Source organism: Notothenia rossii, assembly GCF_949606895.1.
Source record: "Notothenia rossii genome assembly, chromosome: 3".
Taxonomy (NCBI): Eukaryota; Metazoa; Chordata; class Actinopteri; order Perciformes; family Nototheniidae; genus Notothenia; species Notothenia rossii.
In genome coordinates this window covers 55,184,116-55,256,204 of record NC_136901.1, presented here as the reverse complement: position 1 = coordinate 55,256,204, position 72,089 = coordinate 55,184,116, and the positions used below count along the sequence as shown (strand labels likewise).

Here is a 72,089-nt window from a genome sequence, read left to right as displayed (position 1 = left end):
TGGGCCGTTTTCGTATACTTTTGATTTGCCTTACTAAACCCCATTAAGAAATGTTTGGCATGTCAATGTTTGGTATCTTTTTTTTAAGGACAACCTCACCTATATAACCTGATAGTTATTTCTTTCATTCTGAGATACTATATGAACATTTTGGACCCAAAATCACAAAAAAAACTTAAAAACAGATTTTGAAAATGATATTATTTATCATATAGGTAACACAAAGAAACCATTTCAAAGCTGGAAATAGATGCATGGGATGTCACTACGATAATGTGAAAGTTTGATTGAGGTAGCATGAACCTATATACACATTTTATGATAACAGGTGTGTCCATAGGCTTTTTTCCCTCATTTCTCAAGTTCTGTCAACAGTGACACAGTAGGCACAACAAAACATTTAAAAGCTTAAATCATGTACATGGGATTTCATTCTGATAAGGCAAAAGTGTTATTATAAATATAATACAAATATATATATAAACACATTATGAACAAAAATCTGTTTTTTCTGTCTTTATCTGTGCCACGCTTCAAAGCAGTTTCTGTCAACTACGACAAGAGGGCAACATCACAGCTCCTCCTCCTCCTCCATGTCAAAAAACAAGCTCATAGCTTGACTCACGTTCAGAGTTCTCTTCGTCATAGTTGAATCTTCAAAACTCTAAATCTATCTAACTATATCTAAATTCTCAATGTTTGTCTGTCACTTTACTTCAATCGCAGTCTCCCGCCGTCTCTCTTCGTCTCCCGCCGCCTGTCTTCGTATATCTTCGTCTCTCTCCATTTCCCGCCGCCTCTCTTTGGTTCCCGCCGTCCCTCTTCGTCTCTTTTCGTCTTGCTTCGTAACACTCCGTTTACCTGATTACCTCACCCCCTCCCTGGTAAATACATCCTGTTGAGCAGAATCTACAGTTTCCAGTATTTTCCGTTTCGTAAAATGATAAAATACGGCGGAGATATTCAAATATGTGCTTCCATTATTCATACTTTTGAAATATATTAACTTTATATCATCGTATCTCTGTGTTTACTGGGTCTTTTTGCATGACACAAAGACTGAGATATAGTTTCAAGCCAGTACTTTCGACAGAAGCACACGGCAATGTTGTCCGGACTGTTGTTTTTATGCGGCACCGGTTTGAACAGGTCATGTGATCTGATCACGCCGGCGTGACGGTCGACTCCAAAGGGTTAAAGTAACACAACTTTGAATAATTATCTCTTGGAATAATTTTCTCTCAGTAATCACTCACTACTGTCTTGCCAACAAACAGATTGACTCCCCCTCACTATCATCACAATGAAACACGTCCAGAAGAATGTCACGCAAAGCTGCCTGCCTTCCTTCCTTCCTTCGACTCTCCCTGAACTGCCTTATCTTTTTAATGTTCAATGTTAACCATTTGTGCAGATAGCATTAAGTAGAAAAGATCGCCCCCTTACCACGCGGTGGAGGGGGCAGTAGGCTACTCTTCAAATGTTTCACGAAATACTTACCATCATGACTGCTCTTACTGTTTAACATTGTGGTTTACTTCATGTTAAGGCTAATTAAAATGACACGGCTAAGTAATGTAATGCTAACTAACGTGCTCGCTACTAGCTAGGTAGCTAACTTGACTGATCCATGCACAACATGTATATTACCTGATATGTTTTATCCAGCGACTCCCGGTCCTTTCATCAGACGGGAAGCGATAGAACGAGCAAGAAGTATGATTACTGTTGTGATTACAACCTGGTACAAAACACATTTATTATTTAGCAATCTCTTATATTTATTGGAGGGAATAAATCAGTTATGACATATTCTTTTTCTTTGCTTTAATTGCGAGTCGCAACCACTTGGAGCATTATCGCCTATGACATCACTTACGTGACCCAGATTGGGATCTGGGATTTGTAGTCTTTCTAGTTGCGTATTTTTCATAGTCTTATATTTCAACAGTTTTACGACAAACTGTGACTTTTTTGACATGGAAATGATTGTTTAAGATTGACAAACATCATATGTGTAATTCGTGGCACAATTAAAACGGGATCGAAAGATAATCTTTCTCTCCCCATTGACTTCAATGTATAATTTTTCCGAAATAAGGTCCCATGGAGGCTCCCGGAAGGGGAGGGACTTCACCTCTCTATAGTCCGTTTGTTACATTGTTTCATTTTTCAGAAGGTTAGGTTTGCGTTCACATGGGCAAAACTCAAACGGACTATAAACTTTAAACAACTTTTAAAGTCATGTGCACGGAAATGCTGTTCAACCATTGGTCAGACATTAAGGGGGGGAAAACGCAAATCCCGGCAATTTCTAACGGAGCCTCCGCCATGGAGCATCGGCACTTTCGGCAGGTTATTCTCATGCTGCTGTTAAAAAACATAGCACATACAATGAGAGATGTTCTGCAGTAAGGAGGGGCGTTTCAACGACGACAGGTGTTCTTAGTTTTAAGTAGTTGACTTAACTGTTCAACACTTAATTCTGCTTCACTCTTGAACTAAACAACCGCGGATGTTTTGAAAGACTCTTTCGCTAAAGATTTTGAAGATATCCGCGTTCTTGTGACACGTAAATACTACGCTTCCTATGTTTTCGTGCGGACTGCGTTCACACCAGCAATGAACCGCTCCAGAGTTCGCAGGCTAGCGCTCCGAGACCACCAATTTTAGGATTGTGTTCACACCGACCCAAATGAACCGCACCAAGCGACTAAACGCACCAGGGTTCGATTCAACCGGACTATACAAGGCAGGTGTGAACGCACCCTTAAAGTACCACCTGCAGAGGGATCTAGATGCAGGTGTTCTTTTCCCCATAGAGACCGCCTCGCTGCACATTATCCCTTGCATAAAGATAGATTGTGGGTCCATAATAACATGTTGTACACAGTGGAAATAAACATTCTGGTCACCTTAACATCAGGGATCTTATACAGTGGGGCAAAAAAGTATTTAGTCAGCCACCAATTGTGCAAGTTCTCCCACTTAAAAAGATGAGAGGCCTGTAATTTTCATCCTAGGTATACCTCAACTATGAGAGACAAAATGAGAAAAAAATCCAGAAAGTCACATTGTCTGATTTTTAAATTATTATGAGATTATGAGATATAATTTGCAAATTATGGTGGAAAATAAATATTTGGTCAATAACAAAAGTTCTGTTGCTGGTATTTTGGCCCATTCCTCCATGCAGATCTCCTCTAGAGCAGTGATGTTTTGGGGCTGTCGCTGGGCAACACGGACTTTCAACTTTCTATGATTCAAGATTTTCTATGGGGTTGAGATCTGGAGACTGGCTAGGCCACTCCAGGACCTTGAAATGCTTCTTACGAAGCCACTCCTTCGTTCCCCGGGCGGTGTGTTTGGGATCATTGTCATGCTGAAAGACCCAGCCACGTTTCATCTTCAATGCCATTGCTGATGGAAGGAGGTTGTCACTAAAAATCTCAGGATACATGGCCCCATTCATTCTTTCCTTTACACGGATCAGTCATCCTGGTCCCTTTGCAGAAAAACAGCCCCAAAGCATGATGTTTCCACCCCCATGTTTCACAGTAGGTATGGTGTTCCTTGGATGCAACTCAGCATTCTTTCTCCTCCAAACACGTCTAATTGAGTTTTTACCAAAAAGTTCTATTTTGGTTTCATCTGACCATATGACATTCTCCCAATCCTCTTCTGGATCATCTAAATGCTCTAGCAAATTTCAGACGGGTCTGGACATGTACTGGCCTAAGCAGGGGGACACGTCTGGCACTGCAGGATTTGAGTCACTGGCGGCGTAGTGTGTTACTGACTCTCTGTAGGTCATTGACTAGGTCCCCCCGTGTGGTTCTGTGATTTTTGCTCACCGTTCTTGTGATCATTTTGACCCCACGGGGTGAGATCTTGCGTGGAGCCCCAGATCGAGGGAGATTATCAGTGGTCTTGTATGTCTTCCATTTTCTAATAATTGCTCCCACAGTTGATTTCTTCACACCAAGCTGCTTACCTATTGCAGATTCAGACTTCCCAGCCTGGTGCAGGTCTACAATTTTCTTTCTGGTGTCCTCTGACAGCTGTTTGGTCTTGGCCATAGTGGAGTTTGGATTGTGACTGTTTGAGGTTGTAGACAGGTGTCTTTTATACTGATAACGAGTTCAAACAGGTGCCATTAATACAGTTTACAAGTGGAGGACAGAGGAAGCTCTCAAAGAAGAAGTTACAGGTCTGTGAGAGCCAGAAATCTTGTTTGTTTGTAGGTGACCAAATACTTATTTTCCACCATAATTTGCAAATAAATTCTTTAAAAATCAGTGATTTTCTGGATTTTTTTCTTTTCATTTAGTCTCTCATAGTTGAGGTATACCTAGGAGGAAAATTACAGGCCTCTCTCATCTTTTTAAGTGGGAGAACTTGCACAATTGTTGGATGACTAAATACTTTTTTGCCCCACTGTACATTAAACTCATTCTGAATCAAACCGTCACGGTAGCCTAACCTTACTGATCCCTCTTAAAATAGAAAAAAACACGTTACTTGACCAGCAGAGAGAAAATGGATCATTACATTATTAATGTGACTAATAAAGAGCAGTTAGATTATTAAAGGTCCCATGTCATGGCCATTTCTACTGATCATAATTCCACTGTTGAGGTATACTAGAATATATTTATATTGTGCAATGTTCCAAAATCACATTGGTTTCTCATACAGCATCTCTGTACAGCATGTGTATTCACTCTCTGTCCTAAACGGCTTGTTGGAGCTCCTGCCCCCCCCCCCTCCCTATGAGCCCACTGTGCTCTGATTGGTCAGCTCGCCCACTCTGTTCTGATGAGTCTGCCACCGTTACAGCAGAACATCAGTGTTTATGTGTTACAATGACGTTTTTTAGCAACCAGAAAATGACACCAGTAATGACAAACAGATGAGAATGCTGCGTGGGGTCTGGGTGCCGTGTTGGCGGGACGTTGCGCGGCTCGCTGCTGCGAGGAACGGACAGTGTGAGCTGGGTTCATTTCCTGCTTGCTGCATGGGGTCTGCAAGACAGCGAGACATCGTGAATGGACGCGGGAAGGGGGGGGTGCTCAGGGGGCTGCAGCGCCCCAATCTGCGAGGCTCCACTAGCCCTCGCACCCCCAAACGCGGCGTAGAGGTAAGCGAGAGATCGCAGATGCCGTCGTGGTCGCGGACAGATTAAACAAATTAAACCTAAATGGCTCGCGAATTATACTTTGGCGGCCGGTAATATACCTAGCTATCTTACCAGCCCTTATGCAACTCGCAAACATCTCTCTCTCTCTCTTTTCTATCTCTCTCTTCTCTCATCCCACCTGGGTTGCAATGAGTGCATTTACGTACACACGTTGTGCCTCTCTACCTCTGTTTCTGACTCCTTACTTCATTCTAAGGGAGCGCATTTATGTACACGCGCGAAAAGAAAGGTACGGAAGGTGGTAGTTTGTGAGCTCTTATTCGCGGACGACGCAGCTCCGGTGTCTCACAGCGCAGCTGGTATACATTGCCTGATGGACAGATTCAGTGCAGCATGCTCTGAATTTGCACTGATCATCAACATCAAAAAGACAGTTGTTATGCACCAAGCAGGAAGCGCAGCGTCACCGGTAATGGTGAACGAGCATGTGCTGGAGACTGTTGACCAGTTCACGTATCTTGGCTCAACAATCAGCAGTGACCTGTCATTAGTTAAGGAGATCCAGACTTGTATCGGCAAAGCCGCAACGTCTTTCAGTCGTTTGCGCTCAAGAGCCTGGAGCAACAAATACCTCACCGAGCGCACTAAGACACGCATCTACCAATGTTGCGTGGGCAGCGTCCTGCTGTATGGTTCCGAGGCGTGGTCAACTTACGCGCGGCACGAAAGAGAGCTAAATGCTTTTCACATGCGGTGCCTGCGCAACATCCTCGGGATCACATGGCGGGACAAGGTCACGAACGAGGCGGTGCTAGCGCGTACGGGCAGCAAGTCAATGTTCCAAACACTGAAGGTCAGGAGGCTGCGGTGGCTTGGTCACCTTCGCAGAATGCCAGATGGCCGCCTGCCAAAGGACATCTTATACAGCGAGCTGAGCGCTGGTTACAGAGGCAGAGGACGACCACTGCTGCGCTTCAAGGATGTCGTAAAACGTGACATGAAGGCCCTGGACATTGCGACGGATAACTGGGAGAGGCTGGCGGAGGAACGGACGAAGTGGCGCCAGCAGCTGCGCGAAGGTGGTGACAGACTTGACAAAGACTGGATTTGTGGACATACTGTATCTCTCTGATTGCACTGTACAAAACATATTGTAGATTTTGTCTTGCCAATGTCCTGTCCTTCTCTCTTTTCTCTCATCCCACCTGGGTTGCATTGAGTGCATTTATGCACACACGTTGTGTCTCTCTACCTCTGTTTTTACTTCTTTCTTCATTTTAAGGGAGTGCATTTACGTACAAACGTTGTGCCTCTCTACCTCTGTTTCTGACTCCTTACTTCATTCTAAGGGAGCGCATTTACGTACACACGTTGTGTCTCTCCACGTCTGTCCTCTATCTCCTAGGGTCAAAGTTCCTATGGCTTAGGATTCCTTTGACCGATTTGCGCCGGCCCGTGCCTTGCCTTTGACTTCTACACAACTGCTCGGGTCTTGCTAGATTGAGTGGGGAAGTTCAGGAGATATTCCCTAAAAAATGTTGCCAGTGCCCTCGGACTGCCGGGTTTTTCCTATACCGATTTGGCTTTGACCCCCCACTGTTTCCTTTTTCCTTGTTCTTCTTAGACTAGTGTTACAGGTACTTGTTGGCTTATTTTGAGGTTTTTACCCTAAACCTAACCCTAACCTAAGCCTTGGGGTGACCTTAATCCCAACCTTAACCCTTTCCCTAACCCTATTTAGGGGCAATGGATGTCCACTCTCGGGAGACGACCGACAGTGGTGCGGTTAGCCAAAGTGACAAACCTAATTTTACCCAGGGAAAAGTGGGGAAAATTAGAAAATGTATCCGAAAATAGTGCCTCATAATGCGGGCATGTGGACAGTAGCCAGAGACTCACAGGCACACACACATGCAGAGATCCAGGAGGCGGAGCACATGGCTTTTTTTACCCAGCAATAAGTCTCTGAGAGGCGGGGAGACTCCACGGATGGCGCACGCCCAGAGCAGTTTGAAACCATTTGAAATGACTCTCAGACATTACCTTGAAGAATGCTTGCATGTGGACAATAGCCAGAGAGGAGCAGGCTGCCCCAGAGGACAGGCTGCGTCACCTCACTTTGTAACCCAGGAAAGGAGCAGGAATCCTGGCTGCGTGAGTGGTAAAAGCGCATTAAACAGTTTTAATCCGACAGCCGCTGATGCGCACGGAAGTCTGTCCGTTTCGTTAACATTCGGATAGCCAAATGGACTGAAATCCGTCCGATTCGTTAACATTTCAATGGCCAAATGTCTCCATGCTTTTAGGCAACGTGATTTCACGCATGGTATTCCCCCGTCCCTTCCCAGTGGACCAGTGATTTCGGGGAGAGGGCCAGTCCTTAGCCAGATTAGCTTTCAGTTTATTGGAGACAGACGCACGGGTCTTCTGGCATACAGGGGTCTCACTACCGGAGGCTTCTGCGGACCGCGTGACAGTCTTCACCGGGGTCTCACTACAGGAGGCTTCTGGGGACCGCATCACAGACTTGAGAGGGGTCTCACTACCGGAGGCTTCTACGGACCGCATGACAGTCTTCACCGGGGTCTTGCTTCAGGAGGCTTCTGGGGACCTGAACGCTCACTTGAAGAGGGCTTGGGCTGATGCTGGGCTAGAAACAGCCGTCACCTTCACCATCTTGCGCACTGCCCTGGCTGACAATATCAAGCATCACCAAGATCCAGAAAGCAGGTCGATTCTCGCTAGGTTTATGTGTCACGACGTAAGCACTGCGGACCGGTTCTACGCGAATACGCTTGGAATAAAGGAGGGATTGAAGATCCGCTCCATGTTCAGGGCGGCAGCAGCTGCAGCAGCATCATCAGAAGGAGGTCTACCACCGTCAGCTACCTCCGAAGAGGGCTCAGGGGCGGAGAGCAGCGATACCTCTTCTTCAGAGCCGGTTGATACTCCTGATGAGGGGCCAGGGGCCGTGGACTCAACCTTTGTGGTGCCGTGACTATGGCAGAATATGGATGCCGATGTGCGGGCGGTAAAGCACCGCAAAATCCACCCCCTTTAGGGTTACCAGAGGCATGAGGTTCTGTAGGGTGTGATCATCTGGGTTTAGTCCGTGGGGGAGTGCTTAAGTCAGGGGGCCCGGGGACTCACGGTGCACGAGGTTATGGAAGTGCCACTGTTGCCGGAGGTCCTTAGTCCGTCCTTTGGGGCTCTGTGAGGGGCTACAGAGAGGTGGTTTTCCCGGTCCATCTCCTGGAGGTATGAAATAACCTGAGCTCCATGTGAGGGAGAGAGGCTGGAGGTCATTAGGCCGTCCTTTGGGGCTCTGTGAGGTGCCAAAGAGAGGTCCCTCTCCTGGAGGTGTGAAAAAACCTGTTTGCCTGTATTAGGAAGCCGAGTTGGAGCTACTTTGGGGGTCTGTGAGCAGCCACAGAGAGGTGCTTTTCCCGGTCTATTTCATGGAAGTCTGACATGAGCAGAGTGTGCATGCTTTGAAACTAATACACCCACGCTTAGCATGCTCTTTTAGGGTATAAATCTTATCTTATCACCATGGATGTACTTGTATTTTAAAAAAGCTTACAGCACCGGGTATTCCCAGTCGGTCTCCCATCCAAGTACTGACCCGGCCCGACCCTGCATTACTATGGGTCTCTGAAACAATCAGACTTTTACCACACTGTTAGCAGGCTTTAATCAGATTTTTAGCACTCTTTTCCCCGCAGAAACTAGTTAAAATCACCGTGGTCACCATGGTGGGGATTTAGGGATATACCTGTGTGTGGTGCGGAGCTTCCCTGCACTTTAAATCCATTGATTTGCCCTGTTTTTGTTGTATTTTTTACTGTTAATGCACTGTGCTCCCTAGGATGATGCGCCCTCCTGTGGGGACACATGAGAACTGCACTCAAATCACTTTGTGCTTTTTAAACAGTTTAAAATAGTTTTTTCCACATTTAAAAACCGCTTTCTGCCCTGGAAATCATTTCTAATCATTATTACTGTTATGGAGGGGCTGCAGGAACACTTTCCCCGTCTTGCAAACATTTCTTCCTGGGTAAAATAATCCATTTGTTCCGCCTGCTTTCCGTCAGCACATGCGGCTGTCGGATTAAAACAGTTTAATGCACTTTTAACACTCACGTACCCAGGATTTCTGCTCCTGAACCTCTGCATGTGTGTGTGCCTGTGAGCCTGGGGCGCTGAGAGCAGCAACGTTTTTACCTGCTTGTCCATTTGGCTATTCAAATGTTAACAAAACGGACGGATTTCCGTCCATTTATCAGATTGTTAACGAAATGGACAGACTTCCATGCGCATCAGCGGCTGTCGGATTAAAACAGCTTAATGCGCTTTTACCACTCACGCAGCCAGGATTCCTGCTCCTTTCCTGGGTTACAAAGTGAGGTGACGCAGCCTGTCTTCTGGGTGGGCTCTGTGGGGGGGGTATCGCAGCCTGCTTCTCTCTGCCTGCTGCTGCTGCGCTCCGCCTGCCGCTGCGCTCCGCCTGCCGCTGCGCTCCGCCTGCCGCTGCGCTCCGCCTGCCGCTGCGCTCTGCCTCTATCCACACAACTTTCCCCCACCTCTCAGAGACTTATTGCTGGGTAAAAAAGCCATGTGCACCGCCCTGGTTCTCTGCACGTGTGTGTGCCTGTGAGTCTGAGGCCCTGACCGCAGCGACTCGGCTGTTTTTACCTGCTTGTCCATTTGACTATCAGAATGTTAACGAAACGGACGGATTTCCGTCCATTTGGCTGTCAGATTGTTAACGAAATGGACAGATCCACCGTTTTCCCCCTAAAAATGGTTTGTAATCGTTATTTTTGCATTTAAATGATTGATGCTATCATTAATATGGTTCCTTAACACAATGCACATAGTCTGGAGCTCACTGGGGTCCTGCATATGCTTTAATCAGGCTTGTCCATTTGGCCATTCAAATGTTAACGAAACGGACGGATTTCCGTCCATTTGGCTATCCTAATGTTAACGAAACGGACAGACTTCCGTGCGCATCAGCGGCTGTCGGATTAAAACAGCTTAACGCGCTTTTACCACTCACACAGCCAGGATTCCTGCTCCTTTCCTGGGTTACAAAGTGAGGTGACACAGCCTGTCCTCTGAGTCTCCCCGCCTCTCAGAGACTTATGTCTGGGTAAAAAAAGCCATGTGCTCCGCCCCCTGGATCTCTGCATGTGTGTGTGCCTGTGAGTCTCTGGCTACTGTCCACATGCCCGCACTATTTTCGATACATTTTCTCATTTTCACCACTTTTCCCTGGGTAAAATTAGGTCTGTCACTTTGGCTAACCGCACCACTGTCGGTCGTCTCCCGAGAGTGGACATCCATTGCCCCTAAATAGGGGTAAAAAAAGCCATGTGCTCCGCCCCCTGGATCACTGCATGTGTGTGTGCCTGTGAGTCTCTGGCTACTGTCCACCTGCCCGCATTATGAGGCACTATTTTCGGATACATTTTCTCATTTTCACCACTTTTTCCTGGTTAAAATTAGGTCTGCCACTTTGGCTAACCGCAACACTGTTGGTCGTCTCCCGAGAGTGGACGACCATTGCCTTTAAATAGGGCTAACATTAGGTCTGTCACTTTGGCTAACCGCACCACTGTCGTTCGTCTCCCGAGAGTGGACATCCATTGCCCCTAAATAGGGTAAGGGTTAATTTTGGTGGGGTGCCTGGGTACATTTTGGGGTTTGCTTTTTCACAAGTTACCAGAGGTTGGGGACCTGGGGTTATTTATGGTTTAGGGAGACCTTGCTCCTTCATGACGAATTTATTTTTTGGGTTTAAACCCTAATTTGGATTTTGAAACCGCTACTAAGGGTGACTGGGTTGTAATAGACTATTGGTTTTCTTTCTACCATTACGTATCTTCAACATTGAGGATCCAAGGTGAGTGGTTTCCTTTATCATAGCCTGGAGTCATGCGTTGTATGGGGCACAGGTTATGTTTATTTCTACAGGTTTTGGACAGGTTCGGATTCTTCGGAGAGACCTTCTTCTTCAGCTCTGACTGACCGGACCAAGGGAATACCTTGCGGTGCTAACAATTGGTCTTTGCAAGTCAGGGCGGTAAGTAGTGATGGCAAAATTAAGCTTTGAATGAAGCATCAAACCACTTGGACAATTGTGTCGGAAATAGGTTAATTTCTCGAAGCTTCAGTTATAGCGACCTCTCCTGGCGAAGTGCAAGGCTGCAGTGGTTAACGTATCTTTGCCTTGAAAAATATTCGATGCACACACACACTAAGACTGAATATCATGTTCTATTTGCAATTAAAGATTGGGTTATTGAGAAGAGACTAGAGAGTGCTGGACATTTTTTTGGGTGGAGAGGGCCTTTTATCAGTTATTGAAGTATTAAAGTTGAAAAGCAATGATTAAAAGCACATCCATTCCAGGCTTTGAACCAGCTGCGCGGAGGACATCGCCGCATTCGGGCCACTGGCTCTATCCACTTGCCAGGGATGCACACACTTTTTTGGCTGGTGAGCTACTTTTGAAATGACCAGCTCACCGAGGTCTACAAACCAAAAATAAAATCCCAAATTGCAAGGGTTGCTGAATAACACGTTTTATTCATACATGGGATAACTACAATAGGGCTGCAACAAACAACTAATTTGATAATCGATTAATCTATCGATTAATGAAACGATAAATCGACTATTCGGACTATTACTGTATGCCTTGCACAATTTCTTTAAACGCTCTTATTTAGCCATCAACTTTTAGATTTAGCTTGAGGTTGTTTTAGGCATGTGGAAATTAAGAATGAAGACAATAAAGATGAATACTTGATTCAAAAATACATATATTATTAAATTAACTAAACAAATTGGGAACAAAATTAACATTGCTTTTTATTTAAATTAGATAAATAATATTTCACATCAAAAGAAACAAAGTTTTAACAAATCATATTAAATAATCTGATGACAGAACTGTAAACAGAATAGCTGAAACTTTAACAAAATAAAGAGTAACTCTGTTGCCTCCAATCATTAACCCATGTTTGTATAATTGTGTTAACTCCGTGTGTTGCTTCTAGCATACATAACACCTGACGTGGAAAAGTTACTCGTGGATGGGGATACAGAGCTACTAGAAAGACAGTCGAATCTGGTTCATTCCTCCGTCTGAATGTGGTGCACTTTTGCTAAATGTTTAGACAAATTGCTCGTATTACCACCCTTACATGCTAAACACTCTTGGCAACGAGCATTGTCCACCTCAAGACGGGTAACATTTAACCACACCTTGGAGCGCTTCTCTCCGCAATCCCCACCGTGTGTTGCTGCATGTAGCAGCTGCGTGTGTGTAAACTGCCCCGCCCCCCTCGCACACGGGGGAGAGAGATCTCGTCTGGATCGGAAAGATTGAAAATACACCGACCATAGACTCATTTTTTTTCTTTTTGCATATTAGAAACGAGTTGGCGACACTAAGACTGCAAGATAATGTTTGTGTAGCAATAATACATCTCTTTCTCAACTCGCTACTCGGAGGGAAGTCGCTGTCATATGCCTTGTGAACACTCCGATAATGCCTCTCCACGTTACCTTTCTTTGGCAGAGCGATGCTTGCTTTACAAATAAGGCAAATAACCTTTGAATGTGACATCACAACAAAATATTCTTCCTCCCATTCTGGGTGGAAGTGGTATGTCTTTAGCTTTTTGCTCGTTCCCGCACTCATTTTGTTGTTTGTCTCTTGGTTGTCTCTTTAACTTAATTTGAGTTTTCCCGGCACTTGACTGATGTCGTATCGCTTTGCATTCTGGGTTAGCAGACTGGAAAGCGATAGGGTTATAGCTAGAAAGGATCCGCCTTGTGTAAATATGACGTCACGTTCTCGTTGTAACTCTCGTTGTAATCGGAGCGGCTCGGAAACACATCTACAGCAGTAACATGCAACATACACATGAATGCAGCAGCAATATTAATAGAGAAACATCAGACATAATAGTAAAACACTGAAAGGGAACATTTTATTGCACCAGGAGCTATCTTGGGACTTTTACTGCGACAACGTTGACTTGCCTGTGAATACAAAATAAACCATAGTGTTGGTGATCTACAGTGTTGTCATTCTTCTTTGAACAGCAAGACCTCTAACACCCTATTTCAACAATCACACTCCCTGTCATTGACATAATTAATAGATAGCTCAGCTTCTCACCATCATTTGCTGTGGCCCACTGATGTTAACGATCGTAACTGAAAGGCTGCCTGCCAAACGTAAACATTCAGCCACATGACTTGCAAACTTTCGCGAAAGTTTTACACAAGACGGATCCTTTCTAGCCATAACCAAGCGATAGGTCGCTTTTTCTGTCAATCAAGTAAACTCCTGAATTAAGTGGCAGGGAGGCCAAGGGAGGAGGGATCAAAACCTGTTTTGTCTATTTTAACAGAGCTGGATTTTTGTTTTTATGAATGACTCGCGATCTACCAGCATTGCCCCCGCGGTCGACGTACTGGGCACCTCTGCACTAGGCTATCTATTCCTTAAACTATTGAACTGTTTTTATATTACTCATAATTGTCGTTTTATTCACAACTTCTCCACATTTCGAAGTGTTTCCTGAGCCAGAACGACCTATCTTTCTTCCCGGCTTGCTCTATAATGATCCAATTCAAATGCAATACCAACAACTCAACAGCAACAACGCAAACTACGACAACAACCCACACATTGCGCATTGTTTAGAGAGGTTATAAGTGTTGAAGCGCTCAAATTCGAAACTGTTTCAACCTGTCACCTGTCAGAATAGAAACGAGGCAGTGCATTGAATCGCGTGATTGGACCGCGAACTAGTCAAGTGATTCATTCAGGAAAGAAGCAGTTGCTAGTTTGGACGTCACATGTCACGTGATTTGAAGCAGTTGCTGCTTCTGACGCCATATGTCACGTGAATTGAAGCAAGCTTCGAAGCACTGCTTCTATGGAATAGGAAGTCCAGGGTTGAAGCTCCGTTCGAAGCTTCAGTGTCAAACTGCCATCACTAGCGGTAAGTGTATAGCCCTCCTGGGTCCCACTCTGGGACCTACCCAGTCGTCAATGGGATTTAGTCCTACCACAGCAACAGTCCATACTACACCACATACGTTTATTTTTAAGTCCTTAAAAAAAGAACCTAATTGGCGTGTTCCTAATTGTCACATCCCTTTAGCTATCGTCCCCTAGTCCTTAGTGACTGGGCCGTGGATGTACCGTGTCCTTAGGCTTTGGTCTCTCTCCGGATCTAGTGTGTGCGGTTGCACCGTTGGTTTCCAATTGTAGTACTTGTTGGGTTTACCTGACTGACCTTTGCGCTGGGGTTAATATTAGATTTCAATACTAGATCTTAATTAATATGGGTCAATTTTTTGGGGTCGTGCGTTGTATGGGACACCGTTTTTTGGGCTTCTAAACATGGTTTCTTTCTCTTTCTATTATTTAAGGTTTCAACTAATGAATTAATAATATTTGACACATTGTGGGGACTTGATCAACCCCAGCAGGGCCTTCCTGGGGTGAGGGTGGCTAGTGATAAAGGGCCGAAACACTCGATGATCCCCGGGTCCACTACTGAGGATGTGTCGAGATAAATTAGGACGTTATCTTATTCTTCATTGTTGGAGAAATTCAATTTTTTTTTGGGGTTATATTAGAATTAGATTTATTAGGTTTTCAGACTTTTCTAATTAGTTGAAACATCATTACGACCGGACTGACTTTATTTTACGTTTGGTTATTCTTCCTTGATCCGTGTACTCCTGATTTAGAACGGATAATTTTTAAATAGGAATATATCTCAATGTTGGTAAGTAAATGCGTCTTTTTTCAAATTATCCGGTGCTCCTTTTTTGGCGGGGGGTGCGCATGCGCACCTGCACACCAGTTATGTGCAGCCCTGTACATAACACACAAGGGGACGGTTAATAACTGGAAAAGCATGAAATGGGACCTTCAAGTATTATTCTGTTGATGGATGTCATTACATTTGGTGAAAAGCACATAATGACTTGTTTAAGACTCGTTTTTTCAAAGTTTAGGACTTGGACTTGACTTGAACTTGCCCATCCTGACTTGAGACTTGACTCGGACTTGAGTGCAAAGACTTGTGACTTGCAAAACAATGACTTGGTCCCACCTCTGTGTTATTGTATGGCTTGTCATCATTCCCGTGTTAGACAGATTCCTGCAGGTTTAGCAGAAACTTCTTGAACTCTGACTCCAGCGAGGCATCTAGAAAGCATACCATCACATATCTGTCTTCCACTTTCTACTAGTGTAATGTGAAGAACTGGTCTCAGTTCAATTCAAATTAAGAGCCGAGTTTCACTTAGCTGTGCTTCTGGTCCCAGCTGGGAGCCAAAGCTGGCACCACTTTGCTGGAGGCCCAGGCCATATCAATGCACCCGCTTGAGGGAAGGCAACCATGGGGGAACCATAACCAGGACTGAACGATGCAGACTGTCAGACACTGCTGTAGTTAAATGTCAAGTCTTTAAAATAAGTTCACTGCTCTCAAACACTGCCGCTTCTGGGGCCTCATTTATAAACCCTTGCGTAGGATTCAAGTGGGAAAGTTGCTTACATAGTACAAAGCAAAAAAATAGGTACAGAAATTTTTCGACATTTTCCGATTCACAAAACATTGCGTACCGGCGAGGGAAGTGCGTACGGCACTTCCTACGCCTGTTTCGCTTTGTAAATCACAATCGACTTGAAATACGGCGCAACTTTTGCGGGCTTCACGTAACGCCCATATTTGCCTATAAATAGTCAAAGAAACGCCCATTCATTCATTTTGACTGACTGCATGAAGAAGATGGCAGGAAATGACGACAGAACAGCTAAAAAAGACATCACACACCGTGTCAGATTTTGGTTATTTTGGGGAGGTCGAGATAAATCATATTGTTTGGTAGATGCAGTTTGAACCAGAGTAGCAGCATGGAGGTCGGATCGTCACCAAAATAAATAAATAAGTGGTCCGAAAAAGGTTAATGACCAAAAAAATACACATAGCCTAACCTTCCTCAGGCAGTGTGTTTGTACCGGGCAACAAACTCTCACTCCATAATCGTCCAGAGGTGACGTTTGGTCAGGGTCCCGTGGCGTGCAGTTGTGACGCTCCTAGACTCCTTCAGCTTCATAAAGGGACGCAAATAGCTTTCAACTGATTGCAATGTATTCCCATCTGCGGCGGGATTTGACGCTCATGGAAGCACAGCATTCATTTGTGTCGGCTGCCCTTAAAGGCAATGTGAGCGTCCATTCCCATTGGATAACGGAGAATTGTACACCCGGAAGTAAGTATTCCCCTTACTGTCGATTGATTTTACAGTGATATCTGCACTACTCATCGACTAAAAAACACCAGATTATCCTTGTTAATTACACAACATTGATTTGTTTAAATGGTGTGCAATACTTTTGTATTTTTCCCCTTCGATTCGGAGAAACAAATATTTTTTCAGAGTAAAGGATGGCAGAAGACACTACACTACCCAGAATCCTCATCTATCGTTTAGGACTACACCTTGTGCTCTGTTTGATAAACCCCGTGATTAGTTCTCAAGCTCTGTGATTGGTTGACCTCCAACTGCATTCCATATGAAAAAAAACTTTTCGTAAAAGATAAAATAATACTTTATTCAGCAGTGCTTGCTTTACTCTTTGAAAGTCATCACATAAATGCATTGTAATAAATGGTTCGACTGCATTAAATATATTACACATCTGTCGTAGTTCTTTATTTGTATTTATCTACAGAGATCGGGCTCAGAATAGACCGGAAACTATTCTTTTACCGTTCAGTTTGAATTTCACAATAAAGTTAGTATTAATATTTAGTTTTGATATTTGTTTTTTATTAACTACTAGACCGCTGGGTCATGTTAAGACCATCTTTTCTGTGTTGCTGTGGGTTTTTTCCATCGCTTTTGTGTTAAAAATATCAAAACAATAACTAAATATATCCGTCGTAAACTAAACCAGAAACAGCAGTATATTTTATTTTGTTAACACTGTAAACTTGACAGCTTTTTAACCCAAACCACCTACTGGTTAAAGCACGTTATTACACGTTTAGAGTAATGCAATGCAGGTTGATTGTGTTGCTTTTTAATGACTGTTTAAAATGCCTTTTTCTTGATGTCTTTTATTATTATTAACTACTTGTTACTTGTTGATAGGGACGCTGCTATCGATATTGTGTTTCGCAACATGTTCTCTATCTATGGGACGTCTCTACTGGGAGTTGTAGTTTTAAAAGACCTTTTCGTATTTCCTATAATAAAAAGTTACCAGTACAGTATACTGTGTACATCCCTGGAGGTTTAGGGGATAGGAAACACTCAAATTTAAAACATATAATTAATAAATGGGTGAAAATTGCTTGTGCCCATAATGGGCAGTATTATATACCCACATGCCAGCTAAGGTCAGAAGAGCTTTATTTAACAGCTGGTCTTATGTTTGTGACCCCTCCTGTTGTTAATTGATAACATTACATTACAAATTTTGCAAATATGGCAGTAGCCATCGATCATCTTAAGATAAGATATACTTTATTGATCCCAAGTTGGAAACATTTGCGTTACATCAGCATGTGTAACAGTTGTAAATATGCAGTGGTGTTTATTGGTAAATCATTTAGTATAATCACACAAATTCTGTGTTTTATATTTAATAATTCTGTGTTCTTTATTTATTGATTGTTCAATACCTGACAAGGCCGGAGATGAAATATCTATATACATCCTATAAGAGTATAATAATTATGTATAATATCAGTTAAAATAAGTGCTTCAACATAGACATATTGATAGATGTCTTGGAATGCACTATTGAGGAACCTGCGACCCAAGTTTTTCCTTCATTGCATAACTACACCGTTTGTGAATATGATATTATGTCAATAAACCTTAGAAAATCTTAAAAGGGATGTGCAAAATAGTCATTATATACAGTCTTTAATCAACTATTAGTAGAGAATAACGAGTAATGAATATACTTTATAGGGATCCTATTAATATCTAATAATAAAAATAATGAAATTCAATAACATGCTTTAACCACCAGGTGTCCCTTTCTATCAGCTGTGCACCTTTATGGTGTAAATACATCCTATCTACCAATTGGATCAAATATAAAAGTCAGCCGAATTAGTGTTGATCCTGCGAAGAGACGTATCGTGTGAAAAGAAATGTAAGATGTTGTTTAATTGCTGATATATTTATGATCCACGTCACGTTTTCAGTGTTGGCGGCAGTTCCTCATGTTTGTTAGAAGTCTTCTCATCAGAGCTCTATAAATAGAGAAATACGGCAGATATATAATATTTAATGCAGCCGAACCGTGTATTACAATGCTGTTATGTGATGACTTTCAAAGAGAAAAGCAAGCACGCTCTGAATAAAGTATTATTCTTTTTTTTTTAAATGTTTTCGGTCTATTTGTTAATAACGATGTGATGTGAGATGTGAGATTGGAATTTCACAGGGGAAAATAACTTATCTTTAGATGTGGATTTTGTTAAACTAATACGTTTGCGCTTTGGACCAACACTATACATTGACGGGGAAGGGGGTAGCAATAAAGATAACACCATTAAACAGTTACACAACATAACAGAAATAATATCGAGAGCAGCGTCCCTAGCAACCACCTTGGTAACAATGAAAACGTTCTATGGACGCAATTTCCTGAAGTAATCTTTGTAATAACTAGCAAAATAAAGATCATGTACATCCACTGCGCACATAATCTGAAATAACAACTCATATTTCTCGCATCAAATGACATCAAAACGCATTTTAATGGCCAAACTAACTTTAAAATAGGCATTTTCCACCGAGAATAAAACGAAGTTCGGCCATGTTTTTTTTTCGGCAGGGAGAAATTTGAAGATCACGTGACATAGACGCCAGCCATTGGAATAAATGGTGAAAAAAATGGGGTCTGTCAAACAGAGCACAAGGTGTAGTCCTAAACGATAGCTGGGGATTCTGGGTAGTGTAGTGTCTTCTGCCATACTTTACTCCGAAAAAATATTTGTTTCTTCGAATCGAAGGAGAAAAATACAAAAGTATTGCACACAATTTAAACCAATCAATGTTGTGTGAGTAACAAGGATAATCTGGTGTTTTTTAGTCGATGAGTAGTGCAGATATCACTGTAAAATCAATCGACAGTAAGGGGAATACTTACTTCCGGGCGTACAATTCTCCGTTATCCAATGGGAATGGACGCTCACATTGCCTTTAAGGGCAGCCGACACAAACGAATGCCGTGCTTCCATGAGCGTCAAATCCCGCCGCAGATGGGAATACATTGCAATCAGTTGAAAGCTATTTGCGTCCCTTTATGAAGCTGAAGGAGCCTAGGAGCGTCACAACTGCACGCCACGGGACCCTGACCAAACGTCGCTCCTGGACGATTATGGAGTGAGAGTGTGTTGACCGGGGACAGGAGACACCCCCTTGATGAGAAACTCTAAGAAATGAACGGGGAATCCCTCCGGAGTGGAGTCATGACAACTGGATCTGAATTAGTTTTTTTGTGTTTGGTGGTTTGTGTCCCAGCTGTCGATCAGCTGTGCAGCCTGTGCATCTCAACCCCCCCGCCCCCCGCAGCAACTCTATATCCACCAGTTAAAGGAAATACAACTAATGTGTTGTGTTACATTAGCTGTACAATTGACCACATATGGTGTTCTGAGTTTCCATACCTCCTGTGTTTTACGAGCGACTTATCAAGTCTTGGCAAACGGCATAAAATACGATTAAACGTGATAGTATATAAAACCATGCTCGTCTCTACAATCTATAGAAATGCAAAACGGCGTCAGTTTGGACTTATCTGCACAGACAGACAGACAGTAACGGCCCGTCCACACTACAGCTTCGACAGCTTCAAAAGCGGTTTCCAACGCGTCTGCCCATTCACTTTGAATGGGGTGACGTCACGTTGCCTCGCTTTTCGCCGAACTGAATTGTGGGTAGCAGAGCGGAGCTTTCCTGGCGTTTCAGGCTGCAAAGGTTGAGCAATGTTCAACTTTTGACGCTTCTGAAGCTTTCGGTGGAAGCGTCAGCCAATCAAATCATATGCCAGTACAAGCTCTAGCCAATCAAACCGCTGCTTCTGTGTCAGGGGCGGGAGATTCATGTGATTGGTTGTTGGTCGAGCTTCAGACACGCCCGCCGGCAAGCTTTTTTTTAAGCTGTAGTGTGGACGGGCCGTTACTCTTGTGTTATAAGAGAACTCCTACAACCATTGTGGCCAATTTAATTAACATTGTTTACTTTGGATATGTCCAAAAAAGGGTGTTAAGATCCATCTGTTTGTATAAATATCCTCTTTGGCTATGTTAGGTGACTTCTTGCTGAATAGTACAAAATGATGTTGTTTATTTGATTGGACATATGGCCCTAACACCTATCTGATAGAACAAAGATTGAATTGTGACACATAGGTATCAGGTAGCAAACAGCCTTGTGTATTGATTGACAATGGGAAAAAGTAGATGTAGGTTAGAAAGTGTGTGCGCGTCAACCAGGTGATCCTGGTGCTGTGTGGGCACAGAACTGCTCTAATTAGGTCTGTGTTTGTCAGACTGTTGAACAGGAAGTTATCTCATTTTCTTCCATAATGAGGTAAATCTTAATTATCCCAATAACTCCCAGGAATGTTGTACTTGAGACTTAAGGCATCTCAACAGACTGAATTATGATTTTTGATGATTCCTTGCAGTATGATGTTTTGCCACTAAAAACAATAAAGTTGGATTTGTTTTATCTGAAGATAGTTTATTTAATCTGAACTAATCAGCATAATCAATTAAACCAGCATTAGCTTCCCTAAATAATAAATCAAATGAGAAAGAACTAGGGTTGTGTCACCAGCAAACATCATTGGAGAAAGAATATTTTAAATATTTGACAAATCAGTAATGTATATAAGGAATAATAATGGTCCAAGAATGGACCCCTGCAGGACCCCACGGATCAGTTTGGCCCTGTTCGAGTTGTAGCCCTTAACACAAAAAAACTGTCTTCTCTCTTGAGACATAATGTCTCAACGATTTGTATGTAGAATCATGAAAAACATATTTATGCAACTTTTCCAATAAAATGTAAGGATTTACTGTATCAAACCCTGAAAGTTAGATGAAAATGCTACAAGTAAATTAATTATTATCAAGTGCAGAAATAATTTTGTCAGTCAGGTGCAGCAAAGCCTCAATCAGGTGCAACGCCCAATGGCTTTTTGGCCTCTTTCTGCACTGTTTGTAATTTGTAATTTTGGTTACATAGCAGGCATAAAGGGCTTGGGATCATCCTCAGCTGCAGCTTTCTGGTTTCATCACTTTTACTGTATCAATTGGTTATTCGATATTCAGATGATTTACTTGATTAAAAGTACCAATACATTGTTATCAAAATTCTTAATTTGAAGTAAAAGCCATGCTTTCAAAATCTTACCTAAAGGTGGGGTAGGTAATTTTGGAGAAACCAGCTCGAGTGTGCTAGAATTTGAAAATACACAGCCGGGCTGGCTAAAATGATTGGTCATGCTTTTTACAGTACTACGGCTTCCACAGATGACATTTTTTTATGGATTTTTTGTCAAAGCACTTAAGATATTCATTGCTATCGGGATGTTCAGAGCATTCCATGGAATATAACAAAAAGTGTATCTCGAGCCGGTTTCTCAAACTTACCTACCCCACCTTTAAGTACAATTTCAAAAGTATTAAGTGGATGTATAACATAGCATGGAAATACTCAATTGAAGTAGAAGTACCTACAAAATCTTACTTAAGTGCAGTACTTGAGTAATTGTACTTAGTAACTTTCCATCTCTGCCTGCGTGTATCTTTTAGAATCTGCATTTCATACTGCAGAGATGCCAATTTAACCAAGTCATTTCTCAATGTCTTTATGTCTGCAGTCAGCTATGGCAGCCTACTTTAAACTACAAGCAGAACTTCTGAGAGTTTGGATCAGACGAGTTCTGTTGTCTTCCTTCAGCCTCCGGGGAGAAGGGTACGTTATGAACTAGATCTCAGTAAGGTATTGTACCTGAAAACAGTAATTCAGCCAAAAAGAATCCCAGAATATCTGAACGGATTATGAATAACTTTACATTTTATAACACATTGTCAGAACATTAGAGTGACTACATCCCTGAGGTAAGGAACAATAGAGATAGAGACTGATTTGGTTTTGTGGGTCTCAGGCTGGTAAACAAGGATAATATTGGAGCCTTGCCATGTGAAACATTGGCAAGGCAAACCCCTCTTCCATTGCCCACAATATAAGCTTTGTAAGCACATTAAAGCATCTATGGAAGTATTTCTCAAAAGTCAACGTTACATATTTGTACTCTTTACTGGGTCTTGTGTAAAAGCAATTGTTTTACTGTATCTTGGGAAACCCTTTCAAGCTTCAACCACTCTCATCAGAGACAAGAACGCTTTGGTTTAAAAACAATCATTCATACATTTTATTTAATCTTTTAACTCATTTTAAATTTGTTTATCTGATTATTATATAAATGTATGAAATAAATCTCAACTAATTATATTCACATTCAAAAAAGACAAAAACTAACTTGGTACTATCCACCTACGGTCCGTGGTGACCTCCAGATCTTGCTATGAGGGGAAGAACTTGCCCCAAGCAGCGAGGATGAAGAGGCAGCTTATCCCAGTCTTTCCAGAGATGCTGGATGAGGTGTCGGTCTCGTGGAGAGACCGACCTTTCAGCAACAAGGCCACAATCCAGGGTGCCTCCTCTTTGGACTTTGAGGACATGAAGAAGCTCGGCCTGCTCCGTATGCCGCCCATGGAGCCCCTGGTGGCAGCCCAACTCCAACCGCGGCTGGCTTCGGCACCGAGCAGGAACCCCACGCTGCCGGTAAAGGCAGACCGTTTCCAGTCAGCAATGACCGAACGAGTCTATAAAGCCGCAGCTTTGTCCGCTAGGGTGCTCAATGTCTCCTCGCTGCCTACCAGGCGGAGCACTGCGAGGACATGACAAACAAACCTGAGCCTGCCGTGTGGGACGAAATCACAGCGATCACGGACATTTGCCTCCGTGTGCAGCGCTGTGCAGTCCAAGCCACGGGCAAAACGCTGGGGATAATGATGGTACAGGAGAGAGCCAGGTGGCTTAACCTGACGAACCTTCCAGACCGGGAAAAAGAGGACGTCTTGGACATGCCTATTGTTCCCAAGGGCATATTTGGCACCGCTCTGGCTTCAATGCAACAGCGCTGTGAATCCAAAAAGAAGGAGGATGAGGCTCTCCGGCTTTGTCTTCCCCGAAAGGTCCAGCCGCCGCCTTCAACGGCCCAGCGGCATTCCTTCGCTCAGGTTGCCTCACGTCCTGCCCGTTTCAAGATCCCGAAACAGCAGAGGCCACAGCCCGCCCCGGGTCTCCAGCCCAGACTCAAGGCGAGGACGAGCTGGCCAAGAAAGTCTCCGGTTCCGGCAGCAGCCGCTCAGGCACAGCCGGCCCAGATTTTCAGCCATCAGACGAGGAAGAAGAAAAGAGTGGCCTTGACAGCCTCCTCTCCTCTCCTCGATAAAAGAGCTGGAAGTTCCCTGTTCTCCAGCTCCAGAACACGTTCCAGTGTTAAATGCTCATGTGTTTCCGGGGTGCAACCATGCCCCCATCTTCCCACCACCTCGAGTGATGTCAGAACGTCATCCTCGAGTTCGCGCCATGAGGGAAATGGACTTAACATCAAAGACAGCAAGCTCCGCTGCTCGTTTAAGTCACACAAACACATGTCATCACTCTTGTTTCTCAATAAATCATTTTCCACTGTCGTTTCCAGGCTTAAAGCCAAGGGCGCAGTCAATAAAAATGAAAAGAAAAACAATAAAAACAATAAACAGTCTGATGTCAGTCCCCCTTCTGAGAGCGGCTACTGCCTCTCTCAGAAGGCGGACGATGGACGGGGCTGTGAAGGCACCACCGCCACGCGCATGCGCAGTGTCGACCGAGGTTGCCAACCTGGGGTACCACCGTGTTCAGACACTAGAGGGCCCCATAACACAACAAATAAAGACACAGAGAGCAGACGTGACATCTCCACTCGGTTTGAGAAGCGAAAAGTGGAGGATGCTCACAGATTCTGCTTGGGTTTTCAAGACAATAGCACGGGGTTACAGACTCCAATTCACTGTCACCCCCCCTCACTTTTCGGGCATTCTGCATTCGCAAGCCCGGGGAGAGTCGGCCCATATTCTGGAGCAAGAGATTCTCTCGCTACTAGAAAAGAAGGCTATATATATAGTACCCTCCGAACAGAGTCAGAGCGGCTTTTATTCCAAGTATTTCCTCGTTCCCAAATGAGGAGGGAACGGAATTTGGCCTATACTAGATTTGAGGGCTCTGAACAAATATATCAAAAGATACAAATTCAGAATGCTCAGTCACACATCTCTGTTGCGTCTCGTGCGCCAAAACGATTGGTTCACATCATTCGACCTGAAAGACGCGTATTTCCACATCCCAGTATATTATCCACACAGGAAATATCTGAGGTTCGACTTTCAGGGTGTCTGTTACGAGTACAGAGTACTTCCCTTCGGTCTGTCTCTCAGCCCACGAGTGTTTGTACGGTGTACGGAAGCCCCGTTAAGACAACAGGGTATTCGCCTGGCAACTTATCTGGACGATTGGCTCCTTCTCGCACAGTCGGAGCAGGAGGCTATTACGCAGACGAATGTTCTCGTAAAACACTTGCTCGACCTGGGTTTCGTAATAAACACAGAAAAGAGCATTTTGTCCCCGGCCCAGACTGTACTCTTCCTGGGCCTACGCCTGAATTCGGTGCCCTTTGCAGCCCGCCTGTCAGCAGAGAGAGTGAAAGCCTTCAGGACTTGCCTCGCTCATTTCCAGCCACGCAAATCTGTTCTCTTCAGATCATGTCTGCGGTTACTGGGGCTCATGGCGTTAGCCATCCTGGTGGTACGACTGGGACGCTTACACATGAGGGAGTTTCAACGCTGGGTAGCTGCCCTCAGACTGGATCCCTCGCGTCATGGTGCGCGGAGAGTGATGGTCACTATGTAATGCGTAATGGTACTGCGCCACTGGCTGCACCCGACTTTTCTAGTACGGGGCGTGCCTATGGGTGCTGTACTATCGCGGAAGGTGGTCACCACAGACGCATGTCTGACGGGCTGGGGGGTATATACGAAGGTCGACCTGTGAGGGGTCTCTGGGGCAGAGACCTCCAGCGGTCACACATAAATTATCTGGAGCTTTTAGCGGTGTTCCTCACCCTGAAACGCTTTCTGCCTTTTCTCAGAGGACATCATGTCCTCGTGAGGACAGACAACACGACCACAATATCGTATATAAACCGCCAAGGGTGTTTGCGTTCTCTCAAGTTACACATGCGGGCACGCCAACTGATCTTATGGAGCTGCGGACGTTTGCTCTCTCTGAGAGCGACGCACATACCAGGAGTGATGAACCTCGGGGCAGACCTGCTGTCCAGAGGTGCACCACTATATGCAGACTGGATTCTACATTCAATAATTGTGAGTCAGCTGTGGGTGCGTTACGGCCGGGCCGCGGTGGATCTGTTCGCATCAAAAGAAAACGCTCAATGTCAGCTGTTCTTTTCAATGCGCGATTTAAACGCACCGTTAGGCGTGGACGCGCTCGCGCACGTTTGGCCTCCGGTCCTCCTGTACGCGTTCCCACCCCTGGCTCTGATACCCCCAACTCTGGCCAGAGTGAGAGAACAACGCCACACACTGATCCTAATAGCTCCACACTGGCCTGCAATGTACTGGCTGGCGGAGATATATCAGCTGCTGTGCGGGCAGCCGTGGCAGCTCCCGCTACGCAGGGACATACTGTCTCAGGCGGGGGGGCGATGTTTCACCCACACCCAAAGCGCTTGGCACTATGGGCCTGGCCCATGAGTGGTATAACCTGAATACAGTGGGGCTCCCTCAGAAGGTGATAACACGATTCAGAGTGCAAGAGCTTCGTCCACCAGGTCCCTCTATGACTGTAAGTGGAGGGTGTTTGAGGAGTGGTGCCTTCAAAAGGGACACATCTCTTTTCAATGTCCTGTCGGGGTGATTCTATCATTTCTAAAGGACCTGATTGATAAACACAGAGCTTTCTCTACGATCAAAGTGTACCTGGCTGCTATTGCTGCATGCCATGTGGGCTTTGGGAAAAGACGGCTAGCCAATATCCCTTGGTCTGCCTTTTTATGAAAGGGGCTCGCAGGCTCCTCCCTGTTTCCAGGTCACTGGTGCCCTTATGGGACTTGGCAGTGGTTTTAGATTTGCTCACTCGACCTCCATTTGAACCCCTGGAAGAAGCTGACATGAAACACCTGTCGCTGAAGACAGTGTTGTTACTTGCTCTGGCATCTGCCAAGCGAGTCAGTGACATTCATGCGCTCTCTGTACATCCTTCATGCACTCAGTTTGCCCCGGGGCAAACGAGAGTGTTGCTGAAGCCCAACCCTGCCTTTGTACCTAAGGTGGTTGGCTCATGTACCCCCATTGACATTGAGGCATTTCCTCCGCCGCTGTGTTCCTCTGAGGAAAAGCAGCCGAATTTTCTGTGCCCAGTCCATGCTTTACGCACCTATATGGACAGGTCAAAAGAGTTTCGATGCAATGACCAACTCTTTGTATCCTGGGCTAACCCTCATAAGGGCAAGCCCGTTACCAGGCAATGGCTTTCCCACTGGATTGTGGAAGCGATTGCTCTGGCTTATACGAGTCAGGGTTTGCAGGCAACAACGGGCCTGCGTGCTCATTCTAATCGTGGATTGGCTACATCCTGGGCTTTGTTCAAGGGTGTTTCCATCCAAGACATTTGTGCAGCAGCGAGCTGGTTCTCACCGCTCACTTTTTCCGCTTTTACATGCTAGATGTTTCTGCTCCAAGTGTGGCCCGCGCAGTGCTGGGCCCCGTGTTGAGACAGGGTTCTCCCTGTTAAGTTCTGGTTGTTTTGGTGATTTTCGAGATAAGCATGTCTAGCAATACGGGAGTTTCAATATCCCATAGTGAGACATCGAACGGAGTGTTATGAATGAGAACTATAGGTTACTTACGTAACCCCAGTTCTCAGAGTGACATGAAGTGAGATGTCTCACCAGACGGCCCTTCTTGCTAAGGCGAAGCGAGAAGAGGTGCTTATTTTGAATGACGCTGTGACGTAGCGCAAGCTACTTAAAGGGTGGGTGGATTCCCTGACGTAGACGTCAAGATCACCAGCCAATCAGGATTGGCGTAATGAGATTGATGCTTCTGTTTGCATACGCGTTGAGGCACATCCCATAGTGAGACATCTCACTTCATGTTACTCTGAGAACTGGGGTTAGGTAAGTAACCTATAGTTTCTAACTTTCAATATATTTTAAAAGAGATCTCTCTCTCTCATCTGCGTGCGGGGGCGGGGCCTCACAGACACGCTGCATCTCTCTCTCGCTCAGACATGCTGCAGCGCTGTGCAGTGTGCACACAGTTCTGCCGGTAATGAATATTACATTTTGTGAGGAAACTTTTCCACCAATAATTCTAATAAGTATTCAAAAATGTATTCACTTCAGGTTTACGAAAGTAACTGTAATCAGATTACTCGTTTTTCAGCTGAATACAGTTAGCCTACTTGATTTTTGTATTCTGATTACGTAACGCCGTTACATGTATTCCGTTACAACCCAACCCTGCTTCTAGGCTACTGTCCCGCAGCTCCTGCCTCTCTGATGGACTCCGGTACTGCACCTTACTCACGAGACGTTGTACAAAAAAAAAATGGGTGGGAGGCGAACGCAGTAACCACTCCGCCAACGCCACAGTCACCCCCGTCGTGCGGGCCGGATGATAATGTCTGGTGGGCCGGATGTGACCCGCGGGCAGCCAGTTGGTGGTCACTGCATTACATGATCCAATAAACACAAACAGAAAACCAGGGTTGGGGTTGAATGGTCTTTTTATTATTAGGAAGGCTCCTAACTCGGGGAAATGACCCGGAAGTACCTAGGTGGAATATATAAACGTGGATAATAGCGGAGGCCAACATTTCAAATCCAGTGCATACAGCTCTCCCATCAGACCTAGTCCTAAACATAAGCTTGGTATGCGTATTTAAGTAATAAAGTAAAAACCGACACGAGTCAAAGGGGGAAAACCTTTCAAAATAAAACAGGAAACAGATAAACCAAGATTGTGATATCTTCTCTGCTGCATAGGTACTTTTACGTATTGACTTCCCACAGTTAGCCTTGCCTTCCTTCTAGAATGATCTGTACATGTTCTCCTCTTCTAATCCATGTTGACTGTGCAAAGACTTATGAAGCTATCACATCCCTGTGAGCCACTAAAACACTTGTGTCTGTCAAAGTGTCCGTCACCGGTGAGCTTTTCTGAGCCCGGAGTATCCAATTTACACTCCGTCAAATTGTTGTCGAGATTCTTGACAGTCATCTGGTTCATGCCTTAGAATGAAAAGTTAATTACCAAAATGTCACGGGTATAAACAAGAATTGAAAGAAGGAAAGGGGTGTACATTTCTGCATTTATGAATATATTGAAATGAGAATTGTGGAGTGTAAACAAGCCCTTCTGGTGTTTTAGATAATGATGTTTGTCTGGGTTAACAACAGTTTCCCTCTGAGGACTGAGGCATATCTGATCTGCATTATTGCATAAATATTAAGCAAAAAAGATGGAGTCAGGTCAGGGAAGTATATTTTAAATTTGAGGGTGATTTAAGGACTTTCTAAAGTTTATTATTCACTGAATAAGAACAATTATTGGACACAGAACTGTTGCGTTTTTAATTGTAAACATTTGTGTTATTCCATCTATATATTGGAGTCCATCCTTGGTCGACCCATACACCTGATTTGAGTAATTTCCCCCACAAAAAAACCCCTTTAAAATCTCTCTTTAAAAATGTAATTTACATTGGTCCATGTGTATATTTCGGGCCTATGTGTGGGTGTAAAAAACAAGTCATCGTTTTGTGTTATTCTTCCAGGGATTAATACAATAATAATTACTATTCTCCTTCAGAGCAGCTGCAGCAGGGATTATATCAGGACCCTGGAAACGTCCTGTGCCGTGATGAGTAATCTCAGGGTCCATGCTGTGCTCTGCATAGATTTCTTCTACCATCGTGGGATTTAACTCGGCATTATGATGTTAGTCATAGCATGTGAGTGAGCTCTGGAGAAGTGAGAGAAACAATGTATTCCCCAGAGCCTGGGAAAACATAGCAGCAGTTGAGGGAGACAGCAGAACAAAATATAAGTGTGATTGTCAAATAGTAGCTTTACTTTCTGTTGAGTAGAAAAGCTTTCTGCACAAATAACATGTATCCAAGGTAATACCATTTTTGTAGTTTCATTTTGCTGTAAACTCATCTGTTTCCAACTGAAAGCGAGACAACGAACAAAAAAAGTGTCTGATGAAGAAGGCATTCACTCTTTTACAGTCAGCGTGAGATATAAAACATATGGATATTTAAAGCATTCTCCAAGACTTGTGTTTGGATCAAACCTCCCAGCTTCACCATGATGGACTGCAAATATGATTGAGTCTAGACAAATACAAACATCACATAATCTATGTCCAACCATTTGAAAAATATAACCAAAAAGCTCAATTCATAACAATATGGGGCTCTGAGAAGTATGATGAGGATTAAAGATCTGAAGTAGTTCAATTTTCAAAGCGCTAAGGTCCTGTCTGTATTAAAACATGTAGAAATGTAGTTCATATAGGCTAAAGCGAACTGCTTAAAGTTATCACACCTAAACTACCACTAGTTTTCCCGACACTCAGTCAGTCAACTCACAGCAGGCACACAGCCAATAAAGCCCTGGTGAACTAAAGGATTCACACAAATCATTAAATATTATTACGAAAAGAATGTGAGAGAAACGTATTCAGGTCCGAATGCGAAAGCCTCTGAAGCCGCATTTTACAAAAAGTACTAAAGGATTTAACATGCTCCTGAAAGCTGGCAAATCCTTTCAATTACACAGGTAAACCAATATTAGGTACACACACACACACACACACACACACACACACACACACACACACACACACACACACACACACACACACACACACACACACACACACACACACACACACACACACACACACACACACACACACACACACACACACACACACACACACACACACACACACACACACACACACACACACACACACACACACACACACACACACACACACACACACACACACAGGCCAGCACTCCAACCCATTGTACATGATAGGCTAAGGGGCGGGACATCTCTAAGTGGTTGACCAATAACAACAGAGCCGGCCAGCTAACCAATCAGAGCAGACTGGGCTCTGGTTTCAGACAGAGGGTGAAAATAGGTGCACAGGCAGTATGAGAAAAATAAAGAGCTTTTTGAACATTAAAGCATGGAGACATGTCCCAGTCGAGACACTACATACTGATATACACCTGAACATCAGCAGGAGAGGACTCTTTAAAGTAGAGACACTACACACTGATATACACCTGAACATCAGCAACATGCATATGTTGAAGATAACTGTGTGGGATTTGTTGTTCTGTCGAATAATTAAATCCCCCCTGCCTCCCAGGAATCCCAAACAAACCAGACTAACCCCAACTGACCCAGAACATATAACAATGATCTATTGTGACCTTACATTTAACACTAGAACCGCCAACGGGTAAATTTTACCCGCAGCTGTTTTTTGATTGTATGTAACTTTTGTTCAATAACATATTAAAGTCTCCCAGTCCGTGACTTTTCCTGAAAGTGTGTTATGTAGCACCCTCTGTTGTTAACAATTGTCAATATGAAGTCAGATTGAAAAAATCGCCAACAAAAATGCCATTTATACCTATATCCGCCAGCTGGTAATATTTACCTCATAGAAAACGCAACGTAAACATGACGTGTTGCTATAGCAACGCATTTTGTCTACTGCGGTTCCTTATAGACCCTTTTTGTGTTTGTATACAATGATGACGTAGAACATATGCGCGCGCATGGTGGCAACAGAAGGATGGCAGAGATAAACAGCTTGTCAAGCTACGCAAGGGGATTATCAACTAAAGATCGTGAATGTTACCTTAACAAGTTGACTTTGACAAATGGTGTCCGACTTCCAGATCCGTGTTCTATTGATGAGTGGGTTGAAGACGTTAGCAAGTGGCCGAATATACAGTGGCCAGATATATATACCTATTTAATTGAGAAACCGAGCGTGTACACCAGAGAGAAATTACGAGCCTATAAATCAGTGGATGCTTACGAATAGGCTGTCTGTGGTCATGTAAAGAACGTCAAATACCATGACATAGACTCAGAGTTTTGTATTTTGAGATCAGAAATTCTCCCTAGTCAAAGACAAGGACACAAGACAACGATGTATGAGGCTTGGGTCATAATCAACCAACAAGAAAACTACGTCCTCACAGCGAATTGCACCTGTATGGCGAGGTAAGTAGCCTATTATTTGGTGTTGTGGGCTTGTAGGTAACAGTTCAGGGGTGTGTTACTGTCCTTTCAGCTGGCTATTACTCTCCTTTCCATATCAAAAATCGTATGCCTTGCCCTGTAACTTTCTCATCATAACCAGGGTTTGAAACTAACATTTTCATGAACAACAACACAGCGACAACAGTGTTCAAAATGTCAGCAGCCAATATCATTCAGTTACATTCAAAACCTGATTAAGCTTAGTATACTCACATGTCTAGTAAGTTAGATGTTTACCTACTTCATAGCCAGAGCCGAGATTTGTCTGAGAGCAAATGTTACTTTCAAGCCCAGTATGTTTATTATGATTTTGTGAAATTTCAGGCTGTAATATTATTCAAAGTTGAGCTCTATGTTAGGATGGGAAGGACAGAGAAAGCAGCGGTTACTTCTGGAGTGTGCGTGTGGAAAGACATCAGCAGGAAAGAAGTCAGACCAGCTCCATTGAGGGAAATCAGCTTCCACAAACCAAAGAGGCTTGGCAGGAAACTTCCAGCAGCTTCAACATCTGCTAGGAAGAATAGTATCACACCCAGAGGCATGTAATAGTTGACAGATAAGATAAGTTTCCTTTTGCCATAGTGCATTTAATTAATTCTCAGGATTTCTCCTCAGTGTTTTGACACCATAATGTAGCCTGAGAAAGGTGTTACTTGGTGATGCAGAGATGAAAAGGCCTACAGACCAACGTGGCATCATGACTTTTTGTAAACCTACACGCTCAGTTTGAATAGTTTCAGTATCATTTGTTGTTAGTTCTAATATGTTTGTCATTTTGTCTTCAGATTACTGATTCTAGAAATTCGATTGTTTGTTATCTACAGCTTAACTGGTCTGGTTTTAGAATAATTCAGTCATTATTCTTAAAATGTGAACATTATGCAGCACACTAATTGTGTCTTTTTGTTGCTCTATTATCAGTGTTGACAGATGATGACATCCGGGAACTGCGGGATGTGAACCCAGGTGCTGCAGTGCTGACGAGCCTGGAAAACAGTGACACGGATATGGCCAGATATGGTGTTAGATGTCGGTTATGGATTGTCTTTCCCTGGTTGTTAAAGTTGCATTACAGTTGAAACAATGAATTCATCATCAGCCTTTTCTTTACATTTGATGTTGTTATTGACAGCTGTGTCTAGATGCACTTCAGTGCAACAAGATATTTTAAGTTGTATTCTGTAATGCTATATATGTATCCATAGAGATAAGTTGCGACCTAAAATTATTATTTACCGTTTACAACATACAGAACCAGTTTGATTCTAATATATTGTACATACTCCTACTTTTTATGTTGTTAATGTTTAGTGGCACTTTAATGGCACCTGAATGGAATGAAACTCTGTTAGTAACAACATTACAAATAAATGTGATACTGCACTCTGAATTGTTGAGATAATCTGGGGGGGAAAGGACCATTAGACACACCAGTGGCAGCCAATGTGGGGAGGTTTATTAAAATGCATTAAGTTTTAAGTACAGTAGGCCTATATACATGTTTTACAAATGTAAAATCACTTTATAAGTCATACATGGTTATGTGTAACTCATTTGGGAACAACACTCTTACAGAGGTTTGTGAGGGCACCACATACAATAACAACATCATCTAGTATGTCAACCTGCGACAAAGGAATAACTGTTTGTAAAATCTTAACGTTTTTCCACCGACCAATAACTCGCTCTACATGGATCCTCACAAGAGAAAGTTGTCTAGATGTGTCCACTTCCTGTGCAGAAAGCTGCTTCTTTCCTTTTGTGAAATGAGGGATACGAAGGGTTGCACCATATGCCGCAAGCTCATCTCTGATGAGAAATCCTCTGTCTGCTAAAACCTCATCCCTAGGCTCCAAAAGTTTGAGGAAACCTGACTCCTTAGTGATCTGCTTGTCTGAAACCCGTCCACCCCACCCAGGAGACAGAAAGGAAATTGCACCAGCTGGAGTGATGCCGATCAAATATTTAATGGTGTTGTTGTGTTTATAGTTTGACCATGTCTGGGCCCTGGAAGTCAGATTACTGGGTCTAGCTATAAACATTTCTGTGCAATCTATTATGCACCGGGATCTTCTAAAGTTGCGCTTGAATATTTTTGGCATATTTTTAAGTACTGCACCCTTACTTGGCCGTTTAATGAGTGGCTTGAGGACCAAGGCCATAGCAGGGACCCAGCTCCACAAAAATATTTGATAAGGTGGTTTTTGATACCTGAAATCTATAAGCCAAGTCAGTATTACATAGGCCCAACCTTAATTTCATCAATATAATCAATAGGTGGTCCTCTACTGTAAGTTTGTTGTGAATTCTTTCTACGCTGCCCATCATTTTTGTAATCAGCCACTCAAAGACCACAGAGGTCAGTCCTGTGAGAAAAATCAATTGTCCAATGTTGCACTTAACAGTGGTGTAGGAGAATCTAGATTTTTGCAGCTCCTCTTTCAGCTTTACATTTTCTGCTCATAGTGTGTCAAACTCCTGTCGCAGGTTGACATATTCCTCCTGAAGTTGACTGTATCTCAGGTTCAGATCATCGTACTCTCTCTTTGGAACTGGGATATCCTCTTCAGCTTTAATATAGAAAAGTGAAAAATTAGCATGTGCTGCAACCAATGCAAACAAGATCACAATTCAGGGGTTCTCACACATTTTTACCAATTAATTTTCAAAACTTTTCCATGATAGAAGAGAAGATACATTATCGATCCCAGGGGGAGATTTTTCCTCTGCATTGGACCCATCCAGGGGCCAGTGTACACGTCACACATAGACATACATAGCAATTGGAGCAGTGGGCCTGGCAGGAGCACACACACACTAGGAGCACACTGACTCTTTCAGTGAGGGTGGGAACCCTGACAATCAATCAGTTAATTGTAAGATAATATATTCATATATTCATAAATATATTCATACCAGGACAATGATCCATGCTGCATTCTTGCTCTGGATCCATGCCGCATTCTTGTTCTGGAGTTTCAGAAGTAACAAGTTGATTTGCTGCAGTGTCAGCTCTCCTCCTTTTCCTATGGTACCTACAGTGACAGCATACATTCATAGTTAGACTAATCCATATCTCAAAACAGCAGCTGTAGGCACCAAAGCGTATGCAAGAGAGGTAAACAAAACAAAAAACGACTGAGAGGATGTCAACTCTAATCTTACCTGTCCATCTTTGAATTTGGGTTCTGGCTTTGTTTTGTGTACATGAACACAGATGGCACAAAATCAGGACTACTAGAGTCCAATGATGCCTCGCCTGCAAAAATAAAACACAAACACGTTGGTTTAGCCTAGCAAGCTACTAGGCAAATCTAACGCCAGCTTATCAAACTTTAGCTGCATTTGATTATTATTCTACATCATACAGACAATAACTAATGTAAACAAGGCTCTCCCGTAAAATCAAAGAGTAGGCTAGATAACCTCATTACCTGATATGAAGTGGTCCTCTCGGAATCCTATACAACTTTAGTCCGCCGGTGGAATAGCGATTCGTACAACCGTATACGCAACAACCAGACATGTTGATGCTGGGTACAGTTTGTAAATGCTTGCTAACCAGTTGCTACCTCGTCTTTGTCATTCAGAACTGCTTGAAAACAACACCACTTCCGTTGCCCACATGCGCGCGCAACTTTTTGATGACGTCGGCTTTAAAAGGGTCTATAGATAGAGAGATATATTGAGAGAGATAGATAGATATATTGATAGATGGATAGAGAGAGAGATAGACGGATAGATAGTTATAGATAGTGTAACATCTTGGAGAATACAAGATCTTGGATGACTGAGCTCACGTTGAGGACGTAATGCATGTGTGCAGGTTATGTGCCGGTTGAAGAAAGATGGACACTCGGAATGAGAGAAGTAGTCCGCGTCGTCTATTTATGTAGACAATTATATTGTCACGATTCTCATGTTATGTCACGTTTATAGTTTTGTAGGTTTGGGTGTTTTTGTTGTTTTCCATGTCACGTTTTCCTTTGGGTTATTGTCTGGTCCTTTTCCCTGTGTTTTCCTCTTGTCATTAGTTTCCCTGGTGTGTCTAATTGTCTGATTATGTTCACCTGGGCCCCTGTGTTTTCTCCTCCCTCCTCACCTGTGTCTTGTTGTGTGATTGAGTCTTGTGTGTATTTAAGTTCTGGGTTGTCTGTCTGTCTTGGTCGGTTCGCCATGTTCCCTGACTAGTTCTGCGGTGAGTGTTCTGTTTGTCATTGTATAGAGATATCATAGCCTTGAAATAAAGGAAGTTTTCAGTTTGTATCTGCACTTGGGTCCTGCTTGTTTCACAAACCGTGACATATATGTTCAAAGAACAGAACATTACAGATATATCGATAGAGAGATTTGTACCTAAACAAAACACAAGTCTAACACCAAGCGTTTAAATCAGCACTCTTAGCGATATTTTTAACTTCATGCTATCTGCACAACCTATATCATATGAAAAGCTGAGAGTCCACAGATTCTATTGTATTAGTTTCATCCCTGTGCGATCAAAACTCACTGTTCTGTATGATAAATAAAAGAACATTGTACCTTGAAAATCTATAGCGGGTACATTTTACACGTTGGAGGTTTTAGGTATACAGCGACCTCTGGCGGTTCTAGTGTTAAGGTAAGACAAAATAAATATTAGTTGTTATTTCAGATTATGTGTGCAGTGGATGCACATGATCTTTAGTTTGCTAGTTATTAAGAAGATTACTTCAGGAAATTGCGTCCATAGAACGTTTTCATTGTTACCAAGGTGGTTGCAGGGACGCTGCTATCGATATTATTTCTGTTATGTTGTGTAACTGTTTAATGGTGTTATCTTTATTGCTACCCCCTTCGCCGTCAATGTATAGTGTTGGTCCACAGCGCAAACGTATTAGTTTAACAAAATCCGCATCTAAAATTGTGGCATAGATACGTTATTTTCCCCTGTGCAATTCCAGTCTCACATTTCACATCACATCGTCATTAACAAATACCGGAAACAGACCGAAAATATTTAAAAAACATTAAATAATACTTTATTCCGAGTGTGCTTGCTTTTCTCTTTGAAAGTCATCACATAACGGCATTGTAATACACGGTTCGGCTGCATTACATATTACATATCAGCTGTAGTTCTCTATTTATAGAGCCCTGATGAGAAGACTTCTAGACAAACATGAGGAACTGCCGCCAACACTGAAAACGTGACGTGGATCATAAATATATCAGCAATTAAACAACATCTTACATTTCTTTTCACACAATACGTCTCTTTGCAGTATCAACACTAATTCGGCTGACTTTTATATTTGATCCAATTGGTAGATAGGCTGTATTTACAACATAAAGGTGCACAGCTGATAGAAAGGGACACCTGGTGGTTAAAGCATGTTATTGAATTTCATTATTTTTATTATTAGATATTAATAGGATCCCTATAAAGTATATTCATTACTCGTTATTCTCTACTAATAGTTAATTAAAGACTGTATATAATGACTATTTTGCACATCCCTTTCAAGATTTTCTAAGATTTATTGACATATCATATTCACAAATGGTGTAGTTATGAATGAAAAACTTGGGTCGCAGGTTCCTCAATAGTGCATTACAAGACATCGATCAATATTTGCGCATACCTCCAGCAATGTTAACTATGTTGAAGCACTTATTTTAACTGATATTATACATATATGTATTATACTCTTATAAGATGTATGTAGATATTTCATCTCCGGCCTTGTCAGGTATTGAACAATCAATTTAAAAAAAAACAGAATTATTAAGTATAAAACACAGAATTTGTGTGATTATACTTAATGATTTACAAATAAACACCACTGCATTTCCATTTCCATTATGGGCACAAGCTATTTTCACCCATTTATTAATTATATTATGTTTTAAATTTGAGTTTTTCCTATCCCCTAAACATCCAGGGATGTACACAGTTTAATACTGGCAACTTCTTATTATGGGAAATACGAAAACGTCTTTTAAAACTACAACTCCCAGTAGAGACGTGCCATAGATAGAGAACATGTTGCGAAACACAATAGCCAGCATGTGTAGTTCTGGGGACGGGGTGGGGGAGGGGGGGACGTGGTGGATCAGTTCAAATCCAGTTTTGGACAGTCTGTCGTGGTTCCATCCCATTTCAAGGGCTGTTCGACGCTTGGCCTAACCCCCGGAGCACACTCTCCAATCACAGAGCTTGAGGACTATCACAGGGTTTGTCAAGCGAAGCGGAGAGAATACTTACTTCCGGGTGTAATATTCTCTAAAGCAAATGCGCTGCTCCGACCCTCGGTCCTGACGGACTCCAATTTGTGTTTATTAATCAAACAAATAAATGAACACAAGGATAATTATGTGTTATTGTTCAGTAAATGGAGAATTGCACAGGGGAAAATAACGTAGGCTATCTATGCCACAATTTTAGATGCCGTTTTTGGACCAACACTATTGACGGGGAAGGGGGTAGCAATAAAGATAACACCATTAAACAGTTACACAACATAACAGAAATAATATCGATAGCAGCGTCCCTAGCAACAAGTAACAAGTAGTTAATAATAATAAAAGACATTAAGAAAAAGGCATTTTAAACAGTCATTAAAAAGCAACACAATCTACCTGCAATGCATTACTCTAAACGTGTAATAACGTGCTTTAACCAGTAGGTGGTTTGAGTTAAAAAGCTGTCAAGTTTACAGTGTAAACAAAATAAAATGTACTGCTGTTTCTGGTTTAGTTTACGACGGATATATTTAGTTATTGTTTTGATATTTGTAACACAAAAGCGATGGAAAAAACCCACAGCAACACAGAAAAATGGCCTTAACATTACCCAGCAGTCTAGTAGTTAATAAAAAACAATAATATCAAGACAAAATATTACTACTAACTTTATTGTGAAATTCAAACTGAACGGTAAAATAATAGTTTCTGGTCTATTCTGAGCCCGATCTCTGTAGATAAATAAAAATAAAGAACTACGACAGATGTGTAATACATTTAATGCAGCCGAACCATTTATTACAATGCATTCATGTGATGACTTTCAAAGAGTAAAGCAAGCACTGCTGAATAAAGTATTATTTTATCTTTTACGAAAAGTCTTTTTTTCATATGGAATGCAGTTGGAGGTCAACCAATCACAGAGCGTGAGAACTAATCGCGGGGTTTGTCAAACAGAGCACATGGTGTAGTCCTAAACGATAGCTGGGGATTCTGGGTAGTGTAGTGTCTTCTGCGAACCTTTACTCTGAAAAAATATTTGTTTCTCCGAATCGAAGGGGAAAAATACAAAAGCATTGCACACAATTTAAACCAATCAATGTTGTGTAATTAACAAGGATAATCTGGTGTTTTTTAGTCGATGAGTAGTGCAGATATCACTGTAAAATCAATTGACAGTAAGGGGAATACTTACTTCCTGGTGTACAATTCTCCGTTATCCAATGGGAATGGACGCTCACATTTTAAGGGCAGCCGACACAAACGAATGCCGTGCTTCTATGAGCGTCAAATCCCGGCGCAGATGGGAATACATTGCAATCAGTTGAAAGCTATTTGTGTCCCTTTATGAAGCTGAAGGAGCCTAGGAGCGTCACAACTGCACGCCACGGGACCCTGACCAAACCTCGCTCCTGGACGTTTATGGAGTGAGAGTGTGTTGCTGAGGGAGTATCTGGACCTGCTGAACATGGAGCGTGCAGCTTCTCTGCTGGGGCTTTTGAGGCGGGCAGGAGGATTACGGTTCACTATCCGCAGCTCTCATATCTGAACCTGTCAATATGGAATCTCCTGTGTAATGTGTATGTAATGTCCTCTGTATGAAACAATTTGCTGTCTTAGGGAGTCATCCTTGTACCCCCCCCCCCCCCCCCCCCCCCCCCGTTATGTCTTGTTTAGTTACTTGTTGTTGCATGTTTTGTGGTTTTTTCTGTTATCTGGTGTTGTTGCATGTTTTGTTGTTTTTTCTGTTATCTGGTGCAATGTCTGTGTTTATCTTATAACTGAAAAATTAAAATATAATAATAAAAAACAAAACAATGCATGGATTTACAGCTTACTCATCATTTTTCTTTTGAGCTCTTTTTAAACTCTGTATAAAACTGCGTCTAGGAAGTGTTAAGAATCACAGTGCCCCACAGATGATGGGATTGAGTTTTCATGTAGAGGCGTGTTTATTATAATCAGCTCAAAGCTGAGCGTAATGCTTTGTCAGCTCCATGAATGAAATAAAAAAAGCTGCAAAGCGTTACTCTTTAGTGCTGAGTTTGAAAAACGGCAGAAACAGAGAAGGGCTACTTCAGGCCAGTCCGCCGACGTTGAAATGCGGGGAAAAAAAACACCAGTGGTTTTAGACAAAGGATTATTACAGTAGCTGCACAGAAAAAATTTAAATATCAGAAACTGCTGAAAACGCAAAAACAGTTTTTCTAACATTATTTGGTCATCCTGTTCTGATATTAATCTGCAAACTGCAGGACGTAAAAGCCTCACAAGACAATTTGGAAAAGAGGATTAAATCAAGATTGTGATACTTTGGTAGCAGAGTACTATGTAACAGTACATGCCATATACCTGAAATTGATTTGTCCAATGATATTCCCCTTTTCTTTTTCCACCATTTCTACCCTCTACTGTGTCAACGTTTTAAAAAATGCATGTTTTTCATAAAAATGTAGTACATAAAAGCATTACATTTTAAACACTTCACATTCCAAATTTAGATTCTGGACATTTAGACCCTTGCATCTTTGCACCCGATTATCAACATGAGTTGCCAATGTTACACAACAAACTGAAACGTTTACTTTTATTAAATGTATTATGTCAGATAATTTCACATAACTGTATTAGGGTAGTTGAAAGTAATGCTATTAAGTTGAACACAATATTTTGTATTTAAAAGTGTAGCTTTCAACTAACCTAAAACAGTGATGTGAGATCTGTTGTCTCAATACATTTAATTCAAGTCAACTTTTCAGTTTTCTCTGTGCAGGTTGGTCTCTTATCTAAATACACTAAAGTGCTCTTTCTCCATTTCACCTTTAACACAAAATAGTGTTAATGACACATCAGCAAAAAAAGATAACAAACTCTTTGAATCTAAAATATCACTATAGATTCACTATCTAAAACTAACTGCCCACTGCTCCTGGTACTAGACTCCTGGTACTAGGATGGGTTAAATGCAGAGGCCAAATGTCACTGTCTGTGCTGTGTGCTCTGCATGTGTGACCATTAAAGAGGGTTTCATCCCTCCCAATTCTATCTATTCTCAATGACATCAAAGCGTAGATTCCATTCAACTTTATAAACATTACAGAGAGCCAAACTGAGGCTGTGATATTTGATATTTGATATAAGTGCTGAGTGATGTCTCATGAAACCACATGTTCAAATCTGGTTGTGACATTGACTTTAAATTGTACAAGCAGATCCACTCTACAGTCTTTTTTATCCTTTAGGGCTTTGGGAAGAGTTATACATGCTGTTATCTTCACCCTAACCCTTAGTTGTTCAATATATTTATTCAGACAATGTGAGTAGAAATACAGGAATTCTGCTCCCACCTAAGCCCAACGTTGTAATATCACAACATTTCCCTAAAAACTTACCAAAACGGAAAAAAATTGAAAACTCTTTCATTTCTGGCTCCCTACAACAACATCTGAAAGGTCAACAAAATAAATGCTATTTTTTTTCTATATTTGGGCTTTACAGGGTTAACTGAAAAAACTGAAACGTTAATTAAATGTATTATGTCAACAGATTACGATACACTAACCGATTATGTGTAATCTGTTGACATGATACATTTCATTAAGGTCAACAAGGTTTCTATGAGAGTTATTTTCTTATATTCCAGTCTTGGTTTTTGTTTTTTTCTTGCTATAGTTTGAATGTGCAGCATTTAACTTGTGTTGTTCCAAACGGTGCATGATAAATGGATTGGAATTGGAATGGAAGATGAGGACACAGTCAGAGTGTGTGTCAACCTTTAACGCCCAAATAAAGCGGTCAAGCATGAGAGACACATGCGGCCGACAGAGGACATTGCTCTAAAGCTAAAAGGTGCCAAAGAGTCTTCCACATTGGATGTGTCAGGCAGCTTCTGGCAAACTCCTCTTGCTGAAGGGCAGATTGTGCTTCCATCACCTGCCATCTAGAATCTAGCATGCTTTTTCATTCTTTAGAGACAGAACTAATGCTCATCCCTCAGCAAGGTTTCTGTAAGGTGTGTGTTGGTAGATTATCTGTGGTCACTTTTTGACTGGCTGAGCAATGAAAAGGCATCTACTGAGTGGGGCTGTCCATTTCCCAATATTCCACCAAACTCCCCAAATATTCCCATTGGACGGCAATCCCTTAACAGTTTGTTTACCTGAAATAAAACTGCTACTGTTGTAATGGTCAATTGATTGAGAAACACAAAATCTGGTACTTATAATGCATCTGATTGGCGTTAGTAGTCGTTGCCTTTGTTGGTGGGATTGGTTAAGTTCAAGCATAAGGAGTGATATTGATTTGGGCAAGATGTTAAGGGTAAGAAATGAAGGTCATGCCTGTTGCTTTGTTTTTTAAAGTAATGGGATGTCGGACAAATGGTCTTTTGGTGAAAGGTGTTGTCTTTTTTACCTTTGGGGGCACCTATGGCACCCCTAAAGTTAAACTAACAGTTTTTTGTCTTTGGCCAATGTTTGGAGCTTTGCTAAAAATATTTTAGGAGTCCTTCAGGTTCAGTTCAGGATTCAGAGAGACTAGCCATATGTGTAATTTTTTTCTTTTGTTGCCTTTATCTTTCTCAAACATGGTGGAGATGTACCAGTATATGCTTGTATGCATTGCAGTGTGCTACCATAGTGGCTGGGCAATAAAGACATGATTTGCAGTCTTTCAAATGACATTACAATACTTGAGGTATGAGTGAGCACAAAAAACATTCCTTGTGGAAAGCACATAAGATGTCTCGCCCTTTTTACCTCACTATAAATGTGGATAGCCTACAGGCTGCTGGGCGAAGCATCTTGATCCCCAGCAGGAAAGCTGTAGAATATTTTGTTGTGAGAGTCTGATCCCCTAAGGCACTTGCTTGTGGTGTTTTTCACAGATGTAACTGAACAGCTGGAGGTGTCTGAGTGGATCACTGGGTTGAAAATATGGCATTTGGAAGCATCGGATAAAGTCTGGGTGAAAGTAAACCAAATGTGGAGGTAATGTGGTTGATGCATACACACAGATGGCACATGTAGTCAGAGAAACTGAAAAATGAGTTCATACTTCTGCATGTATGGTCGAGCTCGAATGGGAAAGTGGGGCTTAGAATCGTGTCAGTTGACTCTTTTATTCAATGCATAGGTCTGTTGGGTTAATTAGTTCTGTTGAATAAATAATTGTCGCAGTTGGCTTCTCATTGTATTACAAATGTATGTTGTTCAGAACCAACAAAGTCAATACATGTTTTCGGTTCCAAATACAAATGTCACAAAAAACCCACAGAAATGGAGAGAAACTATAGCCTTGATAGATAATGAAGATAGATAAGGAAGAAGAACAACAACCGTTGCAGCTATTGAAAGAGACTCAGGTACAACTAAACATATAAAACCTGCTCTCAAAAACTAAATGGATATTAATGCATCTCCGCTCGGCAGTAAATGTTACTCTGGAACTTGTGATCTTATTAACTGTTTCTGTTCAGGTGTGAAACCAGGGCCGTTTCTAGCTATTTGGGGACCCTATGCAAGATGCTGTTTGGGGGCCCTATTTTGTCAAACTACATTGAGAGGATTACAAAGCCTTTAAGATGATCTGTGGAGATGCATTCATCTGTTACACTTTAAGAGGAAAACAGGCTAAATTAACGAAAACCTCTCTTAAATTCAAATTGAACATCTCAAGTTGACCCAAGCAATTGAAACTTACAGAAAATGATATTAAAAAAAGGTAAACAATGAGGCTCCTCTATGTCAATAAATGAAAGAGATGCAGCATTTTCTCAAAAATGTTTACTTTACATTTTTCCTCCTCCTCCTCAAAACTTCTGCTTCCTTGCTTTTTTAGAAGCAAAGTCATCAATAATGTCATCAGACAGCTGTTTGCCAATCTCATGGTTGATGCTGATTATGGCAAGACCAGTGAGGCGATCCTGTCCCATGCATGACCTCAGGTAGGTTTTGATGAGCTTCAGCTTTGAGAAGCTCCTCTCTGCTGAGGCCACAGTCACAGGAAGAGTGCAGGCGATTCGCATGGCAATCCACATATTGGGATACAATTCATTCAGGTTTTTTTGTGGATGAAAGAGAGGAGCTCCAGTGCAGTCATTTCACATGTAGGCAGGCTCGGCAGATTGGTAATTTCCAGAGCCAGCTCCTTTCCATCAATGTCACCTCCATCTCCAGTGCTTAATGTGCTGCAGAGCTTGTCACACTGGTTGCACAATTCCACACCATCCAGTTTTTTTAAGTTGAGCAGCACTCCAAATCTGGCTCTCACTTCACCCAGAGTTTCAAATCTGTCCATTCAGGATTCAATAGTCGTGTCAACAACTACATTGGAGAATGTCATTTCTAGCCTCTTCATGGCATCTGCAATAGGCTCGTCTGGGGCTTCATAGGCAAAGTGTTTTTTTGTGCTTCTCACCCCTAGTTTCCACCGGGTCCGTCTGCGTCGCGTTACGGCCGCGATACGGCCGCGATACGGCTGCGCCGCGGCGTCCGTGGGGAACGCGGCCACTCTAGTCAATGGGTGCTATTCCACCAGACGCGCCGCGTTACGGCTCAGAAGCGTCCCTGAAGCGTCTCGCCGCTGGGCTCCGCTCGAAATAGGATTGAAGTCTATTTTTCGATGCAACGCAGCCGTAAGGTAATGTCGGGCAGGCAGGAAGTGGAACGTTCAGAGCATATATAGCATATAGGCCTATATGTATATATATATATATATATATATATATATATATATATATATATATATATAGGCCTATATATATACACACACACAAACTAATTTTGCAGACCCTTTCCCTCCGTAGTCTTTCAAGTAGGAGGAGAAATGCCAGCGTTCTCCTCCGGTTTACAGGCACTGTATAAATTATATATAGAATAATTATGATGATGATCATAATGCATTTTTTTACCACTAAAATACAGCAACACATCTTCGATTCATGTCGTTTATAACTGGGGTATTACAATTATTATTAACTTTGTCTGTACAAAGTAGTCTGTCCAGGAAATATGCTCAAATCAAATAAAACTGCGAGCCGGCAGGCAAGACGCTCCGCTTCTGAAATGCTTCTGAAACGCGCCCGGTAGGGTATGACGCCGGAGGAGGCCGGACCAAAACCGCGGCGCAGCCGTTACGCGGCACAGACGGACCCGGTGGAAACTAGGGGTTAGTCTCTTCTCTTTCAGCACAGCCTCCACATTCATTTCCTCCAGCCTGAGCTGCAGCAAAGCCAGTGTCTCTATAACTAGTCAGAGGCATGTTTGCCTTTGTAAGGAGGTCAACTGCCACATCAAGCTGCATTGTGGCAGACTGCAGGAGCTTGCTAACATGGTTCACATGGTGAAGAATGTCATACCATACCACTGTGCAAATGAGGAAGCGGTATGACCCAACCTCTTCTGCCAAACTCTGTGCTTCAACCTTGGTCAGGGGATCTGTCACTTTGTCCCTGACCCTATTTAGGGGCATAACGCGAAACCCGCAGGTCCCCACCAACCCGTTCACATATCATACAGATATTCCCCACTCAGCGAGACACCCGCTGAGAAGCCAACTCTGGTTATTGCTAGCTCTATTATGAGACACGTGAATTTAGAGACCGAAGCGTCCACAGTCACATGCATTCCGGGGGCCAGAGCGGGCGACGTTGAGGCGCATCTTAGACTGCTGGCTAAAAATAAACGTAAATACAGTAGGATTGTTATTCACGTCGGTGGTAATGATGTTCGTTTACGCCAATCAGAATGCACCAAACTTAATGTGGCGTCGGTGTGTAGTTATGCTAAAACAATGTCGGACACCGTAATCTTCTCTGGTCCCCTCCCCAATCTGATCAATGATGACATGTATAGCCGCATGTCATCATGTCAGCGCTGGTTGTCTTGGTGGTGCCCAGCAAACAATGTGGGCTTCGTGAATAATTGGACAGCCTTCTGGGGAAAACCTGGTCTGATTAAGAGAGACGGCATTCATCCTACTTTGGAAGGTGCAAATCTCATTTCGGCAAACATTTCAGGGCTCTGTGGACTTAATCCATGACAAACTGGAGTTGAGACCAGGAGGCAGAGTCGCAGTCTTACACGCTTCTCTGCGCTCTCTCCTAGGCAGTCATCCATAGGAATCCCGAACCCAATAAAATACCCAATATTAACGGTGTGTGTGTCTGCCCAAGGACAATTTAAGGTAAAACCTAATAGAGGTGTCATACATAATAACCTAATAAAAGTAAATGTAACAACTACTACAGTGCAACAAAACAGGAAGATTAAATGTGGTCTCTTAAACATAAGATCTCTAGCATCTAAAGCAATACTGGTAAATGATTTAATATCAGATTATAATATTGATATTTGTTGTCTCACTGAAACTTGGTTGAGACATGAAGAATATGTCAGCATAAATGAGGCCACTCCACCCAGCCATATCAATACTCATATTGCCCGAGGCACGGGCCGAGGAGGTGGAGTTGCAGCAATCTTTGACTCAAGTTTACTTATCAATACTAAACAAAAATTAAATTATACCTCCTTTGAAAGCCTCATTTTCAGTCTTACGCATCCGACCTGGAAAACTTTGCAGCCAATCTTATTTGTTACAGTGTACCGTGCACCAGGTCCTTATTCAGAATTCTTATCAGAATTCTCTGAGTTTTTATCAGCTTTGGTACTTAAAACAGATAAAGTAATTATCGTAGGTGACTTTAATATTCATGTTGACGATGATAAAAATAGCCTTACTGTTGCATTTAACTCTATATTAGATTCTGTTGGTTTCTGTCAGAGTGTAAATAAACCAACCCACTGCTATAATCACACTCTTGACCTTGTTCTGACTTATGGTATTGAAATTGAGCAACTATTAGTCGAACCGCATAATCCTGCTTTATCCGACCATTTCTTAGTAACTTTTGAATTACTGTTACTAGACTACAAAGCATTAGCCAAAAACTCCTGCAGCAGAAACCTATCTGTTAGTGCTATAGCCAAATTTAAGGAAGAGATTCCACCAATACTTAACTCGATAGCATGTCTGCATGTAGGGGAGGAAACTTATACAAAATGTACACCACCCCAAATTGATCATGTTGTTGATAGTGCTACAGATGCGCTGCGAATAAAATTAGACTCTGTTGCTCCTTTGAAAAAGAAGAAAATAAAACAACATAGATTAGCTCCATGGCATAATGCCGAAACCCGCAAAATAAAGCAAAAGTCGAGACAACTTGAAAGGATATGGCGTTCCACTAAACTTGAAGAATCTCGTTTAATTTGGCAAATTACACTCAATGAATATAAGAAAGCACTGCGTAAAGCCAGAGCAGCATACTACTCTTCATTAATAGATGAGAATAAGAATAATGCAAGATTTCTTTTCAGCACTGTAGCCAGGCTGACAGAGAGCCACAGCTCGACTGAGCCTTCTATTCCCATAGCACTCAGTAGTAATGATTTTATGTGCTTTTTTAACGATAAAATTGTTACTCTTAGAAACAAAATCAATGACCTCTTGCCTTTAACCAGTATAGTGTTATCAACAGCTCCCGGAAACGTAAGTTCTAATATTACACTAGATAGTAAACTAGAATGCTTTTCAGCCATAAACCTTGAACAATTAAATTCAATGATTCTCTCTTCTAAACCATCAACGTGTATCTTAGACCCGATTCCAACTAAGCTGTTAAAAGAAGTTTTTCCATTAATTAGCACTTCTTTATTAAATATTATGAATATGTCTTTATTATCAGGCTATGTTCCACAATCATTCAAAGTAGCAGTGATAAAACCGCTTCTTAAAAAGCACAACCTCGATCCAGAGGTTTTAGCCAACTATAGACCTATTTCTAATCTTCCGTTCCTCTCAAAGATTCTTGAGAAAGCAGTCGCAAAACAGCTGTGTGATTACTTAAAAAACTATGATTTATTTGAAGATTTTCAGTCTGGCTTTAGAACACAACATAGCACAGAGACAGCTCTGGTTAAAGTCACAAATGACATTCTAATAGCCTCTGACAAGGGACTTGTCTCTATTCTTGTCTTGCTCGATCTTAGTGCTGCATTTGATACTATCGACCATGATATCCTATTGCAAAGACTAGAGCACTTAGTTGGCATACAGGGAACTGCTTTAGGCTGGTTTAGGTCCTATCTATCTGAACGCTCTCAGTTTGTACGTGTCAACGATGAATCTTCCATGCAAACCAAAGTTAGCCATGGAGTGCCACAGGGCTCAGTGCTTGGACCTATTTTGTTCACCCTATATATGCTTCCGTTAGGCAATATTATAAGGAATCATTCTGTAAACTTTCATTGTTATGCGGATGATACTCAACTATATTTATCAATCAAGCCTGATGAAATTAATCATCTAAATAAATTTCAAGACTGCCTCAAGGACTTAAAAACGTGGATGACCTTACATTTTTTGATGTTAAACACGACCAAAACTGAAGTTATTGTACTTGGCCCGAAGAATCTACGAAACAAATTATCTAAAGATATATTAACTATGGATGGCATTAATTTGGCCTCCAGTGAGACTGTAAGGAATCTTGGTGTTATATTTGATCAGGATTTATCCTTTAACGCCCACATAAAATCAATTTCAAGGACCGCCTACTTCCATCTACGTAACATTGCAAAAATCAGGCATATCTTGCCTCAAAACGATGCAGAGAAACTAGTCCATGCATTTGTTACTTCAAGGCTGGATTATTGTAACTCCTTATTATCAGGGTGTACCAAGAAGTCAGTCAAATCGCTTCAGCTGATTCAAAATGCTGCAGCTCGTGTACTAACCAGAGTTAGGAAAAGGGACCACATTACTCCTGTTCTGGCTGCCTTACACTGGCTCCCTATAGAACACAGGATAGAATTTAAAATTCTTCTTCTCGCCTACAAAGCCCTTAATGGGCAGGCGCCATCTTACCTTAAAGAACTCATTATACCCTATTGTCCTACTAGGGCATTGCGTTCCAAGAATGCAGGGTTGTTGGTTGTTCCTAGAGTCTCTAAAAGTACAATGGGAGCCAGAGCCTTTTCTTATCAAGCTCCACTTTTGTGCAATCAGCTTCCAGTTTGTGTTCGGACGGCAGACACCCTATCCGTTTTTAAGAGTGCGCTTAAGACCTTCCTTTTTGATAAAGCTTATAGTTAGGGCTGATTAGATTCAGCCCCTAGTTTTGCTGATATAGGCTTAGTTTGTCGGGGGACATCTTACTTCTTCCTTCTCTCTGTCTATACCTGTGTACTCTCATGTTCCGATTAACCCAGCTTCCCCAAATGTCTTTCTTTTTGGTGTCTATATACGCCGGGATCCGGAGTCATGGATGATCCTGCGGTCCTGTGTCATGGATTGCGAGTCCTGGATCTTGAGTCGTGGCTGTGGTCCTGGATCATAAGTCCTGGATGGATATACTCATGGATTCATCTTCCTATTATACACACATGCATTTCCAAACATTTGGACTACCTATGTTGCAAATGTATTATCTTTTCAATTTACACACGGCATCTATTGCACGTCTGTCCGTCCTGGGAGAGGGATCCCTCCTCTGTTGCTCTCCCTGAGGTTTCTCCCATTTTTCCCTTTAAACTGGGTTTTCTCTGGAAGTTTTTCCTTGTACGATGTGAGGGTCTAAGGACAGAGGGTGTCGTATTGTCATACTGATATTCTGTACAAACTGTGAAGTCCACTGAGACAAATGTAACATTTGTGATATTGGGCTATATAAATAAACATTGATTGATTGATTGATTGATTGATTTAGGGGCAATGGATGTCCACTCGCGGGAGACGACAGACAGTGGTGCGGTTAGCCAAAGTGACAGACCTAATGTTAGACCTATTTACAGGCAATGGACGTCCACTCTCGGGAGAGAGACCTCCAGCATGTGTCCCTGAAATGGAGACTCTGTTTATTTCACTCATCCAGGACAGAGACCGGGGATATCTCCTCTCTGTGGCCCCTCCAAGACCCCCAAAGGACGGACCACAGACCTCCAGCATGTGTCCCTGACATGGGCACCTCCATAACCTTGCACACCGTGAGTCCCCGGACTCCCGGACTTAAGCACTCCCCCACGGACTAAACCCAGATGTTCACACCCTACAGAACTTCATGCCCCTGGTAACCCTAAAGGGGGTGGATTTTGCGGTGCTTTACCGTCCGCACATCGGTATCCATATTCAGCCTTATTCACGGCACCACCACCCCTTCTGTGGAGGATATTCTCATGCTCCTGGTAACCCTTTAAATAGTCTGATACTGTCAGGGCTCATCACCGCACTTTACAAGCCAGAAATAATGTTTAAATGGTCGGGAAAAGTGTTTTTAAACGTCTGGAAGAGAGTTGTAGCCATGTATACTGTTTTTGTAAAAATGGTGTGATAATTAAATAAAAAAAATAAAAAAACATTAGTATAACCTTGAAGGTTCCCAGGGGCAAATACAGTGCCAGGTATCAGACTATTTAAACAATGTGTACCAATGATTAAGACACCTTCCCTGGCTTGTAAAATGCGGTGATGCGCCCTGGACGTATCAGACTATTTTAAACAACTTTTCCCTGCCTTTCAAACACGTATCCCTGGGTGTTTTAGCCTGTCATTTTGCAGGATATAATTTAACATGTAACCTCTCCTGGAAATGCACAGAATATGTCCATTTCCAGGAGAGATTCCATGTTAAATTATATCCTGCAAAATGACAGGCTATAACCCAGGAACAAGTGTTTGAAAGGCGGGGAAAAGTTGTTTAAAATAGTCGGAAAAGTGTTTTTAAACGTATGGAAGAGAGTTGTAGCCTGTCATTTTGCAGGATATAATTTAACATGTAACCTCTCCTGGAAATGCACAGAATATGTCCATTTCCAGGAGAGATTCCATGTTAAATTATATCCTGCAAAATGACAGGCTATAACCCAGGAACAAGTGTTTGAAAGGCGGGGGAAAGTTGTTTAAAATAGTCGGAAAAGTGTTTTTAAACGTATGGAAGAGAGTTGTAGCCTGTCATTTTGCAGGATATAATTTAACATGTAACCTCTCCTAGAAATGCACAGAATATGTCCATTTCCAGGAGAGATTCCATGTTAAATTATATCCTGCAAAATGACAGGCTATAACCCAGGAACAAGTGTTTGAAAGGCAGGGAAAAGTTGTTTAAAATAGTCTGATACGTCCAGGGCGCATCACTGCATTTTACAAGCCAGGGAAGGTGTCTTAATCATTGGTTCACATTGTTTAAATAGTCTGATACCTGGCACTGTATTTGACCCTGGGAACCTTCAAGGTTATACTAATGTTTTTTTATTTTTTTTATTTAATTATCACACCATTTTTACAAAAACAGTATTACAAAATAAACATAATAACAACATGATTACAACATGATTACAACATGATTAACAGGGGCCTGGGGGCCATATTAGCCGTCTAACTTGTACAGTGCACCGGGGAAAAAAGGTTGAGTCCACGGCCCCTTTCCCCTCATCAGGAGTATCAATCGGTCCTGAAGAAGAGGTATCGCTGCTCTCCGCCCCTGAGTCCTCTTCGGAGGTAGCTGACGGTGGTAGACCTCCTTCTGATGATGATGATGATGCTGCTGCAGCTGCTGCCGCCGCCCTGAACATGGAGCGGATCTTCAATGCCTCCTTTATTCCAGGCGTATTCGCGTAGAACCGGTCTGCAGTGCTTACGTCGTGGCACATAAACCTAGCCAGAATCGACCTGCTTTCTGGATCTTGGTGATGCTTGATATTGTCAGCCAGGGCAGTGCGCAAGATGGTGAAGGTGACGGCTGTTTCTAGCCCAGCATCAGCCCAAGCCCTCTTCAAGTGAGCGTTCAGGTTCTTGGAAGCCTGCTTCCCCGATGTGAAAAGGAAGAATTCACTCTGAGGACCCGACAAGCCCTCTTTTATCCCCATCCACCGCATGACCCAGCTAAACTCCTTTATTGTAAGCACCAGCTGTGCTTCACCAAATGTCTTGGCAGTCTTGTGATCCTGCACGTGGATGATGTAGCCCTCAGCAGTGCCCCTTCTGTCTGCCTCAAAGACCTCCGTGTTGCTCATGTTTGCGTACACACCCGGACGGTGGCCATACAGGAGGCTCCAATGGAGGGTTAGATAGCCATATAGCAGGTACTGGGTGATTGAGGTCGGATTGCTAGCCATCAGGTCAAGGAGATCAGGGATGCGCTTCTCAGCGGCCGCCATGGCGGCGAGAAGCTCCGCCTGGCTCGGCAGACGATCCAGCTTGTCCCTCTTCACCTTAAACTGGTGGAGAGTGACAGACTTTTTCAAATCGTTAATTTTGGCTTTCACCTCTCTGATGATGTGGGTCATATCAGACTGGGTGAGCCTGCACCCCCGGAGCTTTGATGCAGACATGTACCTCAGGAAATGGTTCACAGTCTTCAGGAACAACAGCGATGTTGTGACTGTCCGGCCCGACTCTGAAATATACTTGCTCCAGCCACGGACCCTCTTTGTGTCTTTTAGAAACAGCCAGTCTGACAGCCGGTCAACACCATGGGCCATGAATACTATGAAGTTCTTTATCCGGCTGACATTGGACATACAATTCTCTTTCCGTTTTACTGTCGGTGCGAGACCCCCACAATGACCTCTGTATGTCTGAATGTACGTCTCCATGCTTTTAGGCAACGTGATTTCACGCATGGTATTCCCCCGTCCCTTCCCAGTGGACCATTGATTTTGGGGAGAGGGCCAGTCCTTAGCCAGATTAGCTTTCAGCTTATTGGAGACAGACGCACGGGTCTTCTGGCATACAGGGGTCTCACTACAGGAGGCTTCTACGGACCGCATGACAGTCTTCATCGGGGTCTTGCTTCCGGAGGCTTCTGGGGACAGCATCACAGACTTGAGAGGGGTCTCACTCGCAGAGGCTTCTATGGACCGCATGACAGTCTTCACCGGGGTTTTGCTTCCGGAGGCTTCTGGGGACCGCATGACAGTCTTCACCGGGGTCTTGCTTCCGGAGGCTTCTGGGGACCGCATGACAGTCTTCACCGGGGTCTTGCTTCCGGAGGCTTCTGGGGACCGCATGACAGTCTTCACCGGGGTCTTGCTTCCGGAGGCTTCTGGGGACCGCATGACAGTCTTCACCGGGGTCTTGCTTCCGGAGGCTTCTGGGGACCGCATGACAGTCTTCACCGGGGTCTTGTTTCCGGAGGCTTTGTCGGATCGCATGACAGTCTTCACCGGGGTCTTGCTTCCGGAGGCTTCTGGGGACCGCATGACAGTCTTCACCGGGGTCTCACTACCGGAGGCTTTGTCGGACCGCATGACAGTCTTCACCGGGGTCTTGCTTCCGGAGGCTTCTGGGGACCGCATCACAGACTTGAGAGGGGTCTCACTCGCAGAGGCTTCTATGGACCGCATGACTGTCTTCACCGGGGTCTTGAGAGGGGTATTGCTGCCGGAGGCTACTGAGTTCATGTCGGGGGTACTTGGGATTGCTAAGCCCTTAAATCATATACATTCTTCGTCTTCCTCAAGCAGAGCAGCAGTGGCATTCTGCTTCCTGGGTTTTAGACCCTGTTTTAGCCTGGAGCGCAGGGTCTTCACCTCATCAATGAGGGCATCCTTCTGAGCCCTCAATGCCACATTGTCCAGCCTCACCTGCATGCAGTCCTCTTCGTCACACTCGGTATGTGGGGAGAAGGGTGGAGGGTGCACCGGGTATTCCTCCTCATTGTCTATATCCAATAATGTAGCCATTCCAATGATGGGATTAGTCTCTCGGAGGTCATGGAGCAACTGCATGGCCACACTATGCTTGACCTGATGTGCCTCATCTCGGGAGAACTCAGGGTGGTCACAAGTTACATGACGGTGTAGTTTCTTCCCAGCATACGAACACCCTGTGATGGGACAGGGTTTGGTCCGAACATTTATTCTACCACTGGCCATTTTAAGAATGATGCCTCTTTCCTCCAGGTTCCGCACTGCATGTTTGTGCTTAAGGTGCTTATTCAAAGCCAGATAGCGGAGACTGCACACCGGGCATTCGGTCAACATCCTTCCAAAAACACACACAATGAATTCTATTTAAATGGTTTTCTGTTTCTCCGTTTATATGCGTTAGCCAACTAGTGATTGCAACCATGGGTCCGATGCTTCAATGCAGGGAACACGGACCAAGGGGAGGACTTGGGTTACCACCTTGTTAAAATGGTCCCACCTCCGCACCAACGCGGGGCTGGTGATGGGTCCGATACATTGATTGTTTTTTGTTTCATGGTTCTGCCACGAGCTCACAAGACAGTTTTGGGTACAAAAACGTGGGGATAACAGTACCTCCGGGCGCTCCGTCCCACTCCGGCTTTCGCCGCAGCCGGGGGAGGAAGCATTGAACCCCTCGCACCTGCCCCCGGAGGAGGCAGGGGAGTCAGGTACCTGGAGGCGCACGGTGGACGGCCAGGGCGAGACCGCCACACTGCACTGGAGTCAGAGTTCCGAGTTTTTCGAGCCAGGTCCCGGTGAAACGCAGTACGGAGCACCCGGCAGGAACCTCCAGCAGACCCCCCCGCGCGGTTCCCTCGTCCCTCGGAAGAGGCGGAGAGGTGGGTGTTTTTCATCTGCTGGCGGACTGCCGGGGAGAACGTGCTGCTCGGGAGCCAGGCTCAGAGTTAGTGGCAGTGAGAGCCCGTGCACCTGCCTTTTACAGCAGGCACGCGCTGGTATCGGGGTGGGGAGAGAAGGTAGAAGCAGAGGCTGCAGAAACAGCCAGAGCCTTCCCCTCAAACACACCCCTCATTTGGTGCATTGAACCCCTCGCACCTGCCCCCGGAGGAGTCAGGTACCCGGAGGCGCACGGTGGACGGCCAGGGCGAGACCGCCACACCGCACTGGAGTCAGAGTTCCGAGTTTTTCGAGCCAGGTCCCGGTGAAACGCAGTACGGAGCACCCGGCAGGAACCTCCAGCAGACCCCCCCGCGCGGTTCCCTCGTCCCTCGGAAGAGGCGGAGAGGTGGGTGTTTTTCATCTGCTGGCGGACTGCCGGGGAGAGCGTGCTGCTCGGGAGCCAGGCTCAGAGTTAGTGGCAGTGAGAGCCCGTGCACCTGCCTTTTACAGCAGGCACGCGCTGGTATCGGGGTGGGAAGAGAAGGTAGAAGCAGAGGCTGCAGAAACAGCCAGAGCCTTCCCCTCTAACACACCCCTCATTTGGTGCATTGAACCCCTCGCACCTGCCCCCGGAGGAGTCAGGTACCCGGAGGCGCACGGTGGACAGCCAGGGCGAGACCGCCACACCGCACTGGAGTCAGAGTTCCGAGTTTTTCGAGCCAGATCCCGGTGAAACGCAGTACGGAGCACCCGGCAGGAACCTCCAGCAGACCCCCCCGCGCGGTTCCCTCGTCCCTCGGAAGAGGCGGAGAGGTGGGTGTTTTTCATCTGCTGGCGGACTGCCGGGGAGAACGTGCTGCTCGGGAGCCAGGCTCAGAGTTAGTGGCAGTGAGAGCCCGTGCACCTGCCTTTTACAGCAGGCACGCGCTGGTATCGGGGTGGGGAGAGAAGGTAGATGCAGAGGCTGCATAAACAGCCAGAGCCTTCCCCTCTAACACACCCCTCATTTGGTTCATGAGCACTGGGCAGAGTCCCCTGTCAACTCTCCTTATATTCCTCCGGAGACCAGTTGGGACATGGCAGCATCCCACTTCGCCTGGTAGACCATATCGTTAAATGAGCTCAGTAATGTACTGCACAACATCACATGGGTAAAATGAGCTATATAATGCACTGCAAAATCACATTTGGTTTATTTCCAAAAAGCCTGGAAAAAACACATATCCATCATGTCCTGTAAAATATCATTCTTTGTTTATTTCCATCCTTCAGGCAAATAAAAATATCTTTGTCCGCTCCAGGATTACCCGTAGTTTGGATGAACCGACCGCCAAGCACCGGAAGCTGGACCCGGGGAGGAGGCCCTCCGATGGCAGGTCAAATTTGATGATACCGCAGCTGGCTGGACACTAGCCGTAGAGGAACACCTGGGCGGGACCAGGCATGTCCCTCTTTGCAGACAAGCATATATGCGCTCCCAGGAGCAGAGTCAAACCCGCAGTTTGGATGAACCGACCGCCAAGCACCGGAAGCTGGACCCGGGGAGGAGCCCCTCCGATGGCGGGTCAAATTTGATGATACCGCATCTGGCTGGACACTAGCCGTAGAAGAACACCTGGGCGGGACCAGGCATGTCCCTCTTTGCAGACAAGCATATATGAGCTCCCAGGAGCAGAGTCAAACCCACAGTTTGGATGAACCGACCGCCAGAGCACCGGCACGAAGCCGGGCCGGCGGAGGCCTTCCGATGGCGGGTCACGTTTGCCATTCGATCAATGTCTTTGCAGACAAGCATATATGTGGTTGTTACGCAGGATCAAACAGGTAGTTTGATGAAGTAGGGTCCTGTGCCCGGAGCAAGGCCAATTGCTGAATGCCGCAGCCGACTAAGGCCGCTATGCCACAGTGGAGGATGAGAGAAACAGGTGTTTGTCTTGCATTCCGCGGCGAAGTGGGGAGGTGGAACTTCCACCCCGCTACGGAACCCGTGGTGGGACCCCTGAGTCAGACGGTTCGTCTTGGAAACGCTTCATATCGGTCGGCCTGGGAGGTAAGAGACACGCAGGGTAACGGACACGCAGGGTTACCCCCACGCAGCCCACGCAACACGGAGGAGGCAGGAGAGTCTGGTACCCGGAGGCGCATGGCCGCAACACCGCACTGGAGTCAGGGTTTCAAGTTTTTCGAGCCAGTTCCCAGTGAACGCAAGACTCCAGCAGGAGCCTCCAGCAGACCCCCCCGACGTTTCCCTCGTCCCTCCCGGCCATCAGAGTCGAACCCGCAGTTCGGAGGAACCGACCGCCAGAGCACCGGCACGAGGCCGGGCCGGCGGAGGCCCTCCGATGGCGGGTCGCGTTTGCCATTCAATCAGTGAGAAATCAGAATAGGAAGGGAAAAAAAAGACTAACTTGTCTTTTTGGAGTTCCATAAAAAATGGGTGAAAATGAAAAAATGTATACGAGAATAGTGCCCCATAAGGCGGATTGAGTCCCCTGTCAACTCCCCTCGCATTCCTCCACACTCTGAAAAAGTCAGAGTTATTTTTTGAAGAACCATCAAAAATGGCTAAAAGTGTTGAAATGTATCCGAGAATAGTGCCCCACAAGGCGGGAAAAGTCCCCTTTCAACTCCCCTTGCATTCCTCCACACTCTGAAAAAGTCAGAGTTATTTTTTGGAGAACCATCAAAAATGGCTAAAAGTGTTGAAATGTATCCGAGAATAGTGCCTCATGAGGCGGATTGAGTCCCCTGTCAACTCCCCTTGCATTCCTCCACACTCTGAAAAAGTCAGAGTTATTTTTTGGAGAACCATGAAAAAAATGACTAAAAGTGTTGAAATGTATCCGAGAATAGTGCCCCATAAGGCGGGTAAAGTCCCCTGTCAACTCCCCTTGCATTCCTCCACACTCTGAAAAAGTCAGAGTTATTTTTTGGAGAACCATCAAAAATGGCTAAAAGTGTTGAAATGTATCCGAGAATAGTGCCCCACAAGGCGGGAAAAGTCCCCTTTCAACTCCCCTTGCATTCCTCCACACTCTGAAAAAGTCAGAGTTATTTTTTGGAGAACCATCAAAAATGGCTAAAAGTGTTGAAATGTATCCGAGAATAGTGCCTCATGAGGCGGATTGAGTCCCCTGTCAACTCCCCTTGCATTCCTCCACACTCTGAAAAAGTCAGAGTTATTTTTTGGAGAACCATCAAAAATGGCTAAAAGTGTTGAAATGTATCCGAGAATAGTGCCCCATAAGGCGGGTAAAGTCCCCTGTCAACTCCCCTTGCATTCCTCCACACTCTGAAAAAGTCAGAGTTATTTTTTGGAGAACCATCAAAAATGGCTAAAAGTGTTGAAATGTATCCGAGAATAGTGCCTCATGAGGCGGATTGAGTCCCCTGTCAACTCCCCTTGCATTCCTCCACACTCTGAAAAAGTCAGTTATTTTTTGGAGAACCATGAAAAAAATGGCTAAAAGTGTTGAAATGTATCCGAGAATAGTGCCCCATAAGGCGGGTAAAGTCCCCTGTCAACTCCCCTTGCATTCCTCCACACTCTGAAAAAGTCAGAGTTATTTTTTGGAGAACCATCAAAAATGGCTAAAAGTGTTGAAATGTATCTGAGAATAGTGCCTCATGAGGCGGATTGAGTCCCCTGTCAACTCCCCTTGCATTCCTCCACACTCTGAAAAAGTCAGTTATTTTTTGGAGAACCATCAAAAATGGCTAAAAGTGTTGAAATGTATCTGAGAATAGTGCCTCGCGGGAAAAGTCGCCTTTCAACTCCCCTTGCATTCCTCCACACTCTGAAAAAGTCAGAGTTATTTTTTGGAGAACCATCAAAAATGGCTAAAAGTGTTGAAATGTATTCGAGAATAGTGCCCCATAAGGCGGGTAAAGTCCCCTGTCAACTCCCCTTGCATTCCTCCACACTCTGAAAAAGTCAAAGTTATTTTTTGAAGAACCATCAAAAATGGCTAAAAGTGTTGAAATGTATCCGAGAATAGTGCCCCATAAGGCGGGTAAAGTCCCCTGTCAACTCCCCTCGCATTCCTCCACACTCTGAAAAAGTCAGAGTTATTTTTTGGAGAACCATGAAAAAAATGGCTAAAAGTGTTGAAATGTATCCGAGAATAGTGCCCCATAAGGCGGGTAAAGTCCCCTGTCAACTCCCCTTGCATTCCTCCACACTCTGAAAAAGTCAGTTATTTTTTGGAGAACCATCAAAAATGGCTAAAAGTGTTGAAATGTATCCGAGAATAGTGCCTCATGAGGCGGATTGAGTCCCCTGTCAACTCCCCTTGCATTCCTCCACACTCTGAAAAAGTCAGAGTTATTTTTTGAAGAACCATCAAAAATGGCTAAAAGTGTTGAAATGTATCCGAGAATAGTGCCCCATAAGGCGGGTAAAGTCCCCTGTCAACTCCCCTTGCATTCCTCCACACTCTGAAAAAGTCAGAGTTATTTTTTGGAGAACCATCAAAAATGGCTAAAAGTGTTGAAATGTATCCGAGAATAGTGCCTCATGAGGCGGATTGAGTCCCCTGTCAACTCCCCTTGCATTCCTCCACACTCTGAAAAAGTCAGTTATTTTTTGAAGAACCATCAAAAATGGCTAAAAGTGTTGAAATGTATCCGAGAATAGTGCCTCATAAGGCGGGTAAAGTCCCCTGTCAACTCCCCTCGCATTCCTCCACACTCTGAAAAAGTCAGAGTTATTTTTTGGAGAACCATCAAAAATGGCGAAAAGTGTTGAAATGTATCCGAGAATAGTGCCTCATGAGGCGGATTGAGTCCCCTGTCAACTCCCCTTGCATTCCTCCACACTCTGAAAAAGTCAGTTATTTTTTGGAGAACCATCAAAAATGGCTAAAAGTGTTGAAATGTATCCGAGAATAGTGCCCCATAAGGCGGGTAAAGTCCCCTGTCAACTCCCCTTGCATTCCTCCACACTCTGAAAAAGTCAGAGTTATTTTTTGGAGAACCATCAAAAATGGCTAAAAGTGTTGAAATGTATCCGAGAATAGTGCCTCATGAGGCAGATTGAGTCCCCTGTCAACTCCCCTTGCATTCCTCCACACTCTGAAAAAGTCAGAGTTATTTTTTGGAGAACCATCAAAAATGGCTAAAAGTGTTGAAATGTATCCGAGAATAGTGCCTCATGAGGCGGATTGAGTCCCCTGTCAACTCCCCTTGCATTCCTCCACACTCTGAAAAAGTCAGTTATTTTTTGGAGAACCATGAAAAAAATGGCTAAAAGTGTTGAAATGTATCCGAGAATAGTGCCCCATAAGGCGGGTAAAGTCCCCTGTCAACTCCCCTTGCATTCCTCCACACTCTGAAAAAGTCAGAGTTATTTTTTGGAGAACCATCAAAAATGGCTAAAAGTGTTGAAATGTATCTGAGAATAGTGCCTCATGAGGCGGATTGAGTCCCCTGTCAACTCCCCTTGCATTCCTCCACACTCTGAAAAAGTCAGTTATTTTATGGAGAACCATCAAAAATGGCTAAAAGTGTTGAAATGTATCTGAGAATAGTGCCTCATGAGGCGGATTGAGTCCCCTGTCAACTCCCCTTGCATTCCTCCACACTCTGAAAAAGTCAGTTATTTTTTGGAGAACCATCAAAAATGGCTAAAAGTGTTGAAATGTATCCGAGAATAGTGCCCCACAAGGCGGGAAAAGTCGCCTTTCAACTCCCCTTGCATTCCTCCACACTCTGAAAAAGTCAGAGTTATTTTTTGGAGAACCATCAAAAATGGCTAAAAGTGTTGAAATGTATTCGAGAATAGTGCCCCATAAGGCGGGTAAAGTCCCCTGTCAACTCCCCTTGCATTCCTCCACACTCTGAAAAAGTCAGAGTTATTTTTTGAAGAACCATCAAAAATGGCTAAAAGTGTTGAAATGTATCCGAGAATAGTGCCCCATAAGGCGGGTAAAGTCCCGTGTCAACTCCCCTCGCATTCCTCCACACTCTGAAAAAGTCAGAGTTATTTTTTGGAGAACCATGAAAAAAATGGCTAAAAGTGTTGAAATGTATCCGAGAATAGTGCCCCATAAGGCGGGTAAAGTCCCCTGTCAACTCCCCTTGCATTCCTCCACACTCTGAAAAAGTCAGTTATTTTTTGGAGAACCATCAAAAATGGCTAAAAGTGTTGAAATGTATCCGAGAATAGTGCCTCATGAGGCGGATTGAGTCCCCTGTCAACTCCCCTTGCATTCCTCCACACTCTGAAAAAGTCAGAGTTATTTTTTGAAGAACCATCAAAAATGGCTAAAAGTGTTGAAATGTATCCGAGAATAGTGCCCCATAAGGCGGGTAAAGTCCCCTGTCAACTCCCCTTGCATTCCTCCACACTCTGAAAAAGTCAGAGTTATTTTTTGGAGAACCATCAAAAATGGCTAAAAGTGTTGAAATGTATCCGAGAATAGTGCCTCATGAGGCGGATTGAGTCCCCTGTCAACTCCCCTTGCATTCCTCCACACTCTGAAAAAGTCAGAGTTATTTTTTGAAGAACCATCAAAAATGGCTAAAAGTGTTGAAATGTATCCGAGAATAGTGCCCCATAAGGCGGGTAAAGTCCCCTGTCAACTCCCCTCGCATTCCTCCACACTCTGAAAAAGTCAGAGTTATTTTTTGGAGAACCATCAAAAATGGCGAAAAGTGTTGAAATGTATCCGAGAATAGTGCCTCATGAGGCGGATTGAGTCCCCTGTCAACTCCCCTTGCATTCCTCCACACTCTGAAAAAGTCAGTTATTTTTTGGAGAACCATCAAAAATGGCTAAAAGTGTTGAAATGTATCCGAGAATAGTGCCCCATAAGGCGGGTAAAGTCCCCTGTCAACTCCCCTTGCATTCCTCCACACTCTGAAAAAGTCAGAGTTATTTTTTGGAGAACCATCAAAAATGGCTAAAAGTGTTGAAATGTATCCGAGAATAGTGCCCCATAAGGCGGGTAAAGTCCCCTGTCAACTCCCCTTGCATTCCTCCACACTCTGAAAAAGTCAGTTATTTTTTGGAGAACCATCAAAAAGGGCTAAAAGTGTTGAAATGTATCCGAGAATAGTGCCTCATGAGGCGGATTGAGTCCCCTGTCAACTCCCCTTGCATTCCTCCACACTCTGAAAAAGTCAGTTATTTTTTGGAGAACCATCAAAAATGGCTAAAAGTGTTGAAATGTATCCGAGAATAGTGCCCCATAAGGCGGGTAAAGTCCCCTGTCAACTCCCCTTGCATTCCTCCACACTCTGAAAAAGTCAGAGTTATTTTTTGGAGAACCATCAAAAATGGCTAAAAGTGTTGAAATGTATCCGAGAATAGTGCCCCATAAGGCGGGTAAAGTCCCCTGTCAACTCCCCTTGCATTCCTCCACACTCTGAAAAAGTCAGTTATTTTTTGGAGAACCATCAAAAAGGGCTAAAAGTGTTGAAATGTATCCGAGAATAGTGCCTCATGAGGCGGATTGAGTCCCCTGTCAACTCCCCTTGCCTTCCTCCGGAGCTCAGTTCAAAAACTTAAAGTTTGGGAAGAACCATGCTGGGGGGTCTCCGGGCAACAAAATGTATCCGAGCCAGAGTGCACATACAGCGGATGACTTCCTCCATGAAGTTACACAGCCGTTTTTTTTCTGAGTCCTCTCAAAAACCAGGTTTCCGATTTCGTGCAGATGTTAGCTTGGAAAACATGAACGGTTTTTTACAACGGAGGAGGGGAAGTCTGGATTCCCCTCTCCGTTGTACCTTGCAACGGGGGAGGGGAAAAGTGTTCGGGGCTTCGTCCCGAAGCGCCGAACACTTGAGCCCCTTCTCCCCTTCTCTGAGCCCCTTCTCTGTTGTAAAGTTCATTTTTTGATTATTTTAACATATAATTGACCGTTTTCTTTCATTTTTTTTTCTTTCCACGAGTGGGGGCCTATGGCAGGCCGCCTATGAGCTCCCAAATTTGGCCCGGATCCTCCGGGATTTGTGGGATAAGCTCCATAAACTGACAAAGTCATCCAAATATGTCGCTTTTATAGCCCAAAGATATATAATGGAAATACATTAAAATAGTAAAAGGTACGATTGTGCTCTGCATTAACCGGAATTTGATTTATATAGCCCCCAAAAAATGATTAAAAATCATTTTCGTGGGGAAAAGTGTTAAAACGCCTGATTAAAGCATATGCGGGACCCCAGCGAGCTCCAGACTATGTGCATTGTGTCGGGGACCCTCCACAATGATCAGACCCATCATTTAAATGCAAAAACCACCGTTAAAAGTCACTTTTAGGGTCGAAAAACAGCCGCTGTCCACTTCGTTAACAAACTGATAGGCAAATGGACAAAAGTGTGATTAAAGCATATGCGGGAGCCCAGCGAGCTCCAGACTATGTGCATTGTGTCGGGGACCCCCGTGAATGATAAGACCCATCATTTAAATGCAAAAACCCCCATTAAAAGTCACTTTTAGGGGCAAAAAACAGCCTCTGTCCACTTCGTTAACAAACTGATAGGCAAATGGACAAAAGTGTGATTAAAGCATATGCGGGAGCCCAGCGAGCTCCAGACTATGTGCATTGTGTCGGGGACCCCCGTGAATGATAAGACCCATCATTTAAATGCAAAAACCCCCATTAAAAGTCACTTTTAGGGGCAAAAAACAGCCTCTGTCCACTTCGTTAACAAACTGATAGGCAAATGGACAAAAGTGGGATTAAAGCATATGCGGGACCCCCGCGAGCTCCAGACTATGTGCATTGTGTCGAGGACCCTCCACAATGATAAGACCCATCATTTAAATGCAAAAACCACCGTTAAAAGTCACTTTTAGGGGCGAAAAACAGCCTCTGTCCACTTCTTTAACAAACTGATAGGCAAATGGACAAAAGTGTGATTAAAGCAATTTTCGGGACCCCAGCGAACTCCAGACTATGTGCATTGTGTCGGGGACCCCCGTGAATGATAAGACCCATCATTTAAATGCAAAAACCACCGTTAAAAGTCACTTTTAGGGGCGAAAAACAGTCTCTGTCCACTTCGTTAACAAACTGATAGGCAAATGGACAAAAGTGGGATTAAAGCATATGCGGGACCCCCGCGAGCTCCAGACTATGTGCATTGTGTCGGGGACCCTCCACAATGATAAGACCCATCATTTAAATGCAAAAACCACCGTTAAAAGTCACTTTTAGGGGCGAAAAACAGCCTCTGTCCACTTCTTTAACAAACTGATAGGCAAATGGACAAAAGTGTGATTAAAGCAATTTTCGGGACCCCGCGAGCTCCAGACTATGTGCATTGTGTCGGGGACCCTCCACAATGATAAGACCCATCATTTAAATGTAAAAACCACCGTTAAAAGTCACTTTTAGGGGGGAAAAACAGCCTCTGTCCACTTCGTTAACAAACTGATAGGCAAATGGACAAAAGTGTGATTAAAGCAATTTTCGGGACCCCAGCGAGCTCCAGACTATGTGCATTGTGTCAGGGAGCCAGGTCAAACCCCTCCATGCACACCGCCAGAACCAGAACCTCACGACCCTGTTGACCTTAAAGGTGTTTGTCTTTGTTTGTTTTTGTATTCCACATAGACAGGCTGGGGTTCAGCACCACGCACAGAGCCTGCCCGCTACCTCCAGGGCGCATCACCACATTTTACAAGCCAGGAAAGGTGCATGGATCCTGGGTAAACATTGATTAAGTGTTTTTAAATGTGTGGAACAGTGTTTTGTCACTTTCAAAACTCTCCTGTCATTGACCGGAGAATTTGGGTCGATGTTGTATTCAATCTGGCCATTAATATTCCAGTGAGACGAAAAGTACTCATTGACCGGAGTGATCCCATGTTAATTTTGTCCAAATACCGGAACATTCCCTAACCTCCAACAATGCCTCCCTTATGTTAGGGGCCTGGTACCGCACTGCCTCTATGCTGTTGACACGGCTCTCCCACTGTGTGTCACTCAGTCAGATGTTCCTTTAGGATTGCCCATCTTTGTGGGGCTGCTGAGAAAAGGGTGTACAGTTTCTGTACATTACCAAAGTAGCTGATGGCATCTGTTGACGCTTTTGCTGCATCAGCCACCACCAAGTTCAATGAATGTGACACACATGGAACATAAAGTGCACGTGGATTTTTCTGGAGCAGCCTTGCTTGAACCCCTCTGTTCCTCCCCTTCATGTTGGCACCATTATCGTATGATTGACCTCTGCAATCATGAAATGGAATATTAAGCTCCTTAAGCCTGTTCAAAATCAAAGATGACAAACCAAGACCTGTTGTTTCGGAAGCCACAAGAAATCCTAAAAAGTGTTTATTGATTGTGTGCGCTTCTTCCATTATGACAGTCCTTATGATGACTGACATCTGCTCTTGGTGGCTTACGTCAGGGGTACAATCCAAAATGATTGAATAATATTTGGACTGTTTAATCTCAGTCACCATTGTGTCCAACATTTTCCCACTGATTGAAGCAATCAGTTCATTTTGGATCAGATTTCCAAGATAGCTGGAATGACTGAACTGGCCACTCTCCACACGCTCAATGTGCTGCTTCATGACAGGATCAAATTTAGCTAGAAGCTCCACCTCTTATATAGCATATTATGTTGCTAGTATAATGTGTTTGCTGAACCTCTCAATGGAAAATTTATCTCAGCCAAAGATTGCATTATAGAGATCGTTCGGGTTAGGATATCTCTCCAGCGCCTCTTCTCAGCCTCTAAAAGTGTCCTTTCAGCTTGGTCTATGGTCTTTCCGGTTTGTAGACGCTGTTCAAAATCTTTCCAGGTTGCCATGAGGGTTGTGTGCTCTTGACTACTTTCGTGACTTTTCAGAAGCATGCCTATGCTGCTCCAGTTTGATAGTCCCTCTGTCATTAATTTGTAGTCCTTCCTTGAAAATAACTTGCAGCAAAAGCAGTAAAGGGCATCGTTTTTTCTTGAGTAGATAAGCCAGGTCCGCTTTATCTTTTCCCCATTCACTAATGTTCTGTGGAAATAATGATGGTGAAAGCTCCTACCATCTTCTCTTGGAAAAGTGAATTTTTTATCAACCTGAAAAGGCCCTCTACCTACTAAATCGGTCCTAAAGGAATCGGGTAGAACTGATGGCCAATTAGCTGGATCTATTGGTGGACCAAAAGCTGGCTGCTCTGCTTGTAAGTCTGCAGGAGGAGCTGATTTACCTGTGGCATGTGGCTCAGGACGTGATGAGAAGGATGGACCTGCTTGTGGCTCAGGAGGTGATGAGGAGGATGGACCTGCATGTGGCTCAGGACGTGATGAGGAGGATGGACCTGCATGTGGCTCAGGAGGTGATGAGGAGGATGGACCTGCATGTGGCTCAGGAGGTGATGAGGAGGATGAGGAGGATGGACCTGCATGTGGCTCAGGAGGTGATGAGGAGGATGGACCTGCATGTGGCTCAGGAGGTGATGAGGAGGATGGACCTGCATGTGGCTCAGGACATGATGAGGAGGATGGACCTGCAGCATATGGCTCTACTTGCACAAAGTACTTGAGAATTATCCCTGCAAAGACAAAACTTTGTTGTTGTTTATTTTTAAACAGTCATCATACAAACATTAATCATAAACATATCACAATGTAAACTTATACAACAGTAATTAGTGACTGAAAAGGCTTTGGCAAAAATCTTATATATGAATATCCTATAAATCGAAAACAAAACAAATACATTATTCACATTTGTATCCCCCAAAAAAGCAATACAAACAATTTCTTGAAAACCAAAAAAAAGTACATTGGCTTTGTTCTATAATTTAACCCCAAGAAAAGATAAATATTATATTGATTTCTTTATTAGCTTTTTGAAAAATAAACGTACAGATACCTCTTGAATCCTATTAACTTTCCATTACATTACATTTAGCTGACGCTTTTATCCAAAGCGACTTACAATAAGTGCATTCGACCAAGAAGATACAAACTTGAAGAAAACAGAATCATATAAGTAGCCTACATCAGGCTTCATAGAGCTAAAACATTTCAAGTGCTACTCAACTGGCTTTAGATAAGCCAGTCCTTTATTAGTATAAGTGCTTTGTTAGCAATTGTATTGCTCGAAGTGGAGTCGAAAGAGATGAGTTTTCCTCTCTTGAAAAAAAGACTGTTAGTGATTTTGACTTAGCCTGCTATACTCCAACACAGCAGGTGTCACTTCAGTCATTCACTCCCATAGCACATTCCATTTTGCATGATAATTTTATTTTAGCCTTTTCGTAAAGCAAACAATGTATTAAAGTGGGTTTATTCGCCTACAAAGTAGGCCTACAAACAGTCCTAGCCAACTAGCTCTTATCAATTAAGCTAAGGCTAACAGAGATAGCGGAGCTAGCTGAGGCTAGCGGAGCTAGCATGACTTGCTCAAAAGTAGCAAACTTGCTCAAACATTGGCTAACATTATAGCTACTCCCTCCACCCCACAAGTGAATTTACACCATGAACATGCCTTACCCTTATTCTCATCATGTGAGCGTTTTTCTTCTTCAGCTTTCTTCTTTTTCTGAACCAGAGGGATATGTCCGCTTTGAAGCCATGATTATCCCATTACGCTCGCTACTCTACTGACGTGCCGCGGCTGAATCTGAACTTTCAGCTCGGGGGCCCCCTAGTGGCCGCCGGGGCCCTATGCAACCGCATAGTCCGCATATAGGAAGAAACGGCCCTGTGTGAAACTACTGGTCTGGTATTGTGAAGGAACTGTGTTTTATTGTTGGTGTTCCAATATAGTTAAACCCCATGTGCCTCGTACTTAGTTTTCCAGATGGTCATACCACAAATATCCAACACAAGAGGCTAAAAATGTATTGACTTTTCAATCAATCAATGTTTATTTATATATAGCCCAATATCACAAATGTATTGACTTTTGCTGCTAGAATTCTTTTTCTATTGTTTTGGATCATGGATGTATCTCAAACAAAGGCATCGTGGCATCATCTTGTAATGGAGTGTAACCCTAACAAATACATCTCATGTATGCTTCACTCTTAACCCTCCTGTTGTCTTCGGGTCAAATCTGACCGTTGATCCAGGTCAGGGGGTAAATTGAACCACTGTTCAAACCTGGGCACACCTGTTCAAACCTGGGCATACCTACAACAAATCTTAAAGGTAACTATAAACAATAAATAACAAACCAAATACAAGCTTAGTTTTTCAAATATTTTTAATATAAATTTCGATTGAATTGATTGATTTTTTTTAACATGTTAAAAGGAAAAGTATTCATACAAATGGTGATACAATTGTATACATCTTACCAATCAAACACAGGGTAAATTCAACTTTACAGATGTAGCACCTCATTTCAGACTCCAGCTTACAGCTTCCTGCCTACGACCTGCCAAAGACCAGTATAGAGGAATGTTAAGCCCTATTTTCCAAGAGGGCGTTGCCAGATTTTCAATTTCAGGTTTTAACCAGGAGATGGCACTTCATTCACAAATACAGAAAGACAAGTTTCATGGACTTTCGGTTGTGTTTTGAAGAGCATTTGAACACATCAATATTTTCGATCAACTAAAGTATATCTAATCTTGTAATTCAATAATATATAGTCTTTATATATTAAATAATCATAATTATAATGTAAATGTTTACATCACACTTCTTTATTTGTTATGCTCATACTTTTACCTTTACAATCGTTTGCTTTAATATGCAGTATATTTTTTGTATATTTTTGTGTTTGCTTCCTCCTGCTCCCTTTCGAACACATACCGTATGATTTATTATTATTATTAATATGAAGATATTATTTAGATAAGATAAGATGTTACTTTATTGATTGAACATTTTAGTTTAGAATGTGCTGTCCCACTGTAATTCAGAAGGCTCACAGGTCACATTGATTTGTATAGAGGGAGCTCTGTGGCTGAATGGCCAGCGATTAGGTGTGGCACATTTATCATAGGTGATCAGAGCTAACTGCCTGCCGTCAGATTTCATTTAAAAAACAGATCTGATTTTAAGACTATTTCTGCGCTCATAAAGAATGATAAGAATAAGAATAATGCGTATTGAACTGGTTTCATTAATTAGTGAGTTTATTTAACACTAGAACCGCCAATCGGGTTAATTTGTGTGATGTGTGTCATGTAACTTTTTTTCAATAAAATATTAAAGTCTCCCAGTCCGTGACTTTTCCTGAAAGTGTGTTATGTAGCACCCTATGTTGTTCAAAATTGTATTCTAATAGCGGGATTTTGACGGTTTTTGGTAGGCCCATACAAAAACCTCTGGCGGTTCTAGTGTTAAGGTAATTAGGTACAGTAGAAGCCCTTTTTAATCAGTAACGAATTTAGCAGTTGAACATAAAAGTCAAATAACTGAGGGTCACTTGCAATGACAGTGTTGTGTCTAATTGTAAGCTTGTCACTCAGAGTAACCTACAGTTAATTTAGCTGCTGGATAAGAAAGATCAGGGGGGAGGGGGGGAGAGAGATGTGGTTGATGTGCCATTAGTGAAAACACAGCTGAGAGCTGCCGTTTCATTCAGACTTTTAAAAAAACGGTAACAACGGACTATTTTTCTTAGCGGATGCATGTCAATTTAAAATTTAAATACGCGTTGGGATCCTGATCTGCCGATGAGGCTCCATTAAAATATAAATATTTTTTTTTAAAATACGTTTTAATTAAGTTGAATACAGTATATTCATATTTGTCAATGATTTCATGTCAATTGTGTGTGTGCGTGTGCGTGTGCGTGTGCGTGCGTGCGTGCGTGCGTGCGTGCGTGTGTGTGTGTGTGTGTGTGTGTGTGTGTGTGTGTGTGTGTGTGTGTGTGTGTGTGTGTGTGTGTGTGTGTGGTTGAAACACTTTCATGAAGTGAAGGAGGTTTTCCTTCTATAAAACAGCTGTGGGCAGCAGTGAGTGTCAAGGACATGAATTCATAGATCAAGGCAGACTGGTGCACACACTCTCCTGTCCTGCCAACACTGGCAGGACAGTGGGCGACACGCCCGTTCTAAGCCGTGTCCCTCACTCCTCACATCCCAAGCTGCATCTCCAAAAAGTGTATTATGTTGTTACATCGTTTCAGATGTTATGTTTCAGTTGTGCTCTGTCTATATTAAAAAGCCTCAGTCACCTTAATTCATGTAATAAAAACATCTCAGGTCAGTAACACTCAAAGCTAAATGTGCAATACCATGTTCAGCTATGTTACTATTTATAATGTTATTGTTGTTACATCAGAAGATGTACATATTGGAATGATTTCTTAACTTACAGTAGGCTATTTTTTACACTGTGTATTGGAAGGATTTATAAAATTACTATGAATATTGTCATTGTTGAAGGCTTTTAGAGAAGGGTGCATTATAAACCTGAATTATATAACAGTTTATACCTAAAAAGATAAAAGCCACAATAAATAAATCACAATTATTCTAGTTCTTTTGACCTCCCGTATTGCTTTCAACCCACCAGCTTTTATGGTGTTGTTACGTCACTAACTGTAAGCTTGTCACATACAGTCTATGGTCACTCAGAGTAACCTACAGTTAATTTAGCTGCTGGAGAAGAAAGATCAGGGGGGAGGGGGGGAGAGAGCTGTGGTTGATGGGCCATTAGTTGTGTAAATACACAGCTGAGAACTGCCGTTTCATTCAGACTTTTTAAAAAACTGTAACAACGGACTATTTTTCTTAGCGGATGCATGTCAATTTAAATCAATACATAAAACTATTTTTCAAATCAATAAAAACTTTTTTTAAATCCATAAAAGTATTTCAATTAATATTGGGATTCATTTCGTTACTTTGTTGAGAATGTGGCCATGGAATAAGCGGGATGATTTGCAGCGACTTGTTCCTTATGGGGAAAATAACACCCGTCAAGCAGATCAAGATCCCTCCGGCTCCATTAAAATATAAATATGTTTAGTGAATTACTGAGTTTAGGCACGTTAATAACGTTTTAATGAAGTTGAATACAGTATATTCACATGTGTCATTGATTTCATGTCAATTCGGCGAACATAAACATAAATGATCGTGGTGAAGATGATGATTAAATTAGGATTAAAAATCGAGAGCCGGGCTGCATTTCCTCCCGTTCGTTTTTTTTCGACTAAACAACATTATTTTGTTAAATAAGAACATGGTGATGTTTTGAAAATGATTACATGTCTCTTATTTAGCACAGAGTATGATATCCGTGACATATGGATCTTAACAAAGTTCCGCTGTACATCCAGCGTACTGTATCTAACTTTATTTCACATGAGCTCCAGTGTGGAACCCCACTGCACCCCCTGGTGGATCAATGATCCATTGCAGCTGGCTTCATTATAATTACATTTATCTATCACAGGGGCGGTCTCAAGTCAAGCTGGAGGTTTTCCCTTGAGCGAGGGCAGATCACGTACCAATCACGGCCCTCGCGTTTCAAACTGTCTGAAATGAAGTGCTACATCTGTAAATGTATGCCTACAATGAGCTCTTATTATCAACTTGGCCTACTTTCATTAATTTCTCCATTGAAAAACTGGCTCAACTTACCCCAAGGCCCATGGTTCACTTTACCCCATAGCCACCATTTTAGAAAAAATAGCGTCATCTTTAGCTTAATGATTCACATGGTTTAATACGCTGCCAACACATCAACATATACAATATATGTGTTTAAACCTGGATACAATTTGTTTGACACGACAGCCGATATAGCTGACATCTAGAAAATGTACTTTGACAAGCAAAAAAAATTTTTTTGTAGAATGTTTACTTACCAGACCACAATGAGCATCTCTCTTTCACAGGCAATGAGAAATGGGTGGAGCTTGCATAATTTCTGGTCACTTGATTACAACTATAAGGCGTTGCCTGGTAACAGGGGGTGGTTCAACTTACCCACTGGCTCAACTTACCCCCTTCTCCCCTACTTTGTTACCAACTGCCTGGTGCGTCAGGTCATCTATGGCTACCAGACATTGGATTTTGATGAGCACCGTTAGGAGCAACCATACTTTAAGCATACAAAGAGTAAGACTTCAAACTAAAAACAGAACCATTGTTCGCATACACACATATGAAGTGTTTGATGAGCAGAGTTTGGTGTAACGCGTTACTGTAATAATATTACTTGTGTCGGTAACGGAGTAGTGTAGGTAACGCGTTACTTTTATAATTCAGTAATCACACTACAGTTACTAACATTGCCCCGACACGCGTTACTTCGTTACTTTTATAAAATAATCACACTCACTAACAGACAAGAGGGGTTTCCGCCGCAGGTTTGTATACATGTAGGCCTACGTAATCTGCGTGATTTGCGCGTCCACATCTCCACGTGCAGTGCTGCATAAACATGGCTGAGTCTTTTCATCTTTAAACTTCCTCAACGGGGCCGCTCGCTCTCTTTTCTTGATTGCCCTTTCACGGGTGAACAGTTCAATGTCCCGCTTCATTGTAGGAATTCTGCCATGTTTCTACCACTTTAGTTTGACCATCTCTGTTACTAAGTTATGGAAAACTAAATAAATAAGTAATTAGATACCTTACCGTTACTGCGCTCATAAAGAATGATAAGAATAAGAATAATCCGTCTTGAACTGGTTTCATTA

General features: G+C 43.2%; 2 long non-coding RNA genes across 3 annotated transcripts; one reads left to right on the top strand and one right to left on the bottom strand.

Moving 5' to 3' along the window:
- Positions 1-30,847: 30,847 nt before the first annotated feature.
- Positions 30,848-34,076, top strand: LOC307033621. Its single transcript, XR_013806582.1, has 3 exons — positions 30,848-31,673; positions 32,072-32,250; positions 32,634-34,076. It is a non-coding gene; the product is annotated as an uncharacterized lncRNA (long non-coding RNA).
- Positions 34,077-34,145: 69 nt separating this feature from the next.
- LOC307033620 lies at positions 34,146-35,352 on the bottom strand. 2 transcript variants are annotated; one of them, XR_013806580.1, is made up of 4 exons: positions 35,147-35,352; positions 34,878-34,971; positions 34,629-34,747; positions 34,146-34,282 (listed from the first exon to the last, which is right to left on the bottom strand). It is a non-coding gene; the product is annotated as an uncharacterized lncRNA (long non-coding RNA). The 2 variants fall into 2 exon arrangements; XR_013806581.1 differs by having other exon boundaries at positions 34,221-34,747.
- Between the last annotated feature and the right edge of the window lie 36,737 nt (positions 35,353-72,089).